At 43.3% G+C, this 51,974-nt stretch overlaps 2 protein-coding genes across 2 annotated transcripts; one reads left to right on the top strand and one right to left on the bottom strand.

Annotated features, from left to right (window-relative positions):
* Positions 1–20,613: 20,613 nt before the first annotated feature.
* PFDN4 (prefoldin subunit 4) lies at positions 20,614–22,900 on the bottom strand. Its single transcript, XM_083872942.1, has 4 exons — positions 22,669–22,900; positions 21,704–21,811; positions 21,175–21,318; positions 20,614–20,932 (listed from the first exon to the last, which is right to left on the bottom strand). The coding sequence occupies exons 1-4, from the start codon at positions 22,690–22,692 to the stop codon at positions 20,801–20,803; spliced, it is 408 nt and encodes a 135-aa protein (XP_083729068.1). The 5' UTR covers positions 22,693–22,900; the 3' UTR covers positions 20,614–20,800.
* An 11,187-nt stretch (positions 22,901–34,087) lies between these two features.
* Positions 34,088–45,090, top strand: CYP24A1 (cytochrome P450 family 24 subfamily A member 1; the record flags this gene model as incomplete). Its single annotated transcript, XM_083873169.1, has 11 exons — positions 34,088–34,147; positions 35,101–35,291; positions 36,501–36,594; positions 37,180–37,276; positions 38,389–38,480; positions 39,166–39,277; positions 40,716–40,861; positions 42,674–42,840; positions 43,041–43,119; positions 43,546–43,740; positions 44,917–45,090. The coding sequence occupies 11 exons, from the start codon at positions 34,088–34,090 to the stop codon at positions 45,088–45,090; spliced, it is 1,407 nt and encodes a 468-aa protein (XP_083729295.1).
* Positions 45,091–51,974: the final 6,884 nt, after the last annotated feature.

Below are 51,974 nucleotides of genomic sequence, written 5' to 3'. Positions count from 1 at the left end.
TTCCTTTCAGAATTCAGAGATTTGATTAATTTTCCCTCATATCTGCAGCTTGTTCTCCTCTGGTGCAAATTCTGGGATCTGCAGCATAAAAACTGCTCAGAAATTCCTTTCCCCACTCATGTGTCATGGTGCTAATTAATTGTGAGCGAATGAATTCTGCCCAAATGAAGATTTCTCAGGTACTTTTCCCTGCTGTTCCATCTCCTCCTGTGCAGATTTATTTCCACATCACCCACAATCTGTTCCTGAGACTGAGGAAATGCCCAGCTCTGTCAGGCTTCAGCCTGAGCAGTTGTTGGGTCACAGAAATTTAGGAAAAATCCATAAAAATGGGCACAAATTCCAGCATTTCCTGGTGAAGTGAGGGCAGCACCCTCGGTTCAAACATCTTTATTCCCTCCAGGGATTTTTAAATACATCAGGTAGAAAATTGCTTTGGGGAAATTCACACACAGAATTACTATGCAGATGTCAGTCAGTGCCAAAACATGAAAATTCATGAGACTGAACATTTAACTTATTAAAAAAAATTAAAAAAAAAAAAAAAAAAAAAAAAAAAATTAAAAGAAAAAAAAAGGCACAGAGCTGGTGGTGCAGCCAGCAGGGAAGTGTCTGCCAGCATGAACTGCTGATAATCAATATTTAATGGCAATAAATAATCGATAAATCTGGTTACCATGTCAGTGTGCAAAGTGCTGCCATGGCAGGAAAGAAACCCACTATTTATTTATTTCTCTTGTTTTTTTTTTGGTGACAGTTACAAGCATTTCAGCACTTTTTTTTTTTTTTTTTTTTAATCTTTTCTTTGTGTTACAGCTGGGATTAACACACAGAAATCACAATAAATAATCGATTAACCTGGTTACCATGTCAGTGTGCACAGGGCTGCCATGGCAGTATTCATCCCAGCAATTCTGCTTTGCTGTGGCTCTGGCTCCTTGCAGGAGCAGCTGGGGATGGATGTGGCCCTGATATCTCTGGGGCTGAGAGATTTCACTCTGCTGGCAGCTGATGACTTTTTCCCAAGGAAAAATTTCTCAGAGAAAACTTCTTCTCAAAACAATCTTGGCAAACAACTCTCCTTTCTCAGAACAATCTTTCTCCAGGTGGTGTTTTGCTGTTTCTCCAGTTTAACCAATGGGATCAGAGAGGTGTCGTTCCTATTCCCCAACCATGCTCAGTCTGGATGGGAACACCTTATAAAAGGCAGTGAGAATTAGACAATAAAAGCCTTTTATCTGTGTTCTTTGCCTTCTGAAATATTTGGAGTCTTTCTTTTGTGTCCTGCAATGACACATGAGTGATAAAATTCCATCATCCCATTGGGGAGGAGCCAACAATTCCTACCTGGATAACCCTGAGCTGTTTCTAAATCAGATTTCAATGCACACATTTATAGATTTTTTTCCAATACCAGCTGATTCCAGTGGAATTTCTCACCTATTGCTTTGCCCTAAACACTCATTCCTGAGCTGACAGGTCAGGATTTGATGTCTGTGGTAACCAAACAGCTCCAAGCAAATTTTTCCCCTGCTTCAGTGCAACTCTAAGCATTTATTGCTGCACAATTTCTACAGAAAAATTTATGCTTGAAATTTTGTTTTTTGATCTTTTTTATTGCTGCTAAACGAGTTGGGGAAGAGGAGATATTCTAATTATAGCCCTTTGCAGATGGCATTTGGAAAAGACACCAAAGAGTGTCAATTTACAGGCAGTTTGTGATTTTGTGCTGCCTCAGGAGCAGTGGATTTGGGGGCTGGGTTTTGCAGTTTCCTTGGGCAGGGTTAAATTTGCACCTGAATAAAAGGAATTAATTGGAAAATAAAGAGCATTGCCCAGGACTGCAGGCAGGAAAAGCCAAAGCTGCTCCAATGGGAAGGTGGGAAAGGTGGATTTTGTCTTCCTCCCCTTGCAGGAGGTGCAGGAAACAGAAAATTTGCCAGATTTTATTTCATTTTCCAAAAGCAATGCATGAACTCAGGGGCTCTGACTGTAGAATATCTCAATCACATTATTTTTTTATTATTTCCCAAGTTTTCCAAATGAACTGAACGTTCTCCTGGAGTGGGTGGGATTTGCAGCCCTTTTTCCTTTCCAGCAGAACCCCTCAGTGCTCAATTATCCCTGATTTCCCTGCAGCTGACACAGAAAATATTACAAATTACATCCCTCATGTAAATTATTTCAAACAGGGGCTCATTAACAGAGGTGACTTTGCTCACCTGGCCCTGGGGACTCATCATTGCCCTGCCTGGGGGAACACACACAGCACCAGAGAGATCTAAATATACAAAATAAATGTGCAAAAAAATATATAAATTCATGAATTAAACCAACAAAACCAGCCTGAGAAACCTGCCCTGCCCAACATTAATGAGTCCTGTCAGCAGAGCCTTTTTCCTCACTGATATTTAAATGTGACATTAATTCAAATTTCACTCTGTCATTATTTGTGGCCAGACACATCTATCTCGCTTCGTGCTCACATTTTTTTTTTTTTTCCAATCAGTGGTTTACAAAGCGGTTTAAATGTTAAATGAATATTAATAACAAAGTGGATTTGGGTGGCCAAAAGCACCGAGGCAAAAAGGCTGGAAATTGTTATAAAATGCAAAGCTGAGAAATTACTGAACCTGTGTTCTCCATAACCCACAACAAAACCTGCTGAAACTCAAATATTGTGTTAAAACCACATAATATCATTATTATAGGGCTCTTAAGGGTTACTTGAGAGTATTGAAATTCAAATTTTGGTCATTCAGGGTGAATGACCCCAAGAACAGCTTGGTTTGAAGCAGATTTCAGTTACCACAATCAGAATATGTGAGTGGAGGTTTGATTTAATCCTGAATATTCCTTAAAGGAATCTCAGCCCAGCAATCCCTGACAGCATTTTACAACTGATCCACTTTTTGCTTGTACTTTTATTTCTGGAAGAAAGACATATATATATATAAAAAAAATTATTTTTCTATAAAATTCTGTTGCTTTTACTTTCCTGCCTCTTTTTGGGGGAGTTAATGCTGGCAGCTGAGCAGGATAAAAACCTGATCCAGCCTCAGCAACTCCCCTGGACTTCAGCAGGAGCAGCTGCTGAATAAAATAATAATAATAATAATAATAATAAACTCCTCTCACTTGGGCACTTTTTGCTCTAAAATTCCCCCCTTAATCCAAAAGGAGGATTATCCTCTCACTCAACAAGTGGCAGTGAAGGAGATAAATGCCAGCAGATTAGAGAGGCTCCAAAACACCCTTGTAAAATAAACTATTAAAGGCTTTGATGTGGCCTTATCTGGCAGGGAGAGATTTCCCAAACATTCCAGAAGAGAAACAATTGCACTGCAGGGCTGGGAGGCAAAGAAATAAACTTTGGGTGCACTTTTGGAGCTGAGTCAGTTAAAATAAAATAAATAAAAACAAAAAAACAGTCCAGGATTAAAGGAAGAACAAGCCACACATTAAATACATATATATATATATATGTATGTATGTATATATATATATATGTATGTATATGTATATATATATAAATCAATATTAAATGAAACATACCTTGCACATATGGAAACTAAATAATCAATAATAAATAAAATATACCTTGCACATATGGAAAATAAATAATCAATATTAAATGCAATATACTTTGCACATATGGAAACTAAATAATCAATAATAAATAAAATACACCTTGCACATATGGAAAATAAATAATCAATGTTAAATAAAATATACCTTGCACATATAGAAAGTAAATAATCAATATTAAATACAATATACCTTGTACATATAGAAACTAAATAATCAATAATAAAATATACTTTGCACATATGGAAACTAAATAAACAATATTAAATAAGATATACCTTGCACACAGGGAAACTAAATAATCAATAATATGCACATATAGAAACTAAATTGCTAATTCCTTGTAGCTCGATGCAAAGGAACCATTGAGTTGGGAAATATTTCTACTGATATTGGGGGTTTTTTTTGTTTTGTTTTGGTTTGGTTTGGTTTTTGTTTTTTTTTTTTTTTTTGTTTGTTTGTTTGTTTGTTTGAGTTTTTGTTTGTTTGTTTGTTTGTTTTCTTTTTGTGTGGTTTTGTTTTGGTTTGGGGTTTTTTTGTTTGTTTGTTTGTTTGTTTTGTTTTTTGGTGGGTTTTTTTTTTTTGTTTTTTAACTGACTCAGCTCCAAAAGTGCACCCAGAGTTTATTGCTTTGCCTTTTTTTGGATGTCCTTTAAGGGATCTGCAGGACCAAATCAACCCTCTGCTCACATATTCTGATTCTGGTAACTAAAACATGCCTCAAACCAAGCTGTTCTTCAGGGCCCTGTTGTTATTCTGAGATTAATCTGAAACCACAACGTGCTGCCACCTCCTTTTGGATGGATTTGCTCATGAATATTTTACCAGAACCCCAAAATGTGCCGTGGCTGTCCCAGAGCAGCATCCCAGGGCAGGATCTCACCGAGAGCAGCTCCAGAGAACACAGAGGCTGCAGAATTCACAAGTCAGAGCCCTGCAAACGCCCCGAGAGCTAAAAATGACTGGAGAAACTGCCAGAAGGACTCGTTCTGCTCCTTCAAACAATGAATTGGCTTCAAAGGATGGAGTGGAGCTGTTGTCTTAGTAACCCAGTGCTGGAGAGAGAAAAATCTTCCTGGGAGTTGGCAGCAGAGCCTGGAACATCTGCACTCCCAGGCAGGCTGGCAGGTCCAGCTTCTCTGGCCACACCTGGCAGGAGTTTTGTTGGGATTCAGCAAATGCTGAATTAAACAGAACAAAAGGATTTGGGTTTGCTGCCCTTATGGCATTCATTTCCCCCAAAAAAAAAAAAAAAATCAACCACAGTAAAAATAAAACTGGCAGGTCAGCTCAGGACACGCCTCACTGGGATTGTGATTGGGGGTTTAAATAAATGCAAGACCCTCCTCAAGCCCAAAATTCCTCTCAGTCAATAAAACTCACCAGTCACCAAAGTTGTGTGGGGGAGAGGATGACAAATAATAAAGGAAAAATTCCTATTCTCCTCTTTGAAAGGATTTTCAGTGTTGGGCATTTGGAGCTGCAAAAGAGAGTTACCAAAAGATGAACTAAAAATCAGAAAGTGTCTTCAGGCACTGAGCTGAGCATGAGCTCTCTGCCATGGAAATGTGTGCTGGATTTGTTTAAAATGCAGAATTCCCTCGGGCTAAACCATCTGCAGGATTGAACTCACCTTTGGGGAGCTGGGGAAGGGTCTGGAGCCCCCCAGGAGAGGCTGAGGGAGCTGGGGAAGGGTCTGGAGCCCCAGGAGGGGCTGAGGGAGCTGGGGAAGGGTCTGGAGCCCCCCAGGAGGGGCTGAGGGAGCTGGGGAAGGGTCTGGAGCCCCAGGAGGGGCTGAGGGAGCTGGGGAAGGGTCTGGAGCCCCAGGAGGGGCTGAGGGAGCTGGGGAAGGGTCTGGAGCTCCAGGAGGGGCTGAGGGAGCTGGGAAGGGGCTGAGCCTGGAGAAAAGGAGGCTCAGGGGGGACCTTGTGGCTCTGCACAATCCCTGCCAGGAGGGGACAGCCGGGGGGGAACAGGGACAGGAGCAGAGGGAACGGCCTCAGGCTGGGCCAGGGGAGGCTCAGGGTGGCATCAGCAGGAATTTCCCCATGGAAAGGGTGGGCAGGGATTGGAAGTGCCCAGGGAGGTTTGGATCCCCATCCCTGGAGGTGCCCCAGGAATCCCTGGAGGTGGCACTCAGAGCTGGGGCTGGGGACAAGGTGGGGATCAGGCAAAAGCCACGAGATTCTGTGATTTACAGAGGGGAAAAACCTCCAACTCAAAACTCAGAACCCAAACTACTCTTTTCCATCCCCCCACTGTTATTGCAGAAGAACAATTACTGTGGCAAATGGAGAGATTTAACTGGATTGTCTGAAACGATCCCTCCTGAACAATATTTCATAAACACGCCCCTATTTCATGGGTTTGCTCTGCAGAGAGCAGAGAACTCTGCAAGTCACACAACAAACAATCCTCTGCAGCGTCACTTTGATTTTTGAGTGGTCTAAGAGCCAATAAAGCATTTCTGATCATCTGGGATCCCGTGTTGGAATTCTCACTGTGTTCCCCAAAGGAGGGAGCTGCACTCTGAGCCTGGAGTTCAATTGGCTTTAGTGGTTTAAATGCCAAAAAAAAAGTTAATTAGTCATAAAAAAATGCTCCACAATAAACATGGCAGCCCAATTTGTATTCAAATATGAACTTTTCTGGTCTAAAATAGAAAGCAAAGCAATTAGCCTTCAAAGGCATGAACTGCTGGGGTTATTCAGTGGATAATGAGCAGACCCAGCCACCCGCCACTTCCCTCTGCAATGTTGTTTTTCATTGCCTTTAATGCACTCCCAACATTAGGGTTTGTTTACCATGGTGGTGATTAACAACAGGATCAAACCCTGCTCTCAGCTGCCTTACAGGAAATTTATTGCAGGAGCAGCACTTGGCCCTCTGCAATCCCTGAATTTCAACTCCAGTTCAGCAGAGAAGTGGTTTGGGCACAGAAAATCCTCTTCAAAGCGTGCAGGAAGTGCTCTGAGTTGGATTTGATGGGTTTTAAAATGGAAATAAGAAATGATCAGAGATCTTCAGCTCAGAGAATGAATGGAAATCATGGATGAGGGAAAGGCAGGAGTGATGGAAGCTGCAGAGCAGGACCTGGGGAAGGAGCACTGGGCAGCCAGGGCAGAGCTGGGCTGACAGGGCAGGACAGGACAGGACAGGACAGGACAGGACAGGACAGGGCAGGACAGGACAGGACAGGACAGGACAGGACAGGACAGGGCAGGACAGGACAGGACAGGGCAGACAGGACAGGGCAGGACAGGACAGGGACACGGCAAATAAACCCCTGAACCTCCTCCTGGAGGCGTGTTGGGGGTGAGGTTTGCCCAGCAGATTCCCAGGACAAACCCAGATTCCCAGTCAGCCCTGGGATAAAATCCAGATTCCAAATCAGCCTTCACTTCCAGGATAAAGCCCAGATTCCCAGTTACCCCCAGGATAAAGCCCAAATTCCCACTTAACCCCCGGACAATGCCCAGATTCCCAGAGAGCTGAAGGATAAAATCCAGATTCCCAGTCAATCCCAGGACAAAGCTCAAATTCCCAATCAGTCCCAGAATAAAATCCAAATTCCCAGTCAGCTTTTACTCCCAGGACAAAGCCCAGATTCCCAATCACTCCCAGAATAAAAACCAAATTCCCAGTCACCACCAGGATAAAGCCCAAATTCCATGTCAGCCAAGGACAAACTCAGATTCCCACTCAGCCCCAGGATAAAACCCAGACTCCAGTCAGTTTTTACTCCCAGGACAAAGCTCAAATTCCCAGTCAGCTTTCACCCCCAGGACAAAGTCCAAATTCCCAATCACTCCCAGGATAAAAACCAAATTCCCAGTCAGCCCCAGAATAAAACCCAAATTACCAATCACTCCCAGGATAAAAACCAAATTCCCAATCAACCCCAGAATAAACCCCACATTCCCAATCCCCCAGCCCAAATCCCATCTCCAGCTGCTCTCAGCTCCCCTCCCAGTGAGGAATTTATTTGAAGACCCCATTCCCTGCACTGGGCAATAACAGACTGGGACAGGAGGAGCCTTTGGGGCACTTCCCAAAGCGCTGAGGCAAAACAAAAAGGGAAATTTCAGCCCTGGTTTGTGTTTCCAGCAGAGCACACCAGCCCCAGTCTGCCAGCACTGATCAGGGCTCACTGACAGCTACAAAGGTCAATGTTTTCCCCTCTCTGAGCACAGGAAAATGACTCAAAAATCAGATTTTTCTATCATTCCTTGGCTGATTAATCGTTGGTTTTGTCTCAGGTTTAGCACAAGAACCTGGAGCTGTTTGGGATGAGTGAATTGGGGTTTTAAACGCTCTCAAAAATTAATATTTGGTGTCTATGGAGTAAATGGGGAGGGATGGTTGGGAAGGACAACAATGAGGGGAAGGAGGAGCTGAAAGAGAATTCTGATGGAGTTTTAGCTTAGAAAAAAAATAATAATCCTCAAATCACAGAATTTTGGGTTGGGAAGGGACCTCAAAGCCCATCCAGCTCCAACCCCCTGCCATGGGCAGGGACTTCTTCCACCTGGAATATTTTCCATTTGATTATTGCTTGGAATTCCATTCAATTTAAGCAGCTCCAGTGACTTTTTCTCTCCCATAAAGTGCAAACACTTTCAAGGCTCTGTTGCCAATAGATTTCAGCAGATCCACATTTCCATTGCCACGAGACTCCCCAAAATGAAAAAAAAAAAACATAAATCAAAGATAAAATGCCTCTTGTAAGAGCTCAAAGCACTGCAAAGTCTGTGTTGCAGCACAGAATGCTGATATAAAAAATCCTTTGAAGCACTTTGGAAACACAGGAGCAGAAAACGGAGTCGATATCCTTTTATCTCAATCTTGGTGATTTCGTTAGGGGGGATAGTTTGTGGGTTTTTTAAGAGCAGGGAGATATTTTGTGGTTTTTTAAGAGCTCGTTCAGGTGCTTCAATTTAAAAAGGATTTTTTTATTTTTATTTTTTTTACCACTACCCCAAAATGGTGTTTTAGAGGGAAGAATTCAAGGGTTTAAGCACCTTTCTGCCCCCTCTTTTTGGTGTGTCAGAGCTGAATCAACAACAAACTGAGCTGACAAAGTGATTTTTGCCTTTTTCCATTCTGTGACCTGAGCAGAGCAGAGCCCAGGGCAGGATTTTCCTCACCCTTTACCCCAGCTGGGATTTTAAACAACCCAGGGCACCACATTCCTGCACAAAAAAAATGCCTATAAACCATTTTTTTGGAGCATTTTGGTTGGATCAGGAGTTCAAAACCAGGCCAGAAAATGCCAATAGTGCAACAGGTGTTCATTTTCTTCTCCAACCTGTTCATTTTGAACTATTTCAGCCTGGATTTTTTTTTTTTTATTCTTTTTCTGTGGGTTTGCAGGAAGAAAAAAGGAGAACCCAAGTTGCTCGTGCCAGTGGCTCGTGCATTTTCAGCAACCAGCACAGGAATGAATGAGTTCGTTTGGAATTGAAATCAGCTCATTATAATTTCCTTTATTACTGGCTCCTGACCAAGCAAGGTGATGCTTTCTGATATTCAGAATATGATGTGCAATTCACTGCTTTACAAACAATTGGAGAGAAAAAAAAAATATATATATAAATATATATATATATAAAAATATCTCTATAAATAAATAAATAAATATATATATATATATATATCTCTGAAGGATAATATATTACATCACCTTATGTAAAATAAATTTATTACATAAATAAATAAATAAATGTATTACATTACATTTGCATTGTCAATATTTGACAGAAAGTCTTTTTTTTCTTCTTTTTTTTTTCTTTTTTTTTTTTCTTTTTTTCCCTTTTTTCTTTTTTTCTTTTTTTTTTTTCTTTTTTTTTTTTCTTTTTTTTTTTTTCCAAAAATTTCTTTTTTTTTTTTTTCTGAACAAAGTCAGACTCCTTTTCCCTGTTCTGTTTTTTTTTCCCAGTGCAGATGAGGCCTGTGCACACCAGGTTGGAGAATTTGACAGGGGGATGATAAATGCCCAACCTTCCCCTGCCTTTGCTGGAGATTTCACCTTTCACAGCTCTGATTATTGCCAGAACACAGAGCAGGGCAGAGCCCACCCCACCTCCCACAATAAATCTGTTTTCTCTCTATTTTGAACCCTCCACTTGGGCTTCAGTGGGGAAATCAAAGTTCTCCTCCAGCCCTGGCAGAGCTGGGATTTCTCAGGATGAGAAAAGTCTGGAGGAGCCACACGAGCCATCCTGGGCCTGGGCAGCCTGACCTGCTGAAATTAAAAAGTTCCCTCTTTTCTCCCAAGGATCACAGGCAGAGAAAAAGATCCTGAAAGAAGAATTTAGCTGACAATTCAACTGTATAAACCTTTTTTTCCTGCCCCCAACAGCTCCACTCTGGATCCCAGCTGTGTTTACTGCTTTCTTTGACTTGTAAGCTGATTAAATTTGACCCAGAAGTTGGAGAAAAATGGATGCAGCACTCTGTTAATCCAATTTTTTAATTTTTTTTTTTTTTTTTTGCTAACCATCCAGCATCTCACACACAGCGAGCTGAAGAAGTGGGAACGGTTTAATAAAATGTTACAGCTGCATTTAGCCTGTGCTAAAGGGAGAGGAGTGATCTGAGAACTGCTGCTCCAAAGGGATCAAACCAGAGTGTTGGGAAAGATGGGACAGGAAGGGCTTGTGGATATGATTGCCTGGTAAGAAATGCTGGAGATGTAAAAGCTGTGAGTGAAATAGAAATGAAGGGCAGCTCTGAGATGTGATCGTGGCAGGCAGGAGGACGGGGATGAGCTGGAGATGGGTGGAAGGACAGAAAACAAAAGCACCCAAGGGTGCAGCCCCTCTCCACCCTGCCAAGGCATCAGGGAAAAGGTGGATGAGAAAAGTCTCTTTAGAGTTTAGAATACAGGATGATGTGGTGATAGAGCAGTTCTCATGGGCTGCAGGCAAAGGCTGTAGGGTTTGTATCTGGCGCCGGTTGGTCACTGTAAATTAGAATATTCAACACAAGAGGAGATGGAATGGATTGGAACAAGGTCCTCAGTCTCTCTTACCCCTCTCTTACCCCTCTCAGCTCTTTTACCTCCCTCACCTCACCCCCTCTCTCTCTCCCTCTCTCTTTGGGGTTCCCTCCAGCCCAGGCTGGTGGCTGAAGGCAAAGCCCTTTTTACCCAAGACCCTGCAATAAACCCACCATTCTATTTCTAGAATATCTCAGCTCTGCAGAGTTCCCTCTCCCTGGTCTCCACAGATGCTCCTACAGCCCTGGGTTCAGAACATCTCAATAAACCCCAAGTGTACCCCATGGGAGCCCTCCCTTATTTAATTAATAATTAATTTAATGTGGTGCCAGAGCCAGCTGAGCACGAGGGACACACATCCCTGGAGAGGCATCAAACCCCTGCATTTTCCCTCACAGATTTTAGATATTTTAGTGGAAATGCTGCTCTGGGTGTTGCCCAGGGTGTTACTCTGGTCAGGACCACCCTGAACAAAAACCATGAGGGATTTGTGGGGCTGCAAAGGAGTTTTTCAGACTAAAGGGGGGCACTCAGGCTGGAAATTGCATTTTTGACAGCAACACCTTCAGTGCCCCCTCTGGAGCTGGGGGGATGGAGAGGGCCAGGTCTCCTGTATTAATTAATTAATTACCTGTTTAACTAACAACGGGATTTTCAGTTGTTATCCTTAATTATCCTCAGTTGGGTTTTTTTGTTTGTTTTTTGTTTTTTGTTTTTTTGCACAAGGAAATGGGGTGAAGGGAATCTGTGGGAACAACAGGCTCCAAGAAATACTTTTGGGAATCACATCCGAGCATCAAATTCTTGCTGCAAAACCAAGTTCCCAAACACCTCCACTCTGTCTTTTTATTGCTTCCTTCACCTCATTTTGAAAACCCAACTTCATAACATCCCATCACTCGAGGCTGTGAAGGAAAAATCCCTTCCTTGGGGCTGGAATTGCTGCAGGCCCTGAATTCTGGTGTTAACACCTATTCCAATCCCCACCTCTGATTTTGCATTTATTCACCAGCAGCTGGCTCAGGGAATTAAAGCAGCTGTTCTCTGGGAAATGAGGGCTATGAAAAAAAAGGAGTTTAAGCCTTGGCAGTGAATTCATCCAGACTGCAACTTGTCTTTGCTCCTCATCAGATTGCAACTGGAATATTCCACCAGTCAGGGGCTTTTAAAAGTGAGGGATGGCTCAGATCAGAGCTGTGAGCCAGCTGAGTGACTCCTGGGCTCACTCCTGCAAGTGTCTGAAAGTGGTTTCCCTGTCAGACAAGTGATAGACAGAGAGGTTCATTAGTTTAATTTTTTTTTTTTTTTTTTTTTTTTTTGGAGATAAAAGTGGGAGAATGGGGAATAAAAGGGCAGGACATGGAATAAAGGAATCCTGGGCATCACCTGTGTTTTATGGTCAGCACACACCAAACATGAACCTCCCAATCCCTGTGGAAACTGCTCAGTGCTGTAAATCAGTGTTGTTGTCCTAAATCAGATGGAATTTGGAGAGTGTCACTATTTCTTTACTTTTCAGGGTTGTGACCTGAAGAATTTTATGTATTTCTGACTTTAAATACTTCCCTTCAATTGCACACCTGATTTTCACCACCCCAGCAGAGATATAAACCTGCAAAATCACTCACAGGACCTGCTCCACTGCTTATTTATTTTCTCTGGTTGAAATATCTGAAATATTATCAGGATAATTTAAAAATATCCCATCTCTCCCCATATAAAAACACTTGAGATGATGATTATCTGTTAGAAATGAGATTGATACCACTTGATTGCTGTGTAACTTCAGATATTTAAAAATTTCCCCAGATTTGCTTGATGCAAATGCTCAGCCCTGTAGCTCCATTAGGAGCAAAGAGGATTTGTTATGTGAGCTGTCAGCTCCTCTGAGCTGTGCATTCACTCAAACCAACAGCAATTACACGTGTAAAGTGCAGGGGAAAAAAATGGATTTAACAGGTTTGCAACCTCTCAGGAAAAAATAAAAAAATAAATTATCCCATGCACATTTTAAAGGCACCCTTTTCAGAGCAGCTAAAATAAATTCTATTTATTTTAGGAGCGTGTTGCAGTTGCCAAAAATCCGCTCCAAAATGCTCAGGGATTGTGTTCTATTGGTGATTTTGGGAGCTGAGGCTTCTCTGAGTTCGAGGACAGCACAACCAGGATCAGCCTCTAGAAAAGTGTCAGAGCTCTCAGCAGCTCCTGGATGAAAAATGAAATTTTTGTCGCTGGATTCTTTTTGCCTACAGATATTTGGAGCGTTTCGTGTCCACCTGCAGCAAAGTTAATTGAAAGTCAGGCTGGAAAAATCATAATTAAACCCAACATGCAGCAGCAGGAGGGGTGAAGGAGGACACAGAGTGTGCTCAGACTCTGACCCAGCCTTGGACTGTTCATGGAAAGGATTTTTCCCAACCCCAAACTCATCAATGCCAGGGGAGGGTAATTAATGATCAGCTCGTGCACAGGTAATTGTGCAGTTAATGACCTGGGGGTAATTAAAACCTTCACTCTGCAGCTTCATCAGCTCCTGTCCCCTCCCCTGCCTCCCCATTGGTGCTCTGCTCATTAAACTGCAACTCATTAACTGAATGCAAATGAGGGGAGCCCCTGATCATTAACTCATTAAGGGCTGCAGAATGCAAATGAGGCCAGGTAATGATGCCATGGTTGTGAAGAGTATATATATATAATATATAAAATATTTATTTATATATATATATAATATTATTACTTATTATTATTATATATTATATATTATATATATTATTATATATATTATATTATTGGTTGTGAAGAGTATATATATATAAAAATATATAAAATATTTATATATATATTATATTATTACTATATATATACACTATATTATTACTATACTATAATATATTAATTCCTGTTAACTTTCATTTATTTTATATATATATATATATATAAATATATATATATATAAAATAAATGAAAGTTAATAGGGATTAATATTCTCTTAAATAACCAACAAATTGCTGTTCTGAAAGGTACAACTGACTGTGCTGCTGGTTCTAATTTCCTGAACCAAAAAGTGCTTTTTTTTTTTCTGTTTTAATACAGGAAAAAAATCTCTGTGTCTCTTTAGAGAGGTTCTACCACTGTGAAACACACAGACAGAGCTTGGGCAGAAAATCCTGTAAAAAACCTGGGATGATTTATGCCCAATAATGAGTTTCACACAATGATGAGTGTCATTGTCACCAGCTCTGCAACCTGCCTGGGCCAGGGGAGGAGTTAAAGAGGAATCCTGATGGGATCAATCTCATTTTTGAGAGTTAATCATAATTTTAGATATTTTTATATGGGATGTTTTTAAATTATCCTGACAGTATTTCAGTTATTTCAACCAAAGGGAATAAACAGGCAGTGAAGCAGATCCTGTGAGTGATTTTGCAGCTTTGTGTCTCTGCTGGGGCCTTGGAAATCAAGGTGTGCCATTGAAGGGAAGTGTTTAAAGTCAGAAACAGGTAAAATTCTCCAGGTAAAACCCCCAGATCTGAGCAGTGCCCTTTTCTAGGCAGTTCCTTTGAAAAAATGACTCCACTTTTACCAGCACCAGAGCAAAGGAGTTAATTAACAGGGCACTTAATCACATTTCCCAGCGCCAATACATCAGCCACAGGTGTCATTTCCATTAACATCCTCCAATATTTATATTTTTCAGGACTCTGTGGAAGTGCCGTTAATGGAGTTGAGGAGAAGAGATAATTTTCTTGCTGCAGCGAGTCTTGTGTGATTAAGTGCTCAGGCTCCGGTAACAAATGAATGCAACAACCTTTAAATCCTTTCCATACAGACAAATTAATGTATTTCTCATCATAATATTGCTGGAAATCCAGACAGGCCAGTGCATCTTTGTGGCTTTCTCTGCATGAGTCAGATTTATGAGCTGCATTGAGGAGGGGAAAAATAAAATAAAATAAGAAAAGGGCTGTGATGACAAGTGGATAAACAAGTTAAAATAACAACATTTGCTCTGTGCCATTTGTGTGTTGTCAGCATGGACAGAATTCCAGAAATTACTGTGGATAAATCCATTCCAGGGCTGGGTCCAGGGGCTCCTGATGCTTTTTCCCTGTGAGGGATTTGCATGATGAAAATCACATTTCTGTCCCAGCATCGCTGCCGTTTGAGTTTGATGTCAGTTCCAGCCTCATCCTTAATTTCCAAATCCCTGGTGCTAAAAGTGCTCAAGCCTTAATTGCACATTTCATCGTGGGAATTACAGAGTGGCTGGGGGAAGTTGGAGGGGAAAATGCAGTGGGCAAAGAGAGCAGAGCAAGCCAAAGAGCAGAGAGAGAGGGAAGGAGTAGTTTTCTGGTTTGCAGAAAATGTTAAAGGTGTTTTTCAGCCAATGGAGAAATGAGATCCCTGGAAACATCAGCTCCGTGCTGCTGAATGCTCTGTGCTGACTGGAACTAATTATCTACAAATTTATCTGTTTATCTGTGATCTAAAGGACACACTGCCATCAACTAAACTCAAATGCTAAAAATGAAAATAATTCAGTTCTGGACTCAGATTTTTCTGTATCTGGCTGAGTTTTTTTTTAAGCTCCGCATACCAAACACAAGAAGTTCTGTGTTTGAAGGAAAAAAACCAGATTTTTAACTTGATAATTAAAATAGCAAACAGAAAATCCATCCTATCTCCAGGTTCTCTGGAGAGAATTTCAGGAGTGTCAATGAACTTGCTAAATCACTCCAGTCACCAAGGAAATAAAGGTGACACAGTTGGGGAAATAATGGACTGAAAGTGGGAGCTGGGACAGTCAGGAATGTTCAGTGTTGATGCTGAGATGTCAGAACTGCAATTCCTGTCTCGGTGCCTGATCTCCTGCAGCACAATTATTTCGAGAAAAGTCAAAATCAGATTTTAAAACAGTCCACAGGCAATAGGATAATTCTTACTGCAGGTGACCATTTGTTACTGACACTTCTTCCTCCCCTGGAAAGCTTTTGGTGGTCGTGTAACGTCTGAAAAATGAAACTCTGCCTTCATAACTGAGCTGCCACCCCAATCACTTGGTTAGAACTGGGCTAAAAAAATCCCCCTTCTTCAGGAAAAGTTGGCATTTTCCCACTGGCAAGCAATTTGGTCAGCAAAACTTTCAAAGCTTTTTCTAAATAACCCAAAGGTGTGAAAGGTGTCCAAAAAGAGGATGAAGGACACAATCCAACCCTGTGCCTGACAGTGGGGATGGGTTTGCTTTTGTGCCCAGCTAAATTCTGCACTCCACACTCAGAAAATCAATTCCTCCTCTGATTTAACTGCCACCAGCCCCAAACTGACTGTGCAGGGGAAAACTGGAGTGATAAATGAGGATGGGTTTGACCTTTTCGCTGTGATATCAGTGACATGACAGGGATGAATCACCCACAGCTCTGTGCTGCATCCTCAGGTCCAGCTGGGAATGGCATTCCTTGTTTTCCATGGGAATCTGTTGGAGTCCAGGGCACAGGGAAAACCCCTCAAACTGCCCTGGGGGGTCTGAGATCCCTGCAGGGACCCCAGGAAAACATTGCCTTTGACTTCAGCTCATGGGAAAAACTGCCAACACTTATGGATGAAGTGAGAACAATAAAAATTTAAAATTAAATAGTAGTTTGGTTTGTCACAGGGTGAAAATTTGTAGTTTTGTGGTTTTAGAATGGAAGTAGATAGAGGCAAGATGGAGAATTTTGGGCAGTGCCTTAAGTTCTTCTCCTTCTTCTGCTCCATCTTTTGCTGTGACGGTGGCACAGAGACATTGGTGGAATGTGGGTGATGTAAAAAATTGAGTGTCTAGAATTGGTGGTGATTATTGGTACAAAATTGTAAATATAACATGTTTCAAGAGCTAATTGGGTTAGAAACCTTTAAGAGACCCTGGACACTAGGTCTCTGCCCTTGGCAGTGCTGTCTGTGTGCTCAGCCTGGTGTTGGGAGGTGTGCTCACCTTCAGATAAAAAACTTAATAATAAACACCTTTCAAGACCAAAGCTGCGAGATCTGCTCTTCTTTCTAACTCTGGGACAGCACTTTAAAAAGGAAAAAAAAAAACTTAATTATGGGGATCTTGGACTCAAAATCCAAGAGGAATCCTGGAACCTCTGCCGTGGGGGTTTGCAGAGCCTTTGCTCTGATCTCAGCCCCAGCAGAGATTCCTGTGGGGAATTGCTGTCAGGAATTCCCAGCTCTGTTGACATCACTGCCAGCCCAAGGCTGGGCTGCTCCTTCTCCTCCAGGATTTTCCTGCCTCTGCCCTGCTGACATTTCCCTCCTCCAGTTCACCAACTCACCCACGACCCTTCAGGAGCTGAAATGGCCACAACTATTTATTTTGGGTAGCACACACATAAAAACCACCTGAACACCTACAGACTGAGACAAGCTTTAGTTTTAAAACCTTTCCCAGAGGCTGTTTGATCCCTGAGATGTTCAACATTGGTGCTGGGAGACGTTTTCAGAAAAAAACCAAAGCTCTTCTGGGTGAGCTTTTAATAGCAAGATTAAAAACTGGGGGGAAAGCGCTTTCACAACAGCAATGGAACTGAAAGTTTTATTATTTCCCCCCCAAGGGTTAATAAAACAGTGTTGGAGTTACCAGCAGTTCCTTGGCCTGGTGTGTTGGGATTAATAATTTTTCCTCTGAGTAGGTTGTACCTAAAGGCAGCCAGGTTTTGTCTCATAAATAAATGTGTATTTGTGTGCTGTTGGTCAAAGGCCAGGCCTTACATGGGAGCTTGGTTAAATTCAGATTTATCCCAGATACTCAAGAGGCAGCAGAAATTTAAAAAGAATTTTAAAAACACCCCAAAGCTGTGCATTTTAAGTCTGGTGTGCAGAAGCCTGTTTGTTACAGAAAAGGCAGGAAAGGCACAGAAATGTGATGATTTGATGGAATTCTGTCCTGTGATTGAAGGGTAAAACTTGTCAGATTCTCAAACTTCACTGAACCAGGTTTTTCCTCACTTTGCTGGGCTGTGTTGAGAAACTCAACGGGAATTTTTCCAGTCCAACACTCAGAACATCCTGTTCTCCTCACATTAATAATTTTTTATTCCATTTTTTATCCCACCTTTTATCAGCTGGATGAAATTCCCCCCAGTGCAAAGCTGCTCCATCTCCTGCTGGGGGAATCCTCCCTGGCCTGTGTTTGGTGTTCTGTGCAGCTAAAGTTAAATTACAAAATAATTTGGTTTTCTGCGTGACTCATGCAACCTAAATAAAGACAGAGTTGGCTGTAAATAATTTCTGTCAGGCCTTATTATGCCTATATATATTCATATTTTTTTCCTCTCTCGTGAATCAGACTATTAGAATGACATTAGATAAATTATCTGAACCACTGAGTCATGCAAATCAAACTGCTCAGCTCTTTTTTTCCTACAAAAAAATGTGGCTTCAGTATTCAGAATTCAGTCTCTTTCTGCCCTTGGATGTGATTTTATTACCACAAAATTATCATTGCTTCAGCCACGCACCATTTCCTGTAATTACTGAATAATTATCCACCACATTCCTATCGTGGAGTGTAAAGGGATCCCAGATCTGCTCTGCAAAAATGAGGATTAATAAAGGTTCCACTTTAAAATAAAGGTTATCACCCTGTGGGGAACATTTCTGCATCAGAGACACAGAATCACAAACAAGCCTTGCAAATGCCCTAAATGCAGGAATTGGATCCCAAAGTGTTTGCCAGAGGTTTTACCAAGCTTTAAAAAAAACTGGGACCTCCTTGAGAGCAGAGACCAAAATGAGCTGAATTTCACCTGTTTTCCTGCTTTAATTGCTGCAGCCAAATGAAAAACCAGCCAGGGGTGACTCTGTGAGCTGCAAAACAAAAGTGAAATTGTGTTTTAAGGCAAAACTAAAGGTGAACAGGTGATTCCATCAGTCAGGGATGCTCAGCCCAGCACTCTGAGATTAAAGAACAGCCCTTTGTGACACATTTCACCCTCCAGGTGCCTCACAAATGTCACTGCCTTTTTGCCAACACAGAGAATGACAATAAACTCACCATTCTGACCAGGATAATTAAACATTTAAATTGCCAAATGCACCTAAATAATATATAATATATAAGATGTGAACAGAGCACCAGGGTTTGGTGCATTTCTCTTGTTCAGATAAAAGAAACATTATTAGAGATAACAGATTCCAATCCACCAACAATAAAAACTCCTTAGAACACTGAACAGAGCCAAGTGCCAACTCAAAAACCAATTTCAAATCTTTCTGACAGAAAAGGTTATTAAAAGGCAAAAGCAGGATGCTGTCAAATACTTCCAAGCAGCTGATGCACCATCTGCAAAGTCACTTCTACAATGACAACTCCAGAATAAATAAAAAAAAAAAAAAAAAAAAAAAGTGTTTCCTGCACGTTCTGCTTTGCACATATAAAAATACCAAATGATGGCTTGGCACAGGAGCTCTGCAAATGACAGAAATTCAGGGGCTGAGCTGAAAAATCCTGAGCTGCAATCACTTTGCAAACACAGTTGGCCAGAGCACAGGAGGACAAGTGGACATCCCAGGGGCAAAAAAAAAGCCTTCAGGATTTTGTAGCAAGGATTAAACCAACAGGAAAAATGTATCACACACATAAAACCCTGAAGGGAGAGAAAAAAAACCCCAAAGAGAGAGAAAAAAAACCCTGAAGGGAGAGGAAAAAAACCCCAAAGAGAGAGGAAAAAAACCTGAAGGGAGAGGAAAAAAAAAACCCTGAAGGGAGAGAAAAAAAACCCTGAAGGGAGAGAATAAAAAGCCCTGAAGGGAGACGATATCAGATCTGTGGCACTGAGCAATCTCCCCTAAAAACCAACACTATTTTTGGCCAATTTATTTATCCCAATCCCAATTTTAGGGTCAAAAAGCAGCAAACCCTCCACACACCCTGCCATGGCAGGAGGGTTGGAAATAAATAATTTTTAAGGTTCTTTCCAACTCAAACCATTCAAAAAACTCATTTTTTTCCCCCTCAGTGAAGCCACATCCACACTGTGGCCTGGCTGGGGGTGACAATGACCTGAAATCCCTGCAGGGTGTGAAATGCTCAGCACAGAAGTGACTTTGGAACTAATTAAATCATCATCTAATTAAAGCCCCCAGTGGCACTGCCAGCCTGCCATGGGATTGTCTCAAATTTGGGATTCTCAGGTCTTTGATGCCATCTGCTGGGTGTTCCTCGTGCAGGGTGAAATTCCAGCAGTTTTTACCTGGAAAAAAAATATCTCTTTTGTATTTTCTTTGGTTTTAAAGACAAATTTAGCCAATTAAGATGTTTAAAAATTAAACTCAGCTCCTCCTAGTGATGGAGGCAGAGATTCGGGATTGATGCTGACACTGCATTGTGAACAATTGTGGCATCAATTTGCTACACAAATATGGATTTAGGAACTGAAATTCCCTGAAATTAGGAATTCCTTAATTCCTAATTTCTAACTTTTTTCTTAATTTAATTCCTAATTTTCTTAATTAATTCCTCATTTCATTAACTTAATTCCTGATTTCCTAATTCCTAATTTTCTAAACCTAATTCCCAATTCCTAATTTTCTTAATTCCTGATTTCAGGAAATTAGGAATCAAGACTCACCACTGTGACTGCAGCATTTTTGGGGATTCCCAAATACAAAGCAGTAAATGAGTGAAAACTGGGGGTTCCAAAAGCTTTTCCTCACTACCAAAGTGAGTTTTTAAGAGCCTTTGTTTGTCCCCTGGCAAATTCCTGACACCAGAGCTAAGGATAAAACACAGAGGGTGAATTTAGGAGCTCCAGGAGGGCTTTTAAAAACACCTGAGCAGCATCATGTCCCCTGGATCAGACAGCTTTTATCCACTCCCAAAATTCCTCCTTTTCTTTTGTTACAAACTTTTTCATGAGTGGAAAACAAACCTCAGGAAACTCCAATACATGCCTGGCTTTATTGCCTTAATTAACAATGTAAATATTCCATTCTTGGTGCTTTGTGAAAGTCAAGAGTTTTCCTGAATAAATAAATAACTGCAATAACCAAAATAAGGAAGTTCTTATTAAATATACAGAACTTTACAGGAAAGTAAAAAATAAAATAAAAAAAAAAATCAAACCAATGAAAAGAAAGGGATGGATTTTCTTTTCTCAAATGTAATTGCAGCAATGTTATCAAAACATTTAATAACCTAATGAGGAGTTGGGTGCCGTGTTTAGAAAAGCTTTAACTGTCCTCAGCCTCCAGGTTTATGTTATTTCCAAACTTTGCATAGAGCTGAACTTTGAGGTCAGACAGCACCCTCTGGATCGACTCCACTCGGGATTCCAACGCTTCAATTTCCTCTTGTAAACTCCTCTGAAAAAGGAAAAAAAAAACAAATAAAAATCAACCAATTCTGTACAACAAACTGAGCCAGGTCTGTCAGCAACACAGAACCCACAAAAGGTGCTTTTTTTCCAATTTATTCCCAGGTCTGGCTGCAGGATTTATGGCTGGAGTGATTTTGGAGAGACTCAAATCCTAAATCCAACACGAATTTTAGACTGTGGGAGATCCAAAGGATGCTCAGATCACACTGAGAGCAGCTCCAGACAAACCTTTGCCTCCTCCAGCATCTCCTGTGTCTCCTCCAGGGAGTGGCTGATGAAAACATCCCCAATCTGGTAGGGAATGAGGTGGGAATCAGCGTCATCCAGCAGCATGATGTCATCACAGGCATCCTCCAGGTTCTGCAGCTGCTTCTGTTTGCCAAGACAAAAAGGAGATAAAAAGGAAGAGGCTCCTTTGTAAAAGCATTTCACTGGACACAGTTGGATAAGGAACTCAGAGAGAATGGATTTTGGGAGGAAAAAAAATCCCACCCACCAGAAGGATATTCCAGAGCTGGAATTTAGCATCAGTATTAAATTCAAGAGAAATCTGCCACTAGAAATTCCTAGTTAATAATCATTATGTCTCATTAACAAAATAATTAACTGCCTAGGCAGTGAAATACAGCAGATTTAAATGTCACTAATATCTGATCTACTTTTACCTTTAAACTCACAGCAACTCATTGCTGCTCATTTTCCACCTTAAAATTAACTCAGCCCAAAGGGAAGTTAATGAGCTCTGAGGCAAATATACCTTTTTCACTTCAATTTCTTCTTTCAGCTCCGTGATCCTGCTGGTGTTTCTTGCAAACTTGTTAATTTTCTGCTGATCTTCAAAGGTGACATTGACATCTTCTGCAGCCTGGGAGGAGGAGAGGACAAAATAATGATTTCAAGTTTCTTACATTAACTTGAGTTTCACTGCAGGGATATTCCTACAAAATTCCTGGAAAAAAAAATCTGATATCCTGCTTATGCTCTCTTCAAGGAGATCAGAAATACCCATATTTATCTGGGTAATATTCAATTAAAACCTTGACCAGCCTAAAGCCAAAGGTTTCCTTGACACTGACAGCTGAATTGGACACCCAGCTCTGGGTTTGCTCTGCAGAGAGGCTTTTAACAGCAACAATTAGTGACACACAGAGCAGAAAACTGACAGAAAGAAGGGTTAGATGGGATATTGGGAAGGAATTTGGGCAGGGAGGCCCTGGCACAGGAATTCCCAGAGGAGCTGTGGATATTGTGGATCCCTGGCGGTGCCCCAGGCCAGGTTTGGATCCCCCTGGGATGACCCAAGGTGTCTCTGCCATGGAATGACGGAATGAGATGAATTTCAAGCCCCTTTCCAACCCAAGTCGTGATGATGACGATTCCACAATTAACTACCCTCTCAAAGAATAAATTTTTCCACACATCCAGCGTGCCCCTGGCCTTGTTGTTTAACACGAGAGGCGCCAGCAGAGACTCCACAAAGCCTGGAATCCCTCGGGACAAGGGCTGGGACAGAGCCCGAGCCCAGAGCCCTCAGCGCCCTCACAGCGGCCACGGCTTCTCCTGGCGGGGCTTCCCCGCTTCCCGGGGCTGTGGGAGCCAAAAAGCGCCTCTGAGGCTGGAGACAGCGAGAATTGCGGCTCGGGAGGGATCGATCCCCTGTCAGGAAGGGAGTAAATCCTCAAAAAAAGGAACAAATGTCCCCCAGGCCCGTCGCGGACTCACCGCCTTCTTCATGGTGGCGGCCATGTTGAATTGAGGGCTCCACGCCGGGCTGAACCATCGGCCCGCCGCGCACAGGAGGAGCGGAGGGCATGGGGAAAAAGGAAAAAAAGACGAGGAAAAGCTGAAGGAAACGGCCGCAAGGCTGTGGAAATAGGGGATTGTCTCTGCTCGCAGCGCTGTCAGCGCGGAGGGAGGCCCCGAGAGGCGAGACGGGCACCGCGCACTCCCGCCGCGCTTGGTACGGACCGGGGAGGGGCGGGAGGATGGGGGGAGGCCGTCCGCCAGGGGGCGCCATCTGACGGGAATAGATGGGATAGTGGGATTGTGGGATGGGATAATGGGAACTATGGGATAGGATAGTGGGAACTATGGGATAATGGGGTGGGATAGTGGGATAGTGGGATGGGGTAATGGGGATAGTGGGATGGGATAATGGGAACTATAGCATAGGATAGTGGGAACTATGGGATAATGGGATGAGATAGTGGGATGGGATAGTGGGATGGGGTAATGGGGATAGTGGGATGGGATAATGGGAACTATGGCATAGGATAGTGGGATGGGATAATGGGATGGGATGGGATAGTGGGATAGTGGGATGGGGTAATGGGGATAGTGGGATGGGATAATGGGAACTATGGCATAGGATAGTGGGATGGGATAATGGGATGGGATGGGATAGTGGGATAGTGGGATGGGGTAATGGGGATAGTGGGATGGGATAATGGGAACTATAGCATAGGATAGTGGGATGGGATAATGGGATGGGATAGGATAGTGGGATGGGATAGTGGGATGGGATAATGGGATGGAATAACAAGGTGGGATGGGACAGGATGGGTTGGGATAATGGGATGGGATAGTGGGATGGAATAACAGGATGGGATGGGGTAAGGGGATGGGACGGGACGGGATGGGATAATGGGACGGGATGGGATGGATGGGATAATGGATAGGATAATGGGATGGGATAGTGGGATGGGATAATAGGATGGGATAATGGGATGGGACGGGATAATGGGATGGGATAATGGAGTGAGATAGGATAATGGCAGAGGATAATGGGATGGGATAATAGGATTCATGGGATGAGACAATGGGATGGGAGAACGGGATCCATGGGATGGGATGGGATCCGTGGGATGGGATGGAAAGGGATGGGATAATTGGATGGGACGGGATAATGGGATCCATGGGATGGGATAATGGGATCCATGGGAGAATGGGATGGGAAGGGGTGGGATAATGGGATCCATGGGATGGCATGGCATGGCATGGCATTATGGGATCCATGGGATGACATCCATGGGATGGGATGGGGTAAAGGGATGTGATAATGGCATGGGAGAATGGGATGGGATAGAGTAAGATGGGATACTTAATTCTTAATTCTTAGTATTGCATTAAATAAAATTAATTTTGAGTTTTTTTACTATTCTGAATGACTGCTCATTTCAAAACTCCTGTTCTGAATGAGTAGGAAAGACAGGATAATAAAAGATATTTTAGGTGGCCCTCAGGCTGATGTTACATTTTATTTTGGTGCATCATCATCACCGTGCCTTGCTTCCCACTGAGGGAAGAAGTTAATCACCAGATTTCTTTCCACTTTATTATTAATTTCTACAGCAACATAACCCCAGCTCCAAACCTCTCTTTTCCTCAGAAAAGAATCTCTCATCTCTCTGGCCACTGTCCTGCTCTCCCCTAAGGATCCTGCTAGGAAAGGACACAGCCTGAGCCTGGTGATCTCCCTGCCTGGATTAACTGCATAATCCACCGGGCCAGTGCAATTTCCCTCAAGAGGGAAGGAGTGCATTTCACAAGAATCCGATGACTCGAAGGCTTTGAAAATAAATCTTTTTATTTTTCCCCCCCTCACACACGCTCAGGCAAGCTCTGTGGGGTGAGCCCTGCCAAGAGCAACTCAGTGCAGACCTTTCTTATGTAAATAAAAGTGAAAACAGCTCACGAGTGCAAACAGCCAGCGTGGAGTAAGAGAAACCCACTGAACCCGGTGCCCTCGTTTCTCTCCAGGTTGCATAAAAGGAACTTGCTCCTTCTTGCTCTGGTCCCTGGTGTTGTTGTTGCTGTGGTTGGCTTCACCTTGCTGGGATCTCATCCATGCCCTGCCCTCCATCTCACATCTCACATCATCTCACATCATCTCACATCATCTCACATCATCTCACATCATCTCACATCATCTCACATCTCACATCTCACGTCTCCTCTGGGGGTTTTCACATGTTTTCTCTCTCCTTGCAGGAGCCTTTTGCAATCCAGCTCGGTGGGGAAGAGCATTCCCATGATTTTATTGCCTCATGATGCCTCTGGAGTGCCCAAACTCTTCTCCCCTTTCCCTGAAGTCCCACTGACCTTTCTTGGAGACCTTGAAACCCCCACAGACCAACAGGGTTTGTGAATTCCAGGTGGAAATGGGGAGAATTTCATGGTTGGTTTTCCAGGTTCAGCCTGGCTGAAGGGGGTCACTCTGAGCAAAAGCCACAGGAATTTGTCCTGTTTTGGTTGTGCTTGGTAAATATGTGCTTGGTAAAGGAGGTGGCAGTGTAGCCATGGTTGGTGCCTGACATGTTTTGGTTTGTGAAATTCCTTTCCCAGGGAACTTTCTCTAAATGAGAGACATGTTTTGGTAACAGCAAAAATCTTTACGTATTTTCACCTACGAGGGGCTTCTCTTGAGGTCCCTCTGGTCTGACCAATGTGATTAAAGGAGTTTGTCTTCTTGTCACCGATCAAACTAGTCTGTGTAAAATACTATGAAAGGAGAAACGCTCCCCAGAAATAAAGTAATGACTCTTTCAGCCTTCTGAAGGCAAAGTGTTTGTGTCGTTGTGGTGCACAACGGCAACATGGCAGTGCCAGGACATTCCCAATGTTTAGGATGGTTTATTGTGGAATGCAGGTCCTCGTGTCTGCCCCTCTTGTACCAGCACTGCAGGGGGAATGGAGGTTGAAGAAATAAAAATTCTTTTCTAAGAGTGTTCATCTTTTAAAAAAAAAAAAATCTTTATGGGACAGCTCCTAATTATTTATATGGCAAATCCCCCGGTGAGAATGTTTTATTTTGTAATCTGAGGTGAATTTTCTCACCTTTCCACCCTCATTTTTTCAAAACACCTCGTGTTTTGCAAAAAACCCCAAAAGCAGCCTCACCAATTCACCACCCCAGCCTCCTCTGTATTCATACCTGTCCAACACTATTAAATTATTATTAAATTCTATTCTGTTCTTTCTGCAAGGCACCATAATAAACTTTACCCCTGGTGAGGGAAAGTTCTCCTTGGTAGAGTCAGGAGGAGCCCAGGGGAGTTTCTGCTGCTCTTTGTGCCCCAGGTGGAGCTGGAGATTCCCCTCTGCTGGGAAATCCCAAAGCCTTTTCTCCACCTTGGTGAGCAGCAGAGTAAACACAAGGGTTTTATAATCCCATCATTCTCCTCTGGTGCTTTGTGCTGGTTTTATTTCAAATAAAAATGGGGAAAAAAATCTGCCTCTGCCACCCTGCCCTTCCTCACCAGCACTTGGCTTTTCAATATCAACAGGGAATATTCCAGGCTCCAAAATTTAATATTAAATTTTAATATTTAACATTATTTAATATAAATATCAAACCTTTAATAAAGGTTTAATATTTACTATTATTTAATATAAATATTAAACCTTTAATAAAGGTTTAATAAATTTTAAGCCTGTTTAATATAAATATTAAACCCTGTATTTTCCTTACTCCACAATTCACCTCGTTCAATCAATATTTCCAGTGCTGGAACATCTCAGTTTTCCAGGAACTTTTTGCGGCCTGTACTGGAAATCTATGGGATGTGAAGGTGCAGCATCATTCTTGCTTTTTTTTTTTAACTTTTATGTTTCATTTTCACTGAAAACTGCTCCCAAAACCACTGGGATGAGGCTGCAGGTGGAAATAATTTCCTTTTTAACTGGCAGTGCCAGGTTCAAAAATCAGTTTTTATTCTGTCACTCTGATTTTTCAGCCTTCTGATGTTTTTACATTCTTGTGCAAGGAGCTTTGTCACGCTTGTAACAAAAGCAAAGAGTGATATTTTGTAAATAATACATTCCTTTCCAGGGGGAAGGACAAATTGATGGAGTTCTGAGTTTCCCACTGGGGTCAGAGGGGTGTTATTCTCATCCCCCAATCCCTGAACAAATTCCAAACCCTATTTAAACCCCAAAACAAAAACAAGAAAAAAAAAAAAAAAAAAAAAACCCAAAAACAAACAAAAAAAAAACCCCAAAAAACCCTTTCTCTCCTCACTTCTCAACCTGATGGATGAGTGTGTTTCTTTCCTTGAAAAATCCCCCTGAGGAGGACCCAGCCACCTCCCTGCTGGGTTCCCTCACCTTAAAGCAAAACTGATTTTTTTTTAATTTGAATTGAATTTGAATTTGAAGGTTCTAAACTCCCTGAGGTCTCTCATTAATGTGTCCTGTCCATGGTGTTGCTCAGCATTTTTTTAACGTGTCCAAATCTGCTTTTTTTCCTATTTTATCTCTTTTTATTTTTTAATCCTTTGGATGGGGATGGTGTTGGCAGCCCCACAACAGAGACAAGAAGAAGATTTTTCCTCAGGGAAACAGAGAAATTCATTTGCTGCTTCACCAACCAGAGCAACAACCACAAATCCCATTTTCCCATTTTCATTCATTGAGCACTGGAGATCTGGAGCCAAACCCTTCCCGAGCAGAAATCCAGGGCAGGATTGTTTTATCTGCTGAACAATCAGCTCTGAGCCCTCCAGGAGCAGCGAGAGGAGGAACCAGGACGTGGCCCAGAGGGGATTGAGTTCAGCCAGCACAGCCCTGTGCCTCCTGCCTGACTCATGGCAAAGGCACGCAGGCCTGGGAGAGTTGGATTTTTATTTTTATTTTTATTTTTATTTTTATTTTTATTTTTATTTTTATTTATTTTTATTTTTTTTATTTTTTATTTTTATTTTTATTTTTATTTTTATTTATTTTTATTCTTATTCTTATTTTTATCTATTTTTTATTCTTATTTTTATATTTTTTATTCTTATTTTTATATTTTTTATTCTTATTTTTATTTTTATTTATTTTTTATTTTTATTTTTATTTTTATTTTATTTTTATTTTTATTTTTTTTATCTTTATTTATTTATTTACTTTTTAAATTTTATTTTTTATTTTTTATTTTTTATTTTTTATTATTTTATCCTATTTTATTTTTATTTTTATTTTATTTCTATTTTCTATTATTTATTTATTTATTTTAGAAATTAGTTTATTTTTAATTTTAATTTATTTTAATTCTATTTTATATTATTTTTATTATTTTATTATTTTTATTATTTCATTTTATATTATTTTATATTATTTTATTCTTTATTCTTTATTTATTTATTTATTTTAGAAATTATTTATATTTAATTTCATTATTTTTTATTTCTTTATTTTATTTTTTATTATTTTATTAATTATTATTATTATTATTGTTATTATTATTATTATTATCTTGTGGCTCTGAGGAACACAGAGGGAGCCAAATGCACCCAGCTCACAGCAATCCACTGCCTAAATTCCAAATTCATCCCTTTGGGGTTTACCAGGATGATCCATGGGATATTTTACATATTTATGACAATTTTCAGCAGAAAACACTCCAAAGCCACAGAGCTGTTCCATCCTCCCTGGCATGGAACAGCAGTGCCCCTTCACAGTGAAAAAACATTACAATTCTCCAGTTTATTTCCTATTTTTTGGAAATTTAGAGCCCAGATATTCATAGCAAATAGTAACTGTGGGCAAGGTGATGATAATATTAATTTTATAGAATTTTATTTATAATATCATATTAGATTAATATAATATAATATAATATAATAATACAATAATGTAATAATGTAATAATATAATATTGTAATATTGTAATATTGCGATATTGTAATATTGTAATGTTAAAATTATATTATAATATTATAAATATATATAAAATATAAAATATAAAATATAAAAGATAAAATATAAAATATAATATATAATATATAAGATATAATATATAATATATAATATATTTATATTTATATTTATATTTATATTCATATCACCAAGATTTTACATATTCATGGAATCACAGAGTGGTTTGAGTTGAAAGAGACACCAAAAATCATCAATTTCCCCATAAGGAAAAAAAATCACCAAGATTTTACATATTCATGGAATCATAGAGTGGTTTGAGTTGAAAGAGATGCCAAAAATAATTTTATTTCACCTCCCACCAAGGGCAGGGACACCTTCCACCACCCCAGGTTGATCCAAAAATGCATAACCTGCCAAGTTCTGAATATTTCCAAGATGAATGTCAGAGCATCTTGTCCTGGACCTTCATTTCTTTTAATTTCCTTTTCATTTTCTTTTCATTTTCTTTTTATTTTCTTTTCATTTTCTTTTCATTTTCTCCCTGTAAGTTCCTCTCTGGAGGATACAGTGCACGAAGCAGATCATAAACGTTTATTCACAATAAAAGATGGTCCAATTTTTTATTTTTTAATCAATTTTTGCTTGATTTGAGCCAAGAAATCTCTTCATTTTCTGGAGCCATGCACTGATTGAGGGGCTCTTTCATGTTGCAATATTTATGGCTTTATCTCCAGTTGGAAGATTCCTGGCCTGGTGGAATTTGGGTTTCACATTTTTAGTGTTAAAAATTTGTGTTTGAGTAAAAAAAATAATAAAATAAAAGTTCCTTTTGCTTTCGTTTCACGTGAATAATTTGGAGGTCTCAGTTTTCAAAACCATTTCAGTTTCTCTTCTGGAGAACAGGGATTACTGAACTTTCCCATCAATATTTACAGAACTCCAAAATCCTCAGCTGGAAAGGGAATTAAGAGAATTAACAGAGAATTAAAAGGGCATAAACAGGCTTTATCCAAATATGTTACAACTGTTTCCCAAAAGGAACGACTGGAAATTGAATCAGCACAGAAAACACCTCTGAATCTTGGACTAATTAAATATTTGGCCTTAAATATGGATATTTAATTTATATTTTCACCACTAAATATTCTAAAAATCTGAGCCAGCTGTGTGTAGATCTTCCACAGAAGATTTTCCTGCTGGGACATGGTTTTCCCAGGAATATTCTCTCCTGGCACCCAAGAGAGCAGAAACCAAACCAGGAGCAAAAGAGGAGCGCAGAACAATCAGCTCTTTACTTCTGATCTTCAGCTCTCTCCTGGTTTTTTTGACTTAAAAATCCTCCTTGCCATAGAGGAGAAGTGAGAAAGGATTTTTCATTTTCCATTCACAGCTGTAATTTGCTGTTATCCTGGAAAATATTGGGAAAGCTTGTGGGTGGACATTGGTGACACCTTCACAGTTCCAGGTGGAGGGAGAGGCCCAAAATTCAGCTCAGGAACACTGAACTTGCTTTTCTCTTGAGATAACCCTTGATATGCTCTAAAGGTCCCAAATGCAAATTAAAGTTTGGGTTTGAGATCTCTCAAAGAAAGGAGGGAAGAAGAGGAGGCTGCAGACACTCTTGGGCTTGCACTTGAGCAGGAATTGGGGAATGGTTTGATTGAGTTGAGCAGGAATTGGGGAATTATTTGACTGAGCCTGAGCAGGAATTGGGGAATGGTTTGACTGAGCCTGAGCAAGAATTGAGCAATTATTTGACTGAGCTTGAGCAGGAATTGGGGAATGATTTGACTGAATTTGAGCAGGAATTGAGAAATTATTTGACTGAGCTTGAGCAGGAATTGAGGAATGATTTGATTGACCTTGAGCAGGAATTGAGGAATGGTTTGACTGACCTTGAGCAGGAATTGAGGAATGGTTTGACTGACCTTGAGCAGGAATTGAGGAATGGTTTGACTGAACTTGAGCAGGAATTGAGGAATGATTTGATTGACCTTGAGCAAGAATTGAGGAGTTATTTGAATTACCTTGAGCAGGAATTGAGGAATGGTTTGACTGAGCTTAAGTAGGAATTGAAGAATGATTTGACTGAGCTTGTGCAGGAATTGAGGAATTATTTGACTGAGCTTGAGCAGGAATTGAGGAATGATTTGACTGACCTTGAGTAGAAATTGAGGAATTAATTGATTGAGTTGAGCAGGAATTGAGGAATTATTTGATTGAGTTGAGCAGGTATTGAGGAATTATTTGACTGAGCTTGAGCAGGAATTGAGGAATGATTTGATTGAGTTGAGCAGGAATTGAGGAATTATTTGACTGACCTTGAGCAGGAATTGGGGAATGATTTGACTGACTTTGAGCAGGAATTGAGGAATGGTTTGATTGACCTTGAGCAGGAATTGAGGAATGATTTGACTGACTTTGAGCAGGAATTGGGGAATGTTTTGACTGAGCTTGAGCAGGAATTGAGGAATGGTTTGATTGAGCAGGAATTGAGGAATTATTTGACTGAGCTTGAGCAGGAATTGCAGAATGATTTGATTTACCTTGAGCAGGAATTGAGGAATGATTTGACTGACCTTGAGCAGGAATTGAGGAATGTTTTGACTGAGCTCCCAGCACAGCCCTGCCCTGCCAGGCCTGCACATCCCAGCCACGGGAGTGAAGCACAACCTTTTCCATCCTGTCATTTAAAAACAGCTCCGGAGAGAGAAGATTTCACATTAACAGGGTGGTTTCCTCCCCGGAGCTGTGAAGAACATGGAAAAATTGACCTGTGCCCAGTTTAGCCTTGACTTGCCTGTTCCAGACTCCTCAAAGGCAGCATTTCACAGGCACAAAGCTGTGACCCTTCAAATGAGTTCATTTTCATTCCTTCAATGGGCAGAGTGCACAGATTGTCTCTTCTTGCCTGGTTTCTCAGGACTTTTCATTGAATGGAGCCTGAACTGCCTGCAAGGACAGCCAGGGGTGGTTCAGCAGCTTCAAGGAAAGCAAATCACGCAGTGTCAGCTTGTGCTGTTCTCCCCCCACCAAAAAAAATACAAATATTTGAACCAATTTTAATTTTAAAACCTGCCTGGGAAGTGCTCTGACCTTGTGGCCCACAGAGGGTGATCCCATTGCAGAAAATCACTTGGGAGGGATGTACAAAACTCCCAGGAAAATTCTGCAGTGTAGGTGGTTTTTTTTTGTGGTTTTTTTTTTTTTTTTTTTCTTTTGTTTTGTTTTGTTTTTTTTTTTTCTGTCTTTATTTTGTTTGGGTTTTATTTGTTTATTTGGTTTGTTTTGTTTTGGTTTTTTTTTGTTTTGGATTTTTTGGGGTTTTTTTTTTTTTTTGTTGTACATTTTCTCTCTGCTGATCACCACTGCTTTGGTCTTTTAATTGTCATTAATTTGGCTTTGAGACGTGTGCTTTATGTGTCAATCCCATCCTCTGATTGTTCTCTGTCCAGCACAGCCATTGTCTGCACACTCTGCTCCTGTCAAAGCCTCAGATAAAAGGGATTAGGGCTGAGTCACAAAAGGGATGTGGGAAAGAAAAGAGGCAGCGTGGGGAGCAAGAAAATCAAATCCCCATCGCAGCCAAACTGTCTTTCCTGGAAATCCCCTGGATTACAGGTAGCTCTGTCTTCAGCAGGATCCAAATCTTCTCTTCTCTTCTCTTCTCTTCTCTTCTCTTCTCTTCTCTTCTCTTCTCTTCTCTTCTCTTCTCTTCTCTTCTCTTCTCTTCTCTTCTCTTCTCTTCTCTTCTCTTCTCTTCTCTTCTCTTCTCTTCTCTTCTCTTCTCTTCTCTTCTCTTCTCTTCTCTTCTCTTCTCTTCTCTTCTCTTCTCTTCTCTTCTCTTCTCTTCTCTTCTCTTCCCTTCCCTTCCCTTCCCTTCCCTTCCCTTCCCTTCCCTTCCCTTCCCTTCCCTTCCCCTTTTCCCCTTTTCCCCTTTTCCCCTTTTCCCCTTTTCCCCTTTTCCCCTTTTCCCCTTTTCCCCTTTCCCCTTTTCCTTTTCCCCTCCTTTCCCTGTCCCTGCTCCCCTCCTGTCTCCTCTCCTCCTCCCCCTCTCTGGCCATTCCAGTTCAGTTTCTCATTAAAACACCGCCATTCGCTCATTTTTGTCAGGATTTAATGAAACCCCTCCCTGAAGGGAATTTTCCCATCTCCGGCGGTGCCCGCACGGCCTTTCCTGGTTCTCACCCAGGGCGGGTGGGGGCAGTTCACACCCCGCAGCTTCTCGTTCCTCAACTCCCTGAACTTTTATTTCTTCTTTAATTCCGCCTTTTTAAAGTGCAAATGCGGCTGGGAAAGTGAACTGCTCCTGCACCTGCTCCCTGTGGGATAAACACCAGAGCCCAGCACGGCCAGGCGGGCGCTCGGACTCTAAAAACATGAATTTAAAAAAATAATAAAAAGAGAGAGAGAGAGAGAGAGAGGGAGCTACGGGAGCGCTCGCACGGACGCCGGGCGAGGAGCGGAGCCGCTCCTGTGGCGGAGTTACCTCTGAGTCCCTTCCTCCTGGGGACCTGCGGGCACCCCCGATCCCGGGGGGGCCCATTCCCCAAATCCCAGCGGGTCCCATTCCCCGAATCCCAATGGGTCGGATCCGCTCATCCCCCCATCCCAGCGGGTCCCATTCCCTGAATCCCAGTGGGTCTGGTCCCCCTATCCCAGCGGGTCCGATTCTCCCGATCCCAGCGGGTCCCATTCCCTGATCCCAGCGTGTCCCATCCCCCGGATCCCAGCGGGTCTGATCCCCGCCATCCCAGTGAACCTCATCCCTGGATCCCAGCGGATCCCACTCCTCCTATCCCAGCGTGTCCCATCCCTGGATCCCAGCGGGTTTTATTCCCGGATCCCAGCAGATCTCACTCCCCGATCCCAGCAGGTCCGTTCCCCCTCCCATCCCAGTGGATCCCACTCCCCGATCCCAGCAGTCCCATCCCGGTCTCCCGTGGGCGGGGGCGCTGTGGGTGCGCTCCGTGCCCCGCCCGGTCCCTGTGTGTGTTTGTTTCCCCGCCCGGTCCCTGTGTGTGTTTGTTTCCCCGCCCGGTCCCTGTGTGTGTGTGTTTCCCCGCCCGGTCCCTGTGCTGTTTCCCCGCCCGGTCCCTGTGCCGTTTCCCCGCCCGGTCCCTGTGTGTGTTTGTGCCGTTTCCCCGCCCGCCCCCGGGGCCGTGCGGGCCGTGCCGGGGCAGCCCCATCCCCGCAGCCCGGGCTGCCATTGGCGCGATGAAAGTCCAGCACCTGGGGCCGCTATAAATGCGCCCATCGCCCGCCCGGGGGCCGCTCCTCGGCCATGGGCGGCTGCAGCATCATCCCCTTCCTCCTGTTCCCCCTCCGCCGGCTCCCCGCCCGCACCCGCTCCCGCACCCGCGGCGCGGCCTCGCTGAGCGCCCTGAGACCCGCGGAGAGCCCCCGGCCCGATGGGAGCCCCCGGCCCGATGGGAGCCCCCGGCCCGATGGGAGCCCCCGGCCCGCGGAATCCCTGCCCGGGCCGCCCAGCTGGCCGCTCATGGGCAGCCTGCCCGACGTGCTCTGGAAGGGAGGGCTCAAGAGACAGCACGAAACGCTGGTCAGGGAATGGGGATGGGGATGGGGATGGGATGGGGATGGGATGGGGATGGGAAGAGGGTGGGATGGGATGGGATGGGGATGGGGATGGTGATGAGATGAGGATGGGGATGGGGATGGGGATGGGATGGGGATGGGATGGGGATGGGATGGGGATGGGGATGGGGATGGGGATGGGATGGGATGGGGATGGGGATGGGGATGGGGATGGGATGGGATGGGGATGAGATGGGGATGGGATGGGGATGGGATGGGGATGGGGATGGGGATGGGGATGGGATGGGGATGGGGATGGGATGGGGATGGGATGGGGATGGGATGGGGATGGGGATGGGATGGGGATGGGGATGGGGATGGGATGGGGATGGGATGGGGATGGGGATGGGATGGGATGAGGGTGGAATGGGATGAAGATGGTGATGGGATGAGGATGCTGCACCGCAGAGCTCCCCGCACTCACCGCGGGATGTTTTTTCCTCCTCCCCGCACTCACCTCGGGGTGTTTTTTTCCCTGTCCCCCGGTGCGCCCCTCACTCATCGTGGGATGTTTTTTCCCTGCTCCACTGAGGAGCGCCCCGCACTCACCTCGGGGGATTTTTTCCCTTCCCTGCACTCACCGCGGGGTGTTTTTTCCCTGCCCCACTGAGGAGCTCCCCGCACTCACCGCGGGATGTTTTTTCCTCCTCCCCGCACTCACCTCGGGGTATTTTTCCCCTCTCCCCAGAGCGCCCCGCACTCACCGTGGGATATTTTTTCCCTGTCCTCCGGAGCTCCCTGCGGTGTATTTTTTTCCCTTTCCCCGGTGCTCCGCACTCACCTCGGTGTATTTTTTCCTGTCCCCCAGAGCTCCCCGCACTCACCCCGGGGTATTTTATTTCCCCGCACTCACTGCAGGATATTTTTTTCCCCGCTCCCCGCACTCACCTCGGGGTATTTTATTTCCCCCCTCCCCAGGCTCAGTACCACCGCCGGTTCGGGAAGATTTTCCGCATGAAGCTGGGAGCCTTTGACTCGGTGCACATCGCCGGGCCGTGCCTGCTGGAGGCCCTGTACCGCCGGGAGAGCCCCTGCCCGCAGCGCCTGGAGATCAAACCCTGGAAAGCCTATCGCGACTATCGCCGCGAGGGCTACGGGCTGCTCATCCTGTGAGTGCTCCCTGCAGCATCAGCCCCAGGGAGGGGGGTTTGGGGGGTCCCGGGGGATGCTGCGGCCACCCCCAGATGTGTCCCCGGGATATGTCCCCCCAGATGTGTCCTAGTGATGTGTCCCCCCAGATGTGTCCTAGTGATGTGTCCCCCGGGCTGTGGCCCCCAGGTGTGTCCCCCCAGGTGTGTCCCCCAAGATGTGTCCCCAGATGTGTCCCTGAGATGTGTCCCCCCAGATGTGTCCCTGAGATGTGTGTCCCCCCAGATGTGTCCTAGTGTTGTGCCCCCCCAGGATGTGTCCCCCCAGATGTGTCCCCCAAATGTCTCCCCTGGGCTGTGTCCCCCCAAAGTGTGTCCCCCCCAGGTGTGTCCCCCCAGATGTGTCCTAGTGATATGTCCCTGGGACGTGTCCCCCAAATGTCCCCCCGGGCTGTGTCCCCCCAGATGTGTCCTAGTGATGTGTCCCCCCCAGGATGTGTCCCCCCAGATGTGTCCTAGTGATGTGTCCCCCCCAGGTGTGTCCCCCCAGATGTTTTTCCCCCAGATGTTTTTCCCCCGGGCTGTGCCCCCCAGATGTGTCCTAGTGATGTGTCCCCCCCAGGATGTGTCCCCCCAGATGTGTCCTAGTGATGTGTCCCCCCCAGGTGTGTCCCCCCAGATGTGTCCTAGCGATGTGTCCCCCAAATGTGCCCCCGACCTGTGTCACCGGGCTGTGTCCCCCAGATGTGTCCCTGGGCTGTGTCCCCCCAGATGTTTTTCCCCCAGATGTTTTTCCCCCAGGATGTGTCCCCCCTGGGCTGTGTCCCCCCAGATGTGTCCCCCAGATGCGTCCCCAAGGGCGGCTGGGGACAATTGAGGGATCATCCCCTGGCCCCAGGGGTGGAGGATCCCCCTGTGATGCCATTGATGAGATGGAGCATCACTAGTGAACACTCTGAGGGTTTTTTTTTCTTGCTTTTTTGGGGGCTTTTTTGAGAGTTTTTGGGTTTTTTGTTTGTTTATTTTGGGGGTTTTGGGGGTGGATTTTTTGAGCGTTTTTTGGGTAGGTTTGTTTGTTTGTTTTGGTTTTTTTGGTTTTTTGTTTGTTTGTTTGGGGATTTTTTGGTTTTTTTGTTTGTTTGTTTTGGGATTTTTGGGGTTTTTTTTCTGTTTTCATTCTTCTCTGAGCTTTTTCTCTCCCCAACCTCTCTGTGCTTGCCCCCAATGCAGGGAGGGGAAGGACTGGCAGAGGGTGAGAAGCGCCTTCCAGAAGAAATTAATGAAGCCCAGGGAAGTGGTGAAACTGGACACGACCATCAATGAGGTACCGCGCTCTGAGAAACCCCTTCCCTCTCCCCTGGAGGGGCAATGGGAGCAGATCCGGTTTGTCTGGATGGTTTTATTTACTCCACTGTGATAATTCAGATTCCCAGATGGAGGGAACAACAAACACAAACTGAAACCCGGAGCTGAGAGAAAAAAATAGGATTTTTTTTTTTCCAGAGAAAAAAAAATAGGATTATTCCCTAAGGATTCAGCTTTTCCTGCATTCAGTAGTTTTTTGCCTTCATCCTCCTCTCAGGGAACACCTCCCTCCTCAACCTCTGTGCTCCTGAGGGGGTTTGAGGAGCATCTGAGATAAACACCCTAATCCCGGGTTGTGAAAGCCCAGGGTGAAGGATTTCATCCCTGGAGGGACGCAGAGTTCATCCAGAGCTCTGTCAAACCCAAACATTTGTTCACACAGGGGGAAGTTTAATCTTGTTCAAAGAACAGGCAACAAAAGGATTCCTCTCATGCAAGATTGTTATCTGCTTAAAAGGCAGTTGGATTGCTGAATTACACCAGATTTTTATTAGTTGATGTCATTTTATTATATATTTTTATTCTTTTTCTCTCCACCTTTTAGGTGCTGGAGGATTTTATGTACAGAATAGATGAAATTTGTGACCACAATGGCCAGATGGAAGATGTCTATTCAGAATTCAACAAATGGTCTTTTGAAAGTGAGTGAAAAAAAGGGATAATTTGAAAGGAGTTCTGCCTGAGTGTGGTGCACCTGCTGTTAAAGGGCTTTGCAGTTAAAATGTGATCAGGGATGAGTGTGGTGGCTGATTATTCCCAAACTCTCAGCTCTAATATCATGGAAAGAGAGTTGCAGCACAGCCAGGGCAAAATTCAGCAGCACAAATAGAAATTTCTGCCTGCACGGCTTAGAAAAATTCAAATATTCCAGTGATTTAGAAATGAAGAAATTGGGGGGATTGTGGTTCATTTATCTGGAGTGGGATCAGATAACACCCAGCCTTTTTTGTCCATCTGATATTTGTTAATTATCAGCACAATCTTCATTCATATCAATGAAATATCCCAATAACAGAGATCTGGCTGTAGGAAAAGGTCAGAAAATCCCATTTCCATCGTTCACACTGGGATTGAGAAGGGCTGGAATGAGTTACCAAGACAGAACCTCATCTTTAGAAACTTCCAGAGCACACTGAGGAACCTGCCAGCAATGACACAGGGCAGAAAGTGCCTCAGTGATTCCCAAAAAAAATATAGGGAGTTTTGGGTGTAATGCCTGAACCAGCTCTGCCAGCCTGGGCTGAGCTCTTTAAAGTGTTTTTGGATTTTTTTTCCACTGTCAGTGGTGGTGGTGGCTGCTTTTGGAAAGGGAGAAATAGGAAGTGACAGCCTGAAAAGAAAGAGGGGAAAATAAGACAAGTGGAAAGGGTGGAGTGTGGGAGGCTGTTGGCATTCCCCAGTGGTTTGTGGCTGGGGAAAGGAGCAGGGAATGCTGTGCTGGATGGCTCTGCAAGCCCTCTGCTCCTGCCACTCATTTTTCATCAGTAAAATCACCAAATAAAAGCCAAATCTGCAGTTCTGCTGCTGCTGAGGGGATCAGCCATCCTGATTTGTGCAGAAATATTGTTTTGAGAGCCCCTCAAGCTAGGGCAGAGGCAAACACAGGCAGGAGGAGTTTCCCTGGGGCTGCTCCGACAGGTTTGTGTCAAGGAACATTCTCAGAAGGTTCACCCAGGCCGTTCTTTGGTGATAAATGATGCATCCCACACGCCCTTGTGTTTATAAATTTATTTATCATATTGCCTAACAACAGGTATCTGCCTGGTGCTGTACGGAAAGAGGTTTGGCCTCCTGCAGGAGGACGTGGAGGAGGAAAGTCTGAACTTCATCAAGGCTGTAAAAACGGTATGGAAGGTTCTCTCCTGGGGCTGGAGAGATTATTTTTATATATATATATATTTTTTTTTTTTTACCCCTGCTGTTGATGAGTTTAAAGGAGCCAGCTGAAAAAAAAAAAAAAAAAAAAAAGCAGCTCAGGCTCCTGTGCTGAGTGTCCAAAACGTGCCCAGATAATCCTGAATTTCCTCCTCCTTTGTGGAATCCTGGCACAGGGGAGAGGCTGAAGGGTGATAATTCTGGCAGGAGAATTGTCAGCTTGGCTGGGGACTCTGCTGCTGGCTGAGGCACAGCCCTGCTGCCCTGGTGTGGGGTCGTGGAAATCCCCAGGGTTTGGGGTTACTCATTCCTGGGGTACAAACTTGATCTCACTCAGCAAACACAGGCAGCCTCAGGTTTTGTTATCAAGAGAGAATAACCCTGCCAAAAATTACCTTATCCCACTTCCAACAGGTGCTTGAAATAAATAAGATTATTCCCTATTTATAGGAAATTCCTGCCTGTCCATAATTTTTAGGGATATGCCCTAAATAAACTGAGACTCGTCCTCTCTGCCCAGGATGGAAAATCCACCAGGATTTTGCCTTCCTGAAAATTTCCCCCTGCTTTCCACCCTCGTATTGTTCAAGGATTACAAGTGGATGGGTGAAAAGAGATTTTTAACCTCTTTCCCCACCTCTTTTCCCCACCACAGATGATGGCCACCTTCGGGATGATGATGGTGACCCCCGTGGAGCTGCACAAGGGGCTCAACACCAAAGTCTGGCAAGCTCACACCAAAGCATGGGATGAGATATTTAAAACAGGTATTTATTTAACCCCAAATTTATTTCCTTTCCCTTCATTCTCTCTCTTCTCCTTGCTGGAATTGATTTTTTTTCCACACTTGGTGCCGTTAATCCCCGCCTTGAGCGTGGATTTAAACAACTTTGCTGCACCTAAAATGGGATTAATTCCCAGATTTTAGTGACCAACACCCAGGTTGTGGGGCAATATCCAACTCCCAGGGAAATCCCAGGGTTCTGGGAGCCAGCAGTGTCATCATCCACCATAAAATCCAATTTAAAATGTACAATCTCTTTAAAGGCGAGGGTATAAATGAAAAGAGACTTCCCTCAAAGAGTTGTTCTCTTGGGAAAGAAGAATTGTGGATGCAACAAAAACCTGTTAAAAAAAAAAATAAAAAAAAAAATTAAAAAAAAAAAAAAAAAAAAAAAAAAACCACCAAACCCCCCCCCCCAAAAAAAAAAGAAAAAAAAACCCCAAAAAAACCCAAACAAAAAAACCCAAAAAAAACACAAAAAAACCCCCACAACCTGCAATGTAGTTGTAAATCTTAAAACCAGAAATAATTTAAATAAAGAGCAGTTTGGCTTTTTTTGCATTTTTTTGATTATTTAAAATGAGTTGGCCTCCCAAGTTTAAAAATTATTTAAACTCCAGATGTGAAGTTAAGTTTGTATTTTTAATATTTTTAAATGTCATTAATTTAAACAGTGAGAGGCATTCACTGAAGGTTGAGAGAACTTTTGGGAGGTTGTGACACTGAGATATTTCCTTGGGGTATTTGAGTCCTGAGGCTTTTTATCCTGCCAAACACACACTCGTTTATTTTATTGCTTTTTAGTTTATGGGCTTTAGGAAAAACACACTTTAAACCAGTTTTGCTCAGAAAAACCAGTTTGACACCTTCTCTTAAAATGAATAATTCCTTACAGGAACTGGTTTTAACAGCTGGGACACTCAAGAGCAAAATCTGTTTATTTTTATTTTAAAATAAACCCTCTTCATGTCAAAATTTGGCTTCTCTTTGTGCCTTCCCCTGGTAAACTCAAGGTTTACATTTCCCCCTGGGCGTTCTGGGTGTTAAATCCCTTTGATTTTATAACACCTCAATCCCCCTTTGAAAACCCCAGGTAATTAATTTTACACCCTCGTGTTTCTGTTTGCTGAACATTTCCCTCAACCCGTCACTGATTTCCTCCCCTCATTTAAGAGAGGAAAATTCCTAAGAATTTGCAGGAAACCTTCTGTTGAAAAGTGATTTTTGGGGCTGAGTTTTTTTGTTTGAAAACTGAAAACACCATCCTTTATTGATTATAAATACTCTCATCATTTACCCACTGTTAGAAAACAGAAAACAACTTGACATTTCTTTAAAATCCTACATGAGAAAAATGGGTTTGCCATTATTTTAATGGGATTTTGAGTGATTTTTTTTTCTTTAATCCTGCCTGTTCTCAGCCAAACACTCCATCGACTGCCGGCTGCAGAAACACTCGGCCAACCCCCAGGGGGATTTTCTGTGTGACATTTACTCGGGGGGACACCTGTCCAGGAAGGAGCTTTACGCTGCCATCGCAGAGCTGCAGATCGCTGGTGTGGAGACGGTAAAAAATCATTTTCCAAAGGGTTAAATTCATCCAATTCCCTCCTTAGCTGCAAATGGTCAGGTTGGAGACGGTAAAGTTGATTTTCCAAGGGTTTAAATTCCCCCAATTCTCTCCTTAGCTGCAAATCAGTGGGGTAAAGTTGATTTTCCAAAGATTTAAACTTCTCCCAGTTCCCTCCTTAGCTGCAAATCATTGGGAAGGAGATGGTAAAGTTGATTTTCCAATGGTTTGGATTCCTCCAATTCCCTCCTTAGCTGCAAATGGCCAGGTTGGAGATGGTAAAGTTGATTTTCCAAGCATTTAAATTCCCCCAATTCCTTCCTTAGCTGCAAATCATTGGGGAGGAGATGGTAAAGTTGGTTTTCCAAGGGTTTAAATTCCCCCCAGATCCCTTCTTGGTGGTAGATCATCAGGTTGGAGATGGTAAAGTTGATTTTCTGAAGATTTAAACTCCTCCCAATTCCCTCCTTAGCAGTAGATTGGTGGGGAGGAGATGGTAAAGTTGATTTTCCAAGGGTTTAGACTCCCCCCAATTCTCTCATTAGTTGCAGATTGGTGGGTTGGAGATGGTAAAGATGATTTTCCAATGGTTTAAATTCCCCTCAGTTCTCTCCTTGGCTGCAAATTGGAGGGGAGGAGATGATAAAGTTGATTTTCCAAGGGTTTAGAGTTCCCCCAATTCCCTCCTTAGCTGTAGGTCATCATGGTGGAGATGGTAAAGATGATTTTCCAAAGGGTTAAATTCCTCCCAGTTCCCTCCTTAGCTGCAAATCGGTGGGGAGGAGATGGTAAAGTTGGTTTTCCAAGGATTTAAATTCCCCCCAGATCCCTTTGTTGGGTTGGAGACGGTAAAGTTGATTTTCCAAAGGGTTTAAATTCACCCCAATTCCCTCCTTAGCTGCAGATCAGTGGGGAGGACATAATAAACTTGATTTTTCCAAGGGTTTAAATTCCCCCCAATTCCCTCCTTAGCTGCAAATGGCCAGGTTGGAGATGATAAAGTTGATTTTCCAAGGGTTTAGACTCCCCCCAGTTTCATCTTCAGCTGCAGATCGCCAGGGTGGAGACGGTAAAACTAATTTTCCAAGGGTTTAAATTCTCCCCAGTTCCCTCCTTAGCTGGAGATCACCAGGTTGGAGATGGTAAAGATGGTTTTCCAAAGGGTTAAATCCCCCCAGTTCCCTCCTTAGCTGCAGATTGGTGGAGAGCACATGATAAAGTTAATTTTCCAAGGGTTTAAACTCCTCTCAGTTCCCTCCTTAGCTGCAGATTGGTGGGGTTGAGGTAGTAAAGCTGATTTTTCCAAAGGGTTTAAATCCCCCCAGTTGGCTGCAAATGGCCAGGTTAGAGATGGTGAAGTTGGTTTTCCAAGGGTTTAAATTCCTCCCAATTCCCTCCTTAGCTGCAAATGGCCAGGTTAGAGATGGTGAAGTTGATTTTCCAAGGGTTTAAATTCTTCCGAATCTCCTCCTTAGCTGCAGATCACCAGTTGGACATGGTAAAGCTGATTTTCCAAGGCTTTCAAATCATCCCAGTTCTCCCTTTCCTTCCACAACCCGACCACCAGCACACCTGGCAGCGAGTTCACCCTGAAATCACCTCAGTGACCCAAGTGCAGGTGGATTTTTACCTGAAATCCCTGGATTTTTTAATTCTGGATGACAACTGGGACTGCTCCTAATCCCTCAAGCCGTCAAAATTCCATTTAGCTGTGCCCAGCCATAAACATTGCTCTGAAATTTGGGTAGAACTCCTTCCTTCTCTCCCTACAAAAAAGAGGATTTAACCTTTCTTTTTGCTTTGTTCCAGACAGCCAACAGTTTGCTGTGGGCTCTTTACAACCTCTCCCGCAATCCCCACGTCCAGCAGAAGCTTTTCCGGGAAATCCAGAGAGTTTTGGGTGCCCAGAGGAGCCCAAGTGCAGAGAGCCTGGGGGACATGCCTTACCTCAAAGCCTGCCTGAAAGAATCCATGAGGTAAAAAAAATTCCCAAATAAATAACTCACAAAACCATCACTCGGTTTTTTTACCAATTTCTTTGGACAGGGGGGAAAGATTTTTTTTTTTTTTTTTCCAGCGCTCAGAATTTTGTTCATTTTGCTGTTTGAAGGGAAATCTGGGAGGTAAAAGAAGGAAAATTACTGGGAATTTAACCAATTGTTCTCTTTTTCTGCAGATTAAGCCCCTCAGTGCCTTTCACCACTCGCACCATCGACACGGAAATGGTGCTGGGGAATTACGTGCTGCCCAAAGGGGTAAGACAATTAATTCACTTCATTGGGATGTTTTTCCTCATTTATTAATTGCCCCATAAACCACAGAAGCTGCTCGTAATTCAGTTTCAAACTGGCTTGGCCAAAGTGCCAGTGCCGGGATGAGGAATGAGGGATTCCCAAGGATTTCCCAAGGAATTCCCAAGGAATTCCCACGAACACAAACCCACACCTGCCTGCACTGCTGTAGGACTTAGAAATATTTGCCTGGAATAATTTCAGTGTGCTATTCCACCTTTTTTTCCCCCAAATTTTCCCATCATTCTGAGGAAACCACAACCTCTCCTACATCCCAATGAATTTTTGGGGGATGACACAACCTCCCCTGAGGAACCTACAATTTTTCCATCCCCTGGGGGAGCTCAGGGTTGATTTGTAGAGCGTTTCTCTCCTTTTTCTTCCCTGCAGACGGTGCTGATGATCAACAGCTACGCCCTGGGCTGCAGCGAGGAGTATTTCAGGGGCTGGGCTGAGTTCAGACCTGAGCGTTGGCTGCAGAGGGGCTCCATCCATCCCTTCTCCCACGTCCCCTTCGGCATCGGCAAGAGGATGTGCGTGGGGCGGCGCGTGGCCGAGCTGCAGCTGCACCTGGCCCTCTGCTGGGTAAAGAAAAGGGAATTTTGGGTTGGGGTTGTTGCTCCTCCAGTGTACAAAGTGGAGGTGGATAGAGGTGCTGGAGGTGGAGGGTTGCTGAAGATGGATGGTTGCTGGAGGTGGATGGTTGCTGGGCAGAGCTGCAGCTGCACCTGGCCCTCTGCTGGGTAAACACCCCCAAAAAAGGGGAATTTTGAGGGGGTTTTCCACATCTGGTGTAGTGGAGGTGGATATAGGTGCTGGAGGTGGATAGAGATGCTGGAGGTGGAGGGTTGCTGGAGGTGGATGGTTGCTGGGCAGAGCTGCAGCTGCACCTGGCCATGTGCTGGGTAAACAGCCCAGAAAAAGGGAATTCTGGAGGGGGTTTCCACCTCCAGTGTAGCAATGTGGAGGTGGATAGAGGTGCTGGAGGTGGATAAAGGTGTTGGAGGTGGAGGGTTGCTGGAGGTGGAGAGTTGCTGGGCAGAGCTGCAGCTGCACCTGGCCATGTGCTGGGTAAACACCCCAAAAAAGGGAATTCTGATGGGAATTTTGCTCCTCCAGTGAGGTGGATGGTGGTTGCTGCTGCCTTTCCCCAAAAAGCATCTCCTCTGGAGAAACCATTTGGGGTGGGCACACAGCAGTCACTCAGGCCACACTCACACACACAATGGATCAGTCAGAGAAGGAAGATGGGAAGGGTCTCCTGTTTAGAGTTCCTGTGAGGGTTATTTTGCAAAGGTTTTAGGGTTAAGCCAAAGGGTTTTAGGGACAGGAAGACCCAGATCAAAGCAATGTTTGGGGTTAAATATGGGCTCAGGAATCAATGGTCTGTGGGCACAGGGGTGGTACAAGGGCAGGGCAAAGGGCACTGACCTATAGGGGACAGATCATTGGAGACACCACAACCACTGGGGAAACAGGGAAAGGAGAAATCCTCAAGAATTGAAGATAGATATGACCAATAGAGGTGGGCAATACCCATAGGCCAGTGGGAAGAGCAAATTGAGGTCATTGACATAACACTACAGAGCCCCATGGGGGGGACCTTTTTGCTCACCCCACGCTGTGACGCTTCCCCAAATCCTACGGTAGATTCTCCCAGAGCACTGCCCTGGAAGTTTCCCTGGCAGGCTCGGGGGTCTCCCCACTCCAGCTGATCAGATCTGTGCTCCCAGACCTGTGACCCAGAACATTCTGTTGCAGCTGATCCGTAAGTACCGAGTGGTGGCCACGGACCAGGAGCCGGTGGAGACGCTGCACTCGGGGATCCTCATCCCCAACCGGGCACTGCCCATCGCCTTCCGCCCTCGAGCAGGTCTGTGCACACTGCAGGATCCTCCTTTGGGGGGTTTATACCAGTGGGAGGGTGAAAAATGAGTTTTGCTTTCTGGGTAGATGATAAGAAATAGGTTTAATGGAAAAATAAGATAATTAGGGGATAGAAAAAGCAAAGCCAGGTCAGGTGAGTGGGCCTTCAGCCAAGTGCACAACCTGCTGTTTCAGAGACATTCCTTAAATACTTTTTCTATTGAATCAATCTGTTGCATATTCATATTTTTCCATAAACTAGTTTCCATATTCCAGGAACTATTTTGCATGGTCCTTTCTTTTTAGAGCATTTGTATTTCTTGGCTGTGCCTTCATTATCACCTTCATTATCACCTCCAGCTTGGGCTTCGGTCCTCACCTTCCACAGACCCTCAGTGTTGCTAATTGGCATGTCAGCAGCAGGGTCCCCATAATGTGTTCACATATTATATATATGGAATATTAAATATTATATAACATTATATAACATTATATAACATATGGGTGTTATCCCAACCAAACAGTTCAGTTACCAGCCCAATTCTATATCAGCCATCCCACTGCCATGTCTAAGTTTTGTTTAGACATAAAAATAGAAATAAAAACTGTATCTTTATACATACAGCACTCACCTTAATATTTGCAAGAAGCCAACTTTATAATAGACATTTATAACACACTATGTTAATATAACATAACTTTGTAACATAACACAATGGTATTTATTTCGATATTTGCAAAAAGCCAATCATATAATATATATTTGTAAGAGGACTATAAGACAACAGGTGTTTGTTTGGCTGCTCTTCATTCTCACCCTGCCAGAGCCATCCTGGTTCTTTATTTTAACAAATTAAATCCCATCTCCATTCAGTATTTGAACAGGAAATTTCTCATTTTTCACACAGCTCATGGCTCTGGAGGTAATTTTATATCCATATTTTCTGGGTGTTATCTGAATATTTCTAGGCAGTTTTGTAAAGAAAATAAAGAGTTTGTTTGGTTTTTTTTCCTCTAGAATTAGTCTTCCAATATTTATTTTAAAGTCTTTGCAGAATTAAATCCTCCAACTAGAAATCAAGGGTATTTCAATACTGGGGAAGGTATTTTTTTGCCAGCCAACACCCCAGGAAAAAAAAAAAAAAAAAAAAAAAAAAAAAAAAAAAAAAAAAAAAAAAAAAATCCCAAAAAACCTCCTGAATATTCACTCCTTTAACTGAAGTTTGTTCAGTGCTCTTTGCTTTGACATAATCACTATAAAGATTTTTAATTTTTTTTTTTGTTCAATACAGGTTGCAAAATATAAAGGAGAGCCCTGCTGCTGCCTCCTGTTAAAAGAGAAACATCAGCTGTGGAAATCAAAGCTCTGGAGGCTCCAGGAGCAGGGAAGAACCAGGAACAGCACCAGGAAAAACTCCCAGGGCTGTTTTATTGGGAAAAATGGGGTTTAAAATGAGAGAAAAAGAGGAGCCCTGGGGGTTGTTGTGTGACAGTTTGGGCAGAGCTGCCTCCAGTCTGGGGCCAGGCACGGCTGGACTGGCCCTGGTGGATCAGAGGGGGACAGGAAAGTGCCTCAGATCTTCCCAAATCACCAGGAGGAGGGAGCTGGGGAGTCTGGAAAAAGGTTAAAACAGGGCTGGAAAATTGGGATAATGAAAGGAATAAATGCATTTCCTTGGCGTCCTGGATAGGAGGGAAATAGGGACAAAAGCACCTGAAAATTTGGATAATGAAAGAAATAAATGCATTTCCTCGGCATTCTTCACTGCCTGGATAGGAGGGAAATAGGGACAAATGCACCTGACAGGATTGATTTGCTTTGCTTTGAACAATTCCAATCTTGTTCCTCTCACCCCCTCTGCTCTTCCCCAGGGATTTCCATCCCTCCAGCTCCTGCACAACCCATTTCACCCCATTTTTACTGTAAAAAACCTCTGGTTTTCATTGGTGGTGGTCTTTAATTTCATTTTCTGGTGGTCATGGAAAGGCCTGACCCAGAAATGGAGCCACAGGAACCCCGTGGGTTCTGCCTCTGTGGAATGATAATGATGATATTGATGATCCTAACAGGATAGTTACAGGAGATTAATAATAAAATTGTTCTTCCAAGGCCAATTCCACAGGAAATGAGGACCCCAAACATTCCCAAGGGGTCGATTTCTCGTGGAGATTGCAATATCTGAAGATTCAAATTGTCACTCCCTACACGCAATAATGGATTTTTTTGGCTGTTGTGGTCACTGGTTTGACACTTTTGCAGTTTTAAGTACAGCTTTATAACCCTAAAATTATTTTTTTACACATTGAAATGATGCAAGTTCTTAATGTTTGTTGGTCTGTCTCTTGTTTTCCATTTGTTTGTTCTCCTCTGTTATGCTCAGACATGTAAATGTACCCCCCATAACAATGTATAAAACAATTTGTGAGTTATCTGAATATTTCTAGGTGGTTTTATAAGGAAATAAAGAGTTCTATTTTTTTTTCTCTAGAATTTGTCTTCCATTATTTATTTTAAAGTCTTTGCAGTTTCACAAAAGAATTTTCTGCCTCTTTGGCACAGTCTGAACACGTTTCTGCCTGGCTTGGAGGTCTCAGGGATGGGATTGGGACATTTCTCTGCCATTAAGACAAGATAAAATCTATAGAAAGTTCTGAGGAAGGATGAAATTACCCTGAATTTCTGCAGAATCAGAAAGAATGATGCATATTTTAAAAAATGCCATCCCTCAGCACCATTCCTGACACTGAGAGCAAAGAGGGTGGGAAATCAATCCCCAGGGGGCTCGTGCTGAGGTGCAGGTCAGTGTGGGGAAATCCACCCAAAATTTTGGGACAAAACCCCCCAAAAATCCTCTTTTTACAGCATCATAAATTCACATCACTGCCTTGGAGCCAATGGAGCTGTGCCAACATGGAGCAAGTGCTCAGACAAACACTTTGTTCAATTCCAGGCATCTCCCAGTGCTCACAAATGATTTAACTTTTAGAGGCAGCCAGGGAGAAGTGTTGTTATCTCATTGGACTGACCTTGACATCCTCCTTATCAGCTGTTTCGAAACCCTGGGTTGCTCCTGGGCAATAAATCACAGGTTGATATTTACTGGGTTTTTTTAGCTGTTTAAATTCAGTGGAGTTTTTTTTGCTATTTAAATTCAGTGGACTCAAAGCTCCAGTGTTGCTGTGAGGGAGGTTTTGATCCAAGCCCAGGTACAAATCTGAGTGACCAACACTCCAATAACCACTGACCTGGAAAATTCAGTTCCGGAATCTTTGGAGCTTTGCAGGTTCCTTAAAGTTGGCAAAAAGAACTTCATTAATCTCCTACCTGAGAGTGAATGTCTCTGAAGCAATTCACTGAGGAAATTGGTAATTATCAAACTGCACAGACAATGAATGACCAAGCCAGACTTCCACATTCAGAAACCAGCAGAGTTTTATTTTTCCCTCATATTTCCAGGACAGAAACCCAGCAGGATGCCCTGGGATTAATCAATATCTGGGAAACCTTTTCTGAGATTAATCAATATCTGGGAAACCTTTTTGCCTTTAGCAGGATAAATCCAGTGCAGTCCTTTGCTGCTTTGAAATGAGTCCTTCATTCAAAATTTCCATTTCAGCATCATTTCCTGCAGTCATTCCTCAAAGGAAGGCAGCTGGATCATAATTTATTGGGATTAATTGGTCTCCACATTCCCTGTCTCAACAAGGAGGGGAGAGAGGTTTACCTGTCCCAAAGGAAAAGGATTCTGTTCAGGCTTTGAGCATGTTGAGTTGAAAAGGCAAAGTTGGAGCCAATAATCCATGGCTTTTTTTTTTTTTTTTTTAATTTAATGGGTAATACCAATCTTCAGGTTGACAATCTGGAATTTTGGATCTGTGCTCTGTTCCTCAGCTCTGAGTCAGGCCCTGCAGAGGGATTTAGGGACCTTTCCCTGCTCTCAGCAGGGACAGACAATTTTCAGTTTTGTCCCCTCCAGCCTCAGCAGGACCTTTGTGCCCAACAACCAGAGGCAGAATTCACATCTCTGTCAATACTTTAATTAACAACGCAAAAAACCCCAAAAAATCTAAAAAAATAAAAATAATTCTGTGAATTGTTCCCAGCTGAAGTTCATTTCAGGACGAAATGTTCAGAAAAATTCATCCCGTGCTTCATTTGTAAGATGTGAAAGCTCATTTTTGATTCAGTGGCACCGCACGTGGGTGGGCTGGTTTTTAATGCATTATCACTTCTGAGAAAAGGAGAAAGTTGGACGAATTTCAGTCCTTTGTGGCAGATTTCTTGAAAATTCATGAAAGAGTTGTAGCTTTAGCAGGAAAAGCTGGTTTGGGCTTCAGATAATTGAAAAAAGAGGTTCATTGAGATTGAAGCAGCTCATTAACCCCTTACCCTGGATGTGTGAATTCCTCTGAGAACTGGAGGTGGCTGCATTCAATTTATTTTTATTTTTTTTAATGTCTCCTTTCAGGGAAGGCTTGGAGAAAAGTGTGAATATTATATTATGAAGCTGAGCGTTGTGCTCATTCACTCATATTTATCCTTGGGTGGTTTTGAGTATCAGAGTTGAAGAGAGTGAAAACCAGAGAGGTTTTTTTTTTCATTAATTCCTCATATAACTCCTGTATGGATTTTATCTCCTCTGTTCCCACACTTTGCTAGCAGAGGATGGACTTCATCAAATTTCAACTCTTGACCACATTTTTAATCTCAGTTCTGTGATTTTTGAGGCTTTGGAACAACTCAACAAGTCAAAAACTTGGATCCAGAAGGAACTTTAGGAATTGTAAGGTTTGGATGGAGCTGAACACTTGTGGAGCAACAATTCCTGACAGAAAAAGCAACAACGAGGCCTCTCTATAAAACAAAATACTTTTTTCCTCCGAGGCACAATGTCAAAACAAGTGTGGAATGGAATGTGTTTAATAACCAGGGGAAATTATCCTGAGCTTCCTTGGGCATGTTCTTCCCAACAAGTTCAAACCCTTTGCCTCTGATTTTCCATGTGTTGAGTGAACTCCAGGCAGGGAAGGGAAGGGAGAAGGGAAGGGACTGGAGTCAGTTCCTGGCAGGGCAATAAAGGGCAGCCAGGAGGACAAAAATTACCCCAAATTGGAACCTGCACGTCCCTGGTACTTTACCCTCCACTATCAACTGTCCCGAAAGTGGAATGGAAAGCAGAGTCTCATCTGATTCATGCTGCTGGTGAACTGTGCTCCACATAAAACCAGGAGATAGCAGAGAGGCAGGGAATGCTCCAGCTCCTCTTTCCCTCTCTGCTGATGCACTTCCAGCAGCGCAGAGTCGGCTCGAGGTGAAGAAATGGTAAAAAGTTCTCCAAATTTAATGGAAGAGATGGAAGGAAGAATGGGGTGAACTCATCCACCCTTCCAAACTCCCTCAGAAATCCCTCCCTGTTATCTCCAATGGGGGTTTGGCAGGTGAGGTCAATGCCTGGCTCTGTCCCATTTTCCTCCAGGCAAAGGTTCCCAGAAATCTGCCCAGGGGTCAGGCAGGGGCAAAGGCCACCCCCTGCCCAGGGCCAGGAGCTCTTTGGTGGCTTGGCAGGGACACCCAACCTCAGCTGCAGGCACCAAACACCCTCCTCAAACTGCTGGGGTGGAGTGTTTGTGCCACCAGAAAACCTCAGCTAGGGCCCAAATTTTTGGTCATTTTAAATGGGAGAAGAGGTAGAACAAGGAAGAGTTTGGGAACAAGATTCTGGGCAGGATAATTTGGATCATCCACACCCTCTGCTCTGCTCAGGAGGTGCCAAATTTTCATGTTATGGAAGAATCCTGGAAGATTCCGGAAGAATTTCTGTTCTGGAAGAATCCTGTCTTCCCTCTGAAAGTCAGAGCAAGGGGAAGGAAAAGCTTTGTTGCAACAATCAGAATTTCAACATGAAAAGCTTCAAAAGCACTAAAATAAAATAAACACCGAGGAGAAAACAGGAGATATTTTCTATGCAGTCAAGGGTATAAAGTTCTCAAATAATTGGACACCCTGGAGATTCTCACTGGGAGCTCCAGGCACCACCTCAGTGCTCTGGTTTGGGTGACAAGGTGGAGATTGGGCAGAGGTTGGACCCTTGGAGCTCTTTTCTCATCTAAATCAATTTGTGGTTCTGTGGTTCAAGACATACAAAGGGAAGTTGACTCCAAAAGAGATCAGGCTTTTGGTTTCCCAAAGAAAATTTAATATTCCAAAGTTCACCTCTAAGTGCTCGCTCCTGGAAGGGCTGATAAGAAGTGCAGGCTGAGGGAAATATTTGCAAGGTAGTAAAATATAATTTTATCAGATTTAATAGCTCCAGAATGAGTGATGCATCCTGTCTGTCTATTAAACACCTATTTGTGTGCAGATTGGAAAGGATTTTTGGGGGCAGGAAGAGCCATAGATTGACAAAAATAATTCAAGCCCATTGTAAGGATAATTTATTTACTGACCTCTTTATAGATGATGCTCTCATTGAGACACAATTCATTAACGGGAGTTAAATTCTCCTGAAATGGAGAGAACTGGAGCTGGGGGAAATTTTTTAGGTGTGGTTTTGTCACCTGCAATAAAAGCCCTGAGGAGATTGCACCCCAAGGAACTTTGTGGTGCACAGACTGATTATGAACCCTTGTCCTTCACCCCCTTTCCTGAGCAGGGATCCTGGGACTTTGATCCAGACAAAAAAAATAAAAAATCCCTTTTTTGTGCAGGGTTGCTTTTGGCAGGATCACAGGGCTGCTCTGAGTCACCTCTTGGCTGCAGAACTGCTGGAGTCAACAGCAGGAACGTGGCACCAATTTGTATCTGGGGATGAGTCTCACAGCTGGAAAGGACAAGACCATCCCCAAAGGAGCCAAAAGATCCCCAAAGTCTCTCTCAACACAACTTTAGGTGCTGAATCATTAATTTGAGATGAGGTTATTTAAATATTAAAGTGAAATGAAGCCACCAAAAC

The sequence above is a fragment of the Zosterops lateralis genome, assembly GCF_965231275.1.
Source record: "Zosterops lateralis genome assembly, chromosome: 16".
In the NCBI taxonomy this organism is placed as follows: domain Eukaryota; kingdom Metazoa; phylum Chordata; class Aves; order Passeriformes; family Zosteropidae; genus Zosterops; species Zosterops lateralis.
The sequence above is the reverse complement of the archived record's forward strand: the minus strand, read 5'-3'. Positions and strand labels throughout refer to the sequence as shown.

Excerpts from the sequence above, each read along its gene's own strand:
- PFDN4 (XM_083872942.1), bottom strand. The coding sequence starts at position 22,692 with ATGGCCGCCACCATGAAGAAGGCG. Across the intron at positions 21,812-22,668 it reads CCGCCACCATGAAGAAGGCG|GCTGCAGAAGATGTCAATGT; the intron begins GTGAGTCCGCGA and ends TCCTCCTCCCAG. Across the intron at positions 21,319-21,703 it reads AAGAAATTGAAGTGAAAAAG|AAGCAGCTGCAGAACCTGGA; the intron begins GTATATTTGCCT and ends CTTGGCAAACAG.